Source organism: Aquarana catesbeiana, linkage group LG01, assembly GCF_042186555.1.
Source record: "Aquarana catesbeiana isolate 2022-GZ linkage group LG01, ASM4218655v1, whole genome shotgun sequence".
NCBI classification, from domain to species: domain Eukaryota; kingdom Metazoa; phylum Chordata; class Amphibia; order Anura; family Ranidae; genus Aquarana; species Aquarana catesbeiana.
This window is the reverse complement of record NC_133324.1, coordinates 989,630,921-989,703,009: the sequence shown is the minus strand read 5'-3', so window position 1 is coordinate 989,703,009 and position 72,089 is coordinate 989,630,921. Positions and strand designations below refer to the sequence as shown.

The 72,089-nt window shown below is 47.2% G+C and overlaps 3 protein-coding genes across 3 annotated transcripts in view; 1 reads left to right on the top strand and 2 right to left on the bottom strand.

The window, feature by feature from the left end:
- The window catches only part of LOC141124054 (protein NYNRIN-like), a 6,710-nt gene extending 4,235 nt beyond the window's left edge, over positions 1-2,475 (top strand). The window contains exons 1-2 of the mRNA XM_073612137.1: positions 1-591; positions 2,199-2,475. The exon at positions 1-591 is cut by the window's left edge and continues 4,235 nt beyond it. Of these exons, the coding sequence (XP_073468238.1) occupies positions 1-522 (522 nt within the window). The 3' untranslated portion in view covers positions 523-591; positions 2,199-2,475. The remainder of the gene's footprint in view (positions 592-2,198) is intronic.
- Positions 2,476-24,700: 22,225 nt separating this feature from the next.
- Positions 24,701-28,686, bottom strand: LOC141127295 (uncharacterized). The gene is made up of 2 exons (XM_073613595.1): positions 25,268-28,686; positions 24,701-25,183 (listed from the first exon to the last, which is right to left on the bottom strand). Exon 1 carries the CDS (start codon positions 28,550-28,552, stop codon positions 25,613-25,615), a length of 2,940 nt encoding a protein of 979 aa, XP_073469696.1. The 5' UTR covers positions 28,553-28,686; the 3' UTR covers positions 24,701-25,183; positions 25,268-25,612.
- Positions 28,687-49,852: 21,166 nt separating this feature from the next.
- Positions 49,853-50,895, bottom strand: LOC141127286 (proteinase-activated receptor 1-like). Its single transcript, XM_073613583.1, has one exon. It carries the CDS (start codon positions 50,893-50,895, stop codon positions 49,861-49,863), a length of 1,035 nt encoding a protein of 344 aa, XP_073469684.1. The 3' UTR covers positions 49,853-49,860.
- Between the last annotated feature and the right edge of the window lie 21,194 nt (positions 50,896-72,089).

The window sequence follows — 72,089 nt, the reverse complement described above, 5'->3', positions numbered from 1 at the left end:
AGTAGTGGGAAGGTAGAAAGGATGAATGGGACACTAAAAAACAGGATGTTAAAGATGGCCCAAGAGACTAACATGAGTTGGCCAGACAGTCTGCCCATTGCCCTATTCAGTGTCAGACACACCCCCCGGGGGAAACATGCCCTATCCCCTTATGAAATCTTGTTTGGTTCAGCCCCCAGACTTGGTTGTTATTTTCCACAACAGTTACAGTTGCAGTCTGATGTGTTAACTAGCTATGTTACACGTTTGTCTAGGGAATTAACCAATATCCATTCTCGAGTGTTTTCCTCCATTCCAGATCCAGATACAGACTTGGGAACCCACAGTCTTCAGCCAGGAGACTGGGTGTTAGTGAAGAAATTCACGAGGAAAAATTCCCTTGATCCAAGATATGATGGACCATTCCAGGTGCTGCTGACCACAGCTACATCAGTCAAGCTAGAAGGGAAAAGCACCTGGATACACGCCTCCCACTGCAAGAAAGCCCCATCTCCTGAAGACAAGACTCTACTTGTGCCATAATGATTGTGGCGTATATACTTTGCCTAATAAGTTTGGTAGAAGCTCAGCAGATAGTTATCACCAAAACAGGTACTCAACAGGCAGCCATCACTAAGATAGATGGTATCACTACATTTTGGTACAACTCATCCAACACACAAGTGGTTGCGTTTACCTTTGATTTTTGTAGTATAATACCCAGATATTGCAAAAGGTATGAACCAGGTTGGGCAAAGCGGGCCTGCATGGCGATTTGCCCAGATCAGATATACATATGTGTAACGGATGATTTTTGGGGACAAAATTGTGACTATTGGGGATCAGTGGGATGGAGTACTGGAGCAGGCTGGGGATATCAACCACAGAGTGCCTTAAAAAGGAAAGATCACATGGGCAAGCCCCTCATTAAGCGCATGTCCATCTGGAAGTCAGGGTGTAGTGATGACGGAGAAAGACTGGTCTTAAACATTGAGAATCCCACTTCTGGTGATGCAGGACTTTACTGGTTAGGCAGGTACCCATCGTATGGTGTTCCGATAGCAAAATTTTACCTAAAAGACATGTATAACGTATCAAAGGCAATAACGAATCCACTTAAACCTTCTATCACTGCTATAAAGGACATGGTAGCAATGGTAAACCCAACCTTTGAAGAGACGATGGCAGCTGAAACCGGGTTCTCTGACACTAATTTGTGGCTTGAGTGGATGAGATTCAGTGCAAACCAACATAACAGAAGTAACTGCTATGTTTGTGGTAGTGCCAGGCCACACTTAGGGACAGTCCCTCTCCAGATACCACAAGACAGTGAGGAATGTTTCCTCAGTCTGTTCACTAATACATCCACCAATCACACTGTGTGTGAAATGTGGAAAAAGGAGTATCCTATAGTTATCAAAAATCCAAAGCCTGGAGAGGGCATCACCATATATCCCGGGAACTATACCTGTTACTCTAATTACCAGGGTAAGGGAAGGTTCCTGGGTAATTTCACCAAAGGCTACTGCTCCACCTACAGTGAGGTCCCGGGGAAGTTAACACAGAACCAAATCCAGTCACTTGGTGATGTGTATTGGATTTGCGGGGACCTAAAAATCAGGACCAGATTAGAAGGAATCTGGACTGGTGAATGTGCCCTTGCAAAGGTCATTATGCCTCTCCATATCTTAACTGAAGATACCCCCGATACATACACTGAACCAGCACACAGTCAGAGGAGGAAGCGAGCAGCTCTCTCCGGAAGCTTTGACCCTCATGTATACATAGATGCCATAGGGGTCCCAAGGGGGGTACCTGATGAATTTAAAGCCAGGGACCAGGTAAAAGCTGGTTTTGAGTCACTGATCCCTATAATAACTGTCAATAAGAATGTAGATTGGATTAATTACATATACTATAACCAACAGAGATTCGTAAATTACACTAAAGACGCCCTCCAGGGAATTGCTGACCAGCTAGCCCCCACTTCCTACATGACATTCCAGAACCGGATGGCCTTAGACATGCTAAAAAGTAGGACCTTTAGTATTAGGGACAGAAAAGAGAAAATAGTCATTTTAGGGGGGATTGTGAAGGAATGTGATGTAGATAATAATAATAGTAATCTGAAAATGTCTATTTTCTTATGTGCATACATATTTTTCTCCTTACTCATTATATAAGTATACAGATTTGCTCTGTTCCTATATTTTCTCAAGATGGCGGGTACCCCCTACATCCCACATATCAGAAGAACGCGGAACTGGAGATAAGACCAAAGAGAGCCAAACCTCGTTATGAAAATTATGCATCTTCTTTTCTATCTTAACCAATGAGATGTACCTATTAGACTAACATAGCAATGACGTATTTGTGTGTATAAAACATTAACACCACCTTGAATAAATCAGAAGTGGAATGAGTTAGCAATTCTGAGCGTGTCTCAGAGTGTTTACTTTTATATGCATGCATATCTACACTTTTCAAATTAGAGACAGCAGCAGATAACCTTGAGCTCGATTGTAGCTCTTAATCATTTCCATAACACATTTACACAGAATTTTATTATTTATCACTTGGATTTTTTTCATCAATCTTTACCAATTCTCTTTGGTGATTTGGACGTTTTACAACACTTTATTGAGTTTTTATTCTTATGGACTTTTTCACAGCACTTGAGTGATAGTTTGATTTATGGACTTTTATATACAATCTGTATCACTGAGTTTTGCACATTTACGTGTTTTCAATCCTCATATGAATTCTTTCTTCACTGTTAAGTATTTATTGTGTTTTTTAAATATTAGCGCAACCTCTTACTTTCTTTATGCTTTTCACAATTGATGTTTTTGTGAGGATTGCTGCTTTTTCACAGTATCTATTTTGCATCTGGTTTTTAGCGCAGTTTCCCCCACTATTTCTTCCAATCAATTCTTTATTTATTTATCTTTTTAGTTATTTTGTCTGTGGATATGTACCCATGTGGATACAGTTGTATGCAAAAGTTTAGGAACCCTTGACAATTTCCATGATTGTCATTTATAAATATTTGGGTGTTTGGATCAGCAATTTCATTTTGATCTATCAAATAACTGAAGGACACAGTAATATTTCAGTAGTGAAATGAGGTTTATTGGATTAACAGAAAATGCGCAATATGCATCAAAATGAAATTAGACAGGTGCATAAATTTGGGCACCCTTGTCATTTTGTTGATTTGAATACCTGTAACTACTTAGCACTGATTAGTTGTAAACACACAATTGGTTTGGTGAGCTCATTAAACCTTGAACTTCATAGACAGATGCATCCAATCATGAGAAAAGGTATTTAAGGTGGCCAATTGCAAGTTGTTGTTCTCTTTGACTCTCCTCTGAAGAGTGACAACATGGGGGGCCTCAAAACAACTCTCAAATGACCTGAAAAAAAAGATTGTTCTACATTATGGTTTAGGGGAAGGCTACAAAAAGTTATAGCAGAGATATAAGCTGTCAGTGTCCACTGTGAGGACCATAGTGAGGAGATGGAAGACCACAGGCACAGTTAAGGCCAGAAGTGGAAGGCCACATAACATATTGGAGAGACGAAGGATGGTGAGAGGTCAAAACCAGCCCACAGACCACCTCCAAAGACCTTCAACATCAACTTGCTGCAGATGGTGTCACTGTGCGTCCTTCAACAATTCAGCGCACTTTGCACAGGGAGAAGCTGTAGGGGAGAGTGATGGGAAAGAAGCCTTTTCTGCACATACGCCACAAACCGAGTCACTTGAGGTCTGCAAACACGCATTTGGACAAGCCAGGTTCATTTTGGAATAAGGTGCTGTGGACTGATGAAACAAAGATTGAGTTATTTGGTCATAACAAGGGGTGTTATGCATGGCGGCAAAACAACACAGCATTCCAAGAAGAACACTTGCTACCCACAGTAAAATTTGGTGGAGGTTCCATCATGCTGTGGGGCTGTGTGGTCAGTGCCGGTACTGGTGGAGGTTCCATCATGCTGTGGGGCCAGTGCCGGTACTGGGAGAGGTTCCATCATGCTGTGGGGCTGTGTGGTCAGTGCCGGTACTGGGAGAGGTTCCATCATGCTGTGGGGCTGTGTGGCCAGTGCCGGTACTGGTGGAGGTTCCATCATGCTGTGGGGCTGTGTGGTCAGTGCCGGTACTGGGAGAGGTTCCATCATGCTGTGGGGCTGTGTGGCCAGTGCCGGTACTGGGAGAGGTTCCATCATGCTGTGGGGCTGTGTGGCCAGTGCCGGTACTGGGAGAGGTTCCATCATAGTAGTAGGTGAGGTTGAAAAAAGACACAAGTCCATCAAGTCCAACCTATGTGTGTGATTATGTGTCAGTATTGCATTGTATATCCCTGTATGTTGTGGTCATTCAGGTGCTTATCTAATAGTTTCTTGAAGCTATCAATGCTCCCCGCTGAGACCACCGCCTGTGGAAGGGAATTCCACATCCTTGCCGCTCTTACAGTAAAGAACCCTCTACGTAGTTTAAGATTAAACCTCTTTTCTTCTAATTTTAATGAGTGGCCACGAGTCTTGGTAAACTCTCTTCTGCGAAAAAGTTTTATCCCTATTGAGGGGTCACCAGTCCGGTATTTGTAAATTGAAATCATATCCCCTCTCAAGCGTCTCTTCTCCAGAGAGAATAAGTTCAGTGCTCGCAACCTTTCCTCATAACTAAGATCCTCCAGACCCTTTATTAGCTTTGTTGCCCTTCTTTGAACTCGCTCCATTTCCAGTACATCCTTCCTGAGGACTGGTGCCCAGAACTGGACCGCATACTCTAGGTGCGGCCGGACCAGAGTCTTGTAGAGCGGGAGAATTATCGTTTTATCTCTGGAGTTGATCCCCCTTTTAATGCATGCCAATATTCTGTTTGCTTTGTTAGCAGCAGCTTGGCATTGCCTGCCATTGCTGAGCCTATCATCCACTAGGACCCCCAGGTCCTTTTCCATCCTAGATTCCCCCAGAGGTTCTCCCCCCAGTCTATAGATTGCATTCATATTTTTGCCACCCAAATGCATTATTTTACATTTTTCTACATTGAAACTCATTTGCCATGTAGTCGCCCACCCCATTAATTTGTTCAGGTCTTTTTGCAAGGTTTCCACGTCCTGCGGAGAAGTTATTGCCCTGCTTAGCTTAGTATCGTCTGCAAATACAGAGATTGAACTGTTTATCCCATCCTCCAGATCATTTATGAACAAATTAAATAGGATTGGTCCCAGCACAGAACCCTGGGGCACCCCACTACCCACCCCTGACCATTCTGAGTACTCCCCATTTATCACCACCCTCTGAACTCGCCCTTGTAGCCAGTTTTCAATCCATGTACTCACCCTATGGTCCATGCCAACGCACCTTATTTTGTACAGTAAACGTTTATGGGGAACTGTGTCAAATGCTTTTGCAAAATCCAGATACACCACGTCTACAGGCCTTCCTTTATCTAGATGGCAACTCACCTCCTCATAGAAGGTTAATAGATTGGTTTGGCAAGAACGATTCTTCATGAATCCATGCTGATTACTGCTAATGATATCGTACGTATTACTAAAATCCTGTATATAGTCCCTTATCATCCCCTCCAAGAGTTTACATACTATCGATGTTAGGCTAACTGGTCTGTAATTCCCAGGGATGTATTTTGGGCCCTTTTTAAATATAGGTGCTACATTGGCTTTTCTCCAATCAGCTGGTACCATTCCAGTCAGTAGACTATCTGTAAAAATTAGGAACAACGGTCTGGCAATCACTTGACTGAGTTCCCTAAGTACCCTCGGATGCAAGCCATCTGGTCCCGGTGATTTATTAATGTTAAGTTTCTCAAGTCTAATTTTAATTCCGTCCTCTGTTAACCATGTAGGTGCTTCCTGTGTTGTGTCATGAGGATAAACACTGCAGTTTTGGTTACTGAAGCCCCCCGATTTACTCGTGAAGACTGAGGAGAAGAATAAATTCAATACCTCTGCCATCTCCCCATCCTTTGTAACCAGATGTCCTTCCTCATTCTTTATGGGGCCAATATGGTCTGTCCTCCCTTTTTTACTGTTTACATACTTAAAGAATTTCTTGGGATTTTTTTTGCTCTCCTCCGCTATGTGTCTTTCATGTTCTATCTTAGCTGTCCTAATTGCACGCTTACATTTCTTATTGCATTCTTTATAAAGTCTGAATGCTGAGGATGATCCCTCAACCTTGTATTTTTTGAAGGCCTTCTCCTTTGCTTTTATATGCATTTTTACATTGGAGTTAAGCCATCCAGGACTTTTGTTCGCTCTTTTAAATTTATTACCCAATGGGATACATTGGCTAATGCCCTTATTTAATATGCTCTTAAAGCAAACCCATCTCTCCTCCGTATTCTTTGTTTCTAATATTTTATCCCAGTTTATGCCTTTTAGCCAGGTTTGTAGTTTAGGGAAGTTGGCTCTTTTGAAATTCAGTGTCTTTGTATTCCCTTTATGTTTCCTATTTGTGTGATTTATACTGAAACTAATTGACCTGTGATCACTGTTACCTAAATTGCCCCGCATTTCCACATCCGTGATCAGGTCTGTATTGTTGGTAATCAGTAGATCCAGTAATGTTTTATTTCTAGTTGGTGCGTCTACCATCTGACCCATAAAATTGTCCTGCAAGACATTAAGGAACTGGCGAGCCTTAAATGAATGCGCGGTTCCCTCCGCCCAGTCTATGTCTGGATAATTAAAATCCCCCATTATGATAACACTTCCCATTCTTGCTGCTAATCCAATTTGTGATAGGAGATCCGTCTCCACTTCCTCCCTCAGGTTTGGGGGCCTATAGCATACTCCCAGTATTATTTTCCCCTGAGCTTCATCCCTTTGGAGCTCTACCCATAAGGATTCCACCTCCTCTCTAGCTCCCTCAGTGATGTCATCTCTCACATTCACTTGTACATTATTCTTGATATATAGGCATACCCCTCCCCCTTTTTTACCCTCTCTATCCTTGCGGTATAGGGTATACCCTTGAATGTTTGCCAGCCAATCATGAGAGCTGTTGAACCAGGTCTCTGAAATTCCCACAAAATCCAAATCCTCCTCGTACAACAGTATCTCTAGTTCACCCATTTTGTCCGCCATGCTCCTGGCATTGGTGAACATGCCACATAGTTTAGACCGGTCGCATATTGTCCTCGTATTGGGTGTTTCGATATTGCAACTAGGACTTGCTACTATACTCACCTTGTGTTTTTGTGCTTTGGTTAACCTACCACTAATGCCCCCAATACTAGCCTCTGGAATATCTTCCGCGCTGGCTATCTCTGCCTCTGGACCCTCCCCCCCATCGCCTAGTTTAAAAACCCCTCTAACTTTTTGGCCATCTTCCTTCCCAGCAGATCTGCACCCTCCTCATTTAGGTGCAGTCCGTCCCTTCTATAGTACCGGTTACTGACTGAGAAGTCGGCCCAGTCCTCCAGGAACCCAAACCCCTCCTTACTACACCAGCTCTTCAGCCACTTGTTTACTTCCCTAATCTCCCTCTTCCTTTCTGGTGTGGCTCGATGTACCGGTAGTATTCCTGAGAATACTACCTTGGAGGTCCTTTTCCTCAATTTAGCTCCTAAGTCCCTAAAATCGTTCTTTAGGACACTCCATCTGCCTCTGACTTTGTCATTGGTGCCAACGTGCACCATGACAGCCGGGTCTTCCCCAGCCCCTCCCAGTAATCTGTCCACAAGATCCGTGATGTGCCGAACCCGAGCGCCCGGTAGACAACATACTGTTCGGCGCTTCAGGTCTTGGTTACAGATTGCCCTCTCTGTCCTTCTAAGAATTGAGTCCCCTACCACCAGAATCTGTCTTTCCTTTCCCTTTGCTGCCCCCCCACTCTCACTGGAGGAGTTCTTCCCCCGGCAGCTAGGAGAGTCCCTCATCTCCAGCAGTGCTGGTCCCTGACTGGTTTCACCAATGACACTCAAAGTAGCGTACTTATTGGGATGCTCCAGTCCTGGATCGGCCTCCCTGGCTTTTCCCCCTCTACCCCTCCTGACTGTCACCCATCTACTCTTTGCTAGTGCCTGCACCTCTTTGTCTCCACCCGCCTCTGTGCTGGCCCCTGCCGGCACCTGCCGTGTACGTTCCTGGCTCTCCTTTAGTATGGAGGGACTTCTCAGTGCTGACAGTTGCTTCCCCAGATTCAGAACCTGGACTTCCAGGGAAACAATGTGCTTACATTTTGCACAGCAGTATTCGCCCTCGATCTGATGATCAAGGAACGCATACATGCGGCAAGATGTACAAAGAGTCGCCTCTCCACACCCGCCGGGCATCGCACCTATTAAATTTAGTGAGGATTTGGGGATTTTACCCTGTCCAAATTACCTAACAGCTAGCTTCCTGGCACTAATACTCAAGACAATACACAGGTACACAACAAGACAATACACAGGTACACAACAAGACAATACACAGGTACTCACAGACCTACGTGCAATCGCAGAACAGTCGCAGACCTATGTACACTCGCAATACTCAAGTATACAATACACAATACACAAGTACTAACGATCCACACACACTACTCAGACAACAATCATGTACTCACACTACACAGGTACTGTGACCCCTGTTATAATCTCCTGTTTTAAACTCTGGTTTTAACTCACCACTTAGAAAAGTTCCACTTGGTATAAGTTCCAGCAATCTCCCAATGAGCAGGCTCAGGATGAGTCCTACACACAGTTATATAGACTGCAGGCACCTGTGAGCAATCACCCCTCCCCCTACTTAATAGCCTGAAGGAACCAAAGAAGAAAAAAAAAAAAAAAAAAAAAAAAAGCTATTTAAAAAGTGACAGCTGTGGGGCTGTGGGGCCAGTGCCAGTACTGGGAGAGGTTCCATCATTCTGTGGGGCTGTGTGGTCAGTGCCGGTACTGGGAGAGGTTCCATCATGCTGTGGGGCTGTGGGGCCAGTGCCGGTACTGGTGGAGGTTCCATCATGCTGTGGGGCTGTGGGGCCAGTGCCGGTACTGGGAGAGGTTCCATCATGCTGTGGGGCTGTGTGGCCAGTGCCGGTACTGGGAGAGGTTCCATCATGCTGTGGGGCTGTGTGGCCAGTGCCGGTACTGGGAGAGGTTCCATCATGCTGTGGGGCTGTGTGGTCAGTGCCGGTACTGGGAGAGGTTCCATCATGCTGTGGGGCTGTGTGGTCAGTGCCGGTACCGGGAATCTGGTTAAAGTTGAGGGTCGCATGAATTCCACTCAATATCAGCAGATTCTTGAGAATAATCTTGAGGAATCACAAAGTTGAAGTTACGCCGGGGCTGGATATTTCCCCAAACACGGCTCAAAATCTACTCGGCATTTATGCAGAGGAACAAGTCCAATGTTCTGGAACGGCCACCCCAGTCCTCAGACCTGAATACCATTGAACATCTGTGGGGGGATGTGAAGTGGGCTGTCCATGATCGGCAACCATCAAACCCAACTGAACTGGAGATGTTTTATAAGGAGGAATGGTCCAAAATACATTCATCCAGAATCCCGACACTCATTACAGGCTATAGGAAGCATCTAGAGGCTGTTATTTCTACTAAAGGAGGCTCTACTAAATATTGATGGGATTTTTCTGTTGGGGTGCCCAAATTTATGCACCTGTTTAATTTCGTTTTGATGCATATTGCGCATTTTCTGTTAATCCAATAAACCTCATTTCACTACTGAAATATTACTGAGTCCTTCAGTTATTTGATAGATCAAAATTAAATTGCTGATCCAAATATCCAAATATTTATAAATGACAATCATGGAGGGGGCGTGGCCTGACTCTACATGGAGTAGGACGCATTCCGAGCGGCTCCACACGGTGATCCTGTAATCCAAGGCATCCTACAACCCACGGACGACATCCTGACCTGGAAAGCACCCTCCAGGACTCACTGGACATCAGGCATCATGTCCCCGTCGAAATCGCAAAAATCGGCCTCGGCAAAACTAGACCAATATCGCCGTCAGGAAAAGGAAGATCAGGAGGAAAATGGCGGCGCTGAGCAGCATGGTACAGAGCGCACGGCGGGAGACACAGACAAGCTGCTGGAAGCTATCACCCTCTGCCGTACGTCGCTTGCCTCTCAAATAGAGGAAGTGAAGGTGGACATATCTCTGATCAGACAAGATCTTCACAAATTGAGAGACAGAGTCAAGGAGACAGAGACCCGCATCAGCGTTGCAGAAGACGCCATCCCTCCGCTCCAGACAGGGATGGAGCAGATGAAACAGCATATACAGCAACTGTTCTCCAAACAAGACGACATTGAGAACAGGAGCAGAAGGTGTAACATCCGTCTAATCGGCCTCCCGGAGGGAGCAGAAGGTAAAGATCCAACTACTTTCTTAGAGCAATTGCTCACAACTACCTATGGCAGAGAGGCCTTCTCCCCCATGCTGGCAGTAGAAAGGGCACACCGTATGCCGGCCAGACCACCGCCTCAGGGGGCCCCGCCACGCACATTTATTGCAAAACTCTTGAATTACAAGGACAGAGATGCAGCCCTGCGGCTGGCAAGGGAGAGAGGTAACATCCCGGTTGGCAACGTTAAAGTCGCACTGTTCCCAGATTTTTCGGCCAAGGTGCAGCGACGCTGACAAACCTTTATGGAGGCCAAACGCAAACTCAGAGATATGCATTACAAATATGCAATGCTATTCCCCGCAAAACTCAGGGTGGAACATGATGGCCGCGCAGCGTTCTTTGAAGATCCAGCAGAGCTGATGTCATGGATTGAGCGACGGAACGCTCCAGCAAGAGCAGACTGACGGTCGAGTGAGTATGAAAGATATAACAGAGACTGTACGTATCAAAACCCTAACTTACCTTAGATGAAAAACTGTGGTAACCTTAATCTCTGAAACTCTGCTTCATGATGTGTCACTGTACACCAGTTGTTAACCTTGTGGACGGACTGTGTCAAGCTGCAGAGACTGCCTTTTCAATTACAATTACCCATTATCCCTCTTTTTTTTAAAAAAAAAAAAAACAAGGGTTAAAACATAACTTGGATCCGTGGGACAGTATCAAGGCATAAAGATTTGCAACAACTACCAACGTGCCCCCCCTAGTAGGTCATGGCATGATGTTTTCTCCTAGACTTTGCCTGTTTTTTTTTCATTTTCCCCTTTTATACATGAAAATTTTCTTTTTCCTTTATTTTGCCAGCTACAGTAGTAGCAGGAGCCTCGGACTGACAAAGTCTTGCTGGCAACCTGTGGAGTGCAGCGTGACTTACCCCCAGATGCCCCAAGAGAGGATGGCTTAAGAGACAGGCACAAATACCGAACCAAACGATTCATCCGTCAGGCAAACTTGTTTTCCACATTTAAACTCATTTTTTCCTATGTTTTTTTTCTCTTTTACACCCTATCGGGTGCTGTTTTCTCTTGGCGGGCATTACAAGTTCAGTTATGGGAGTATGCTCGCATCAGTTGGGGAAGATGCAGGGCTGGGAGGGGGGAGGGGGGAGGGGGAACAGAAAAGGTTAAAAAGCAAATGTATGATGTGTGTTCAATGCATAATGTGCTCATGTGTACGAGATCTCAAAGGTATTACTTGAAAGATTGCTGGTATATACCGAACCCAATGTTAAGATACGACAGATTTATTATAACCTATGCCCAGATTAATAAGTGCATCCATAGCTATAAAATATGTAAACAGAGAAACCAATGTCGAGTGCAACACTGAAGTTTCTTACTTGGAATGTGAGAGGGCTACGTGACAAGGTCAAACGCACGGCGGTGCTCGCATTCCTTAAGAAACAAAGAGTAGACATAATGACATTAGTGGAGACACACGTGGAGGGCAGACTACAAATGGCACTCCGCCGTCCATGGGTGGGTTGGACATTCCACTCAACACACACACCTCATTCCAGAGGAGTATCGATACTTATTGCAAAATCTGTCCACTTTGAATTAAGTGAACTCCAAACAGACCCAAAAGGCCGCTATGTATTCCTGTCCTCCAGAATCCACGGAGAACCCTTCTTATTAATGGCCTTCTATGTCCCCCCCCCATTCTCCATCTCAATTCTGCTAGAAGGAATCGCTTTTATGACTAAACATCCCCAAGCCTCAGTAATTTGGATGGGTGATTTCAATACTACACTGAATGAAAAATTAGACAGACTCAGACCCTTAACAACAGACACAGCCCACACCGGAGACACCAGAATGCTAAACCTCATTTCCCCCGTTCATTTGATAGACACATGGAGACATAGATTCCCAACTAAACTAGCCTACTCATGCTTCTCTTCTTCACATAATACCATGTCCCGCATTGACCTTATATTAATATCACAAAAACTCATCCCACGGCTTCTTGACTCAGAATTCGGCCCCAGAATACTTTCTGATCATGCCCCATACTGGATCAAGCTAAAATTCCCATTTGATATGCTGCCACGGCCGTGGCGTCTGAATCCCTTTTGGTTGTCCCTGCTCCCCGAGGACGATGACCTTGCCACTGAATGGGACAGATTTTATGCAGAAAATGCGGACTCTGCTTCCCCCCTAGTGGTGTGGGAAACCTTTAAGCTACATGCACGCTCCTCCCTGACTACATACATCAATACCTTGAAAAAGGGGTCGATAGAAATATATAATAAAGCAGCACTAGATCTTGCATCTACAGAACAAACATATAAGGCGGATCCCTCCCCTGCTAACGCTTCCCTTCTTAAGCTGCAGACTAGAGTGGTGAACCAAATACAGTACACGAAAGCTAGACAGAAATTATTTTTCACCAAACAGAAACACTTTGAACAGGGGGAAAGGGCTGGCAGACTCTTGGCTTATCTGGTCCACAACGAGGACAAACCTCCAGTAGTCATTACACTACAGAGCCCAGAGGGACAAAAAATCTCAGACCCCCCAATAGTATCATCCAGGTTTGAGGAATTCTATAGAGACTTGTACACCTCCACAGTGCGGGGCGAGTCCACCGATATGGACTGCTTCCTAGATGGAGTGGTGTTTCCCCAGCTTACTGGGGAGCAGGTCAGCCTTCTCGAGGCCCCTCTAACGGTAGAGGAGATCGCGACGGCGATAGCCAGTTTTGCCAGATCCAAATCCCCAGGCTCAGATGGCCTACCTATCGAGTTTTACTCACAAAACAGTGAAGTGATTACCCCCAAACTACTAACTCTATATAATGAAATGTTTAAGACTTTTACCCTCCCATTATCTATGAGAGAAGCCACTATAATTTTAATACCTAAACCGGGTATAAACCCAGGCCTACCGGAATCATACCGTCCCATATCACTGCTACAAGTAGATATTAAGATTTTGGCCAAAACACTCTCCATTAGACTAAATCAGGTCATACTAACCCTCATACACCCGGATCAGGCGGGATTCATGCCTGGCCGTAACACCTCCTTCAACCTTAGGAAGTTATTTATAAATTTACAAGCTTCACATGAAAATGTTGGCACAAGAGTGGTGGCGACTATAGATACGGCCAAAGCATTCGATTCGGTGGAGTGGACGTATCTGTGGAGCTGCCTGGGGAGATATGGATTTGGCCCCAATTTCATCAAATGGGTCCAATTACTGTATCAACAGCCCGCAGCCAGGGTGGTGGCGAACGGGTGGCCGTCTCAGAAGTTTGACCTCGGCAGAGGCACGAGACAGGGCTGCCCCCTCTCCCCACTACTTTATGCGCTGGCGGCGGAGCCACTTGCCATGTCTGTCCGGGCGGACCCAGAGTTTGAAGGACTTAGGTTTGGGACACTCACGGAAAAAATCAGCATGTACGCTGACGACACACTATTATACCTAGCTGACCCTGGACAATCCCTCTACAAAGCTCTTCAGGTGATCGAACAGTTCGGGAAATTTTCCGGACTCAAGATCAACTGGGAGAAGTCTCAGGTCTTGCCAGTTGATAGCTTTCCGCTTTCAGAATCCCAAGCTGTACTACCACTGCAAAGAACTGACAGGATTAAATATCTGGGGATACACATTTCCAGAACCCCATCAGATTATATGACTCTGAATATTAAACCAACATTCTCACTCATCAGAGCCAAAATTAAAGCCTGGACCCGCCTACCTCTGGGGGTCTGGGGCCGTGTAAACCTGATAAAGATGGTCCTACTCCCCAAAATATTATATATACTTTGGCACGCCCCGACATATATCCCATTAAAATACTTTAAGACGATTGAAACCCTACTCAAACCCTTTATCTGGGGGAACAACAGACATAAGATATCTTGGCAGACTCTCAAAAACCCAACGGACATGGGAGGTACAGCACTCCCTGACTTTAACCACTACTACATAGCTTCCCAACTGTCACAGTTATTTCATATAGACAAGACAGACAGTGAAAGATTTCTGACTTTGCTTTGCCCAAAATGGGCACAACAAACTACAGACCCAATATATGCTATAACTATGGGCACAAAGGTTGTGGAGGGCAGAGAAGACAAGAAGTCTTTACTTTACCACTATAGACGCATTTGGGAGCTGGCAAATAAAAAACTGAATATTCCCTTACACAATGACCACACTCCCCTATGGTACAACAGGAATCTCCAAGAGTTTGAACACGTACAAGATCCAGGGATCTGGATCAGAAAGGGAATATATTATCTATATCACATAATATCAAATGGTACCCTCAAAGACTTCAACACTCTGAAAGAGGAATTTACACTACAGCAAAACATGTTCTTTAGATACTTTCAAGTGAGACACGCAGCCCGAACACAATTTTTACGAACCTCACTACAACCCACGCCCAACCCCTTAATTGCAATCATAAAAGACACGGACCCCAAAAAATTAATTTCTTGCTTCTATAATATGTTAAATGCTCCCATATCGGCTAGAGTTGCATATGCACTTAAACCACGCTGGGAGGGAGATGTGGGCCAGATGGAGAATGAGGAATGGGAGGAAGCGTTAGAACCTTGTAAAGAAGTATCGCCCAAACTCTCAGACAGATTAACACAAATATATATACTACATAGAGCATATTTAACCCCGCTCAGAGTAGCCAAATTCAACAAGAACCAACCAGCTAAATGCCCAATGTGCGAATCCACAACCGGTACATTCTTTCACCTTATCTGGTCCTGTCCGCGAATCCAGGGACTATGGCAACAAATTGTAACTTTTTTGCATGACAATATGGGATCCCCGTAGCGATGGACCCAAAACAATGTTTGCTAGGGATTTTCCCTGACCCCCCTGACAAGTTCACCAAAATTTTCCTCCAGGAAACCTTATTTTCTGGAAGGAAAATAATAGCCAGGAAATGGATGAGACAGACACCTCCAGATTTTGGAGAGTGGAGAGCTGACATAAATGCAACTCTCCCTTACAAAAAATGTATATACATCAACAGAGGCTGTCCAGACAAATTTAACAAGATCTGGGATCGATGGACGCAAGATTCAGAAACATGCTCTTAAATAACGCATATCATTATTATAGTCGTATTAGCCCCTAGGAACACACATATTGCTTCAATGTACTGACCTCATAGAGACGTTTAAAATAACTTCATTGTGTGTTGGATACAGATGATTGCATAACATGATTATATGCTGTCTTATTTAAATGTAGGCACAAGTATGCATTGTAATACCTGTATGCACTTTCTTGCTCAATAAAACTTTGTTATAAAAAAAAAATGACAATCATGGAAATTGTCAGGGGTTCCTAAACTTTTGCACTGTGTGTGTGTGTGTGCTCCATGTGTGTATGTATGTAGTATGTTCCCCGGATGGTTTTCATGATAGTGACTATTTTGTGTCTTATGACTTTATGCCGGGTGATATCAGCATTCATTTATTGATCTCTCATCTTTTTATCCCTTTATGGGCTATGTGTGGTCTATCCTCAGTGATTTTATGGGGGGACATTGATGATTTATAGTAGAGAATAGAAAAGTGGAAGATTCTAGTGACCTAAATGTTGTCTCTGTACAATGATATGGATATGAATTAATATTGAGGAAGGATGGTATTATCTTTATCGGATCAGATATCTCTGATCTACATGCACCAGCATTGAGACATGGGGGGGAGACGTCTCGGCTTCTTCTCTCCTTGTGTATTTCTTGGTACATGGGAGTTTTTATTACATATGACATTATTTTATGTGTTGTGTCTTTTTTCTCTTTAGGTTACACCGGTGTCTCTTTTTTCCGAACATAAGATTGTTCATGTTTTTTCTTACTACATGCATTTTCAATATGTGAATGTTCAGCAGGTGGGGAGGATTTTTCCATCTTCTTAATGGTTAAACTTTGGACTCTGGATGGTCTCAGGTGCTTTCCATATCATTATCTATGACATAGAGGTTTTATCTATTTGTCTAATTACTTAGGTGTGTATATATCTCTGTATGTATATTCATAGTTGCCAACATTGCAAAAAAAATTTTAGGGACACTTTTTTGGCCATAGGCGGTGTGACGAAAATATAAGCGTAGGATAGTTTTGCCTTAACTAGATGTGATGTGATCTGTAGAAGTAGTGTAAATGTAGATGTAGTTTAATTTTGGGTTATTAAAAATATAGCATTCTATGTCAGTCATGAACATATGTTCTTTCATTAGCATTTGAAAGGACAGAGCCACTTTTTTTAGGATCGAAGTGACACCTAGATGCCAATAAAAGCTCCCATTAGAGTAAACATAGATTGCCAGCTTCCTGAGGCTCAAAGAAAACTGCTAGTCATCTTGGCCACACGGATCTGCAGGGGGCATTCACAAGGCTCCGGACAGTCTGTAAGCTTTGATTAATATCAAGAGATCTAAGGAACCATTTTTATCTCTCATAAAAGCTAAAATATTAACGACAGAGAGATGAAAATAATTCCTTTTGATCGTACACCTGATGGGTTACGTGTACATGTAACTCTGTATGTTTAGCAGAGGTGGAATCCTAAAGAACCACACAAAACCGTTATATGGCGCCTGATTGCGGCAGGCAGGCAGTGATTGGTACTGTTGCGATCGGACTGATGCGCTGGTATCGGAAATCCTATCCATGACCCAGCAATCAGCGCCATTCTGGGCCAATTTGACTCTGGTCATTTCAGAACACAAAACATTTGTGGGCTGAGACAGGAACACCCCCCCAGGGTTGATTCGCCAAGGGCTAAAGTCCAGCCCACATCCATATTTCAATAAATTGGGTAGCCTGAGATATGGACGTTGTTCTTCCATGAAGCCAGTTCGAAACTGGGGAGTTCCCACATGTTCCAGTATGCTTCTACTAACGGAAAGATTTACTTGGTAAAGTTTATTTCTGTTTTTATCCCTTTTTATTTTCATAGCAAATTGCCATTTGTGTGTCTTTCTGCATTTTTTGTATCTTTTTTGGTAAATCCTTTTTCTTTGTATATCTTATATGCACTGCCCACTTTCGGGATATTAAATGATAAAATTAATAAGTGACTTCTGTGTACTAAGCCCGGACTCATATCTCTGGAGAGGTTGTTGTATTTTAGTGCCTAAGTACTCGGTTTAAGTTACGTACCAATCGGTATGCAATTGCACTGTGTGTTGGCAGATTGCATGCAGATTGTAAGCTAACAGATCTTCCAGACAGAGATCTGTGTGTGTGGTGGCTCAGCAGACCAGTCTGCGGACAAACTGTTGGGTGGTGGCAGGCTATCGTTTATTGTGTGTCTGGTGTGAGGGTGTGGGGACAGTGGGAAGAGTGATTAACGCCGGGGTTCAAGCTTGCAGGATAGCTGGAGGAATCCTAGAAGTGTGTAGTAATTGCTAGACTGTTCCTCAACCCTTAGAGTGCACCAGATTGTATGTAAGATTTGTATCTGCCTGTGTGTGGTCAGCTAGCTGGATTGGAGTGGAGTCTCCCTCTAGTGGTGGCCAAAGGTAGTGCAGGCTGTGAAAGTACCACAGCCGGTCTTACATGCGCAGTATAAGTTCCCCCTTATTCCCTTAGTTCCTCATATACCCCGGTCACGGAACGCACGTCGCGGATAGTTGGTCGCCGTTGGGGTGCGAATTCGTAACAGATTGGCGGCAGCGAGCGGGATTTGCTTAGTACATTAGTACATGGTTTATTCATTTAACCTATGTACTAAAGGTTGGAAGCTTGTTAGAAGCAACTGACCTACAGAAGCTCACTCAGTGCATAATTTTTGTTTTGTAGAAGACATACTTGGCTATTTGCTCCCCACCCCCTCTTGTTTTTCTTTTCTATCTTTTATTTGGGCAAAAAACTTGGAGATGGTAACCCACGAGATGATATGCTGGTACAAGAGGCAATCCGAAGAGACCGCGATTGACCTCTGTGAGCTAAGAGGCATCAGTACAGTCGGCAAGACGAGGACCCAACTTTTATGTGCGTTGATAGAGGATGACCATGAACAGTTCACTATGGCATCTAAACCCAGAGACTGTGCCATTCCAGAGTACTGTGTGAGACAGCATGATTCTGTTCTCAAACCCTCTCAGCGGAAGAAATCACTACAGCAGATGAAGCAAAGAGAGAGAGAGCACAAACTGAACAGTACCCAAATCCAGCATGGAAATGCAACATCACCTCCATCTGCATCAAGAACTACAAGAGCCAGACCTACATCTGTGGAAACCTTGAAGTGTTTTGTCTGTAACCAAGGTGGACATTACTCAAGCCTTTGTCCAAAGAGGAGGAGGCCTAGCCCACCAGCAAGTGTAAAAAGTGCTCCCCCTACTTTGTTGTTTGTTGGGGAAAATGTAGGAGACCGAGCGGATAACCTGCAGCCAGTTACCGCAAGTAACAGCGTTACAGTCGGACTCCGAGCTATGGGATCAGAGGATGTCCTAGCTCTTCCAGGATTGAGGAGCTGTGAGGATGTGATCCCAGGGGAAGCCATGTTTGTCACCGGAGGTGGAGGAGCCATCTCTGCCGTGCCTATGGCTTGTGTTTCGTTGAACCTGGACTCTGAAAGCCAAATGAAAGAAGTGGGCAGAGCAGATCCCACGTATGTAGGAGGCCATGCGGATAGCCTGCAGCTGGTTACCACAGGTAACAGTGTTACAGTTGGACTCCAAGCTATGGGATCAGAGGATGTCCTAGCTCTTCCAGGATTGAGGAGCTGTGAGGATGTGATCCCAGGGGAAGCCATGGTTGTCACAGGAGGTGGAGGAGCCATCCCTGTCATGCTTATGGCTTGTGTTTCGTTGAACCAGGAATCTGAAAGCCAAGTGGAAGAAGTGGGCAGAGCAGATCCCACAAATGTAGGAGGCCGTGCGGATACCCTGCAGCTGGTTACCGCAGATAATAATGTTTCAGTCGGACTCCGAGATACGGGATCCACGGATGTCCTAGCTCTTTCAGGATCGAGGAGCCATGAGGATGTGGTCCCAAAGAAAGCCACAGTTATCACAGGGGTTGGAGGAGTCATCCCTGTGTTACCAACAGCTTGTGTTGCTTTGCTCAGAGGATCAAAAAGCAAAGTGAGAGAAGTAGGCATAGCAGATGCCAGTAATGTACTATCGGTTACTGACCAGGTGCAGTTGGCAGCCCGCTATGAGCTAAATTCATCCCCCCTGGAACCTGCATCTCCACCTGAAGCCCCGGATTCACGTAAAGTACTGTTGGGTGACTCAGTGCAAGTTGGGAACTCTGGGGAGGGTCAGGGGACTAGTGACTGTGTGCCAGGTCCAGGCCCTAATGGGTTTTTGGAGCCAAGGCCCAGAGAGGAAACTAAAGTCACAATGAACTCTGAAATTGATAATGTTTTGTGTGATGTAAAAAGTCATGATCTGTGCTGCGCAGACGCTCCCTCTGCTGCAGTGGTGACTCCTGGGGCCCACCGGTCTGCCCCGAACTGGTCGTTGCCCACTGCTACAGAGGGACTGTCTGTGAAAGGGCCCAATCCAACTGGGTCGGACCCTTGTGAACTTGGTCAAGCAGGCCTGAGGTCCCCTCAACCTGTTGTCTCCCTGGCGTCTGTGGCAGATCGCTCTGAGTCCCCTGAGGCTGTTAAAATTGACATCAGCCTGGAGGAGTACAGAGGTCTGGCTGATGGACTGCCAGTTGGGGATGGCGGGATGAGGGTGTATGGGGAACAGGACTGTGACTCCGTAACCACTTGTAAAGAAAAGGAATGTTTTGAAGTACCTGCTGAAAAGGAAAACTGTGTTTCAGTAGATCCTGGTAAGGACAAGCAAGGTGTGCTTGTAACCTTATGTGAGGCAAAGTCTTCTGTGGTTTGCTCCTCTGCCATCACAGCTACCAGTACTTCCATTGTGGATTCTGGGCTGTGCATCACAGAGGAAAGACCACAGGGTGAGGGGACAAATCTGATCCAATCTGACTCTACTCCCTTGGCAGTTGCAGCTGACAGCACTGAGTTCTTAGGGGATGATACATTTGTTGCCAGCCCAGAAGAACTCAGGTGTTGTGCCAACAGATGCTCTGCTGAGGACGGAGTAGGAGTATGTGATGTGGGTCAGAGGACAACCCCTGGTGGAATTCAGTCTTCTGTGACCTTCTCCTCTGCCACCACAGTTGCAAGTTCTGCCACTGCGGATTCATTGCTGTGTGTCACAGAGGGAATATTACAGGGTGACAGGGAAAATCTGGCCCCATCAGGGCCTACCATCTCAGCAGCTGCAGCTGACAACACCGGGTACTTTCTGGCTGATAAGTCTGATGTTGGCCCGGAGGAACTGAGGTGTTGTGCTGGCAGGCCTTCTGCTGAGGAGGACAGAGTAGGAGAGTGTGACACGGGTCAGAGGATGACCCCTGGCAGAATAAAGTGTTTTGTGGATTTATCCTCTGTCCCCACAGCTATGAGTACAATGATTGAGGATTTGTTGCTGTGCATAACAGGGGAAGAACCACAGGATTATGGGGGAAAACTGACCCCATCTGAATCTGCTCTCTCAGAGGCTGCAGCTGATGGCACTGCGTTCCTACAGGCTGATATGTTTGGTGTCAGCGTAGAGGAATTCAGGGGTTGTGCTGGCAGGCCTTCTGTTGAGGCAGAACGAGAAAAAGTGTGGGAGACAGGCCAAAGAGTGGAGGCCCTGGTACCCAGGTCATGGAACCAGGCCCGGACCACCCAGGGACGGCCTTATGCCAGGCTCAAACATCTGGGTGTGGTAGCTAATAGAGTACCACCAGATGGCCAGGGCCAATGGCTGAGAATGCTGACAGCACACAATGACAAATTTGTCTGTACCCTTTCAGTAGGTAGTCAGTGGCCAGTGGATGAAGTGGATCCGCAGGGCAATCTACTGGCCAATCCCGATCCAGACCCGTTAGGATCAGTCACAGAGGGGTGCGGTCGCCCTCTCCTATCTGCAAAGGGACAGGCTGAAATGTCGGTGGTGCCAAGCTTCAGTTGGGGGAACCTTCACCCCCATCTTAGGGAATCTTCCATGCAGACGCGTTAGCTGACCCGTTTAGGCTCAGCTGTGCGTCATCTGGAAGGGGGAGATGTGACGAAAATATAAGCGTAGGATAGTTTTGCCTTAACTAGATGTGATGTGATCTGTAGAAGTAGTGTAAATGTAGATGTAGTTTAATTTTGGGTTATTAAAAATATAGCATTCTATGTCAGTCATGAACATATGTTCTTTCATTAGCATTTGAAAGGACAGAGCCACTTTTTTTAGGATCGAAGTGACACCTAGATGCCAATAAAAGTTTCCATTACAGTAAACATAGATTGCCAGCTTCCTGAGGCTCAAAGAAATCTGCTAGTCATCTTGGCCACACGGATCTGCAGGGGGCATTCACAAGGCTCCGGACAGTCTGTAAGCTTTGATTAATATCGAGAGATCTAAGGAACCTATTTTATCTCTCATAAAAGCTAAAATATTAACGACAGAGAGATGAAAATAATTCCTTGTGATCGTACACCTGATGGGTTACGTGTACATGTAACTCTGTATGTTTAGCAGAGGTGGAATCCTAGAGAACCACACAAAACCGTTATATGGCGCCTGATTGCGGCAGGCAGGCAGTGATTGGTACTGTTGCAATCGGACTGATGCGCTGGTATCGGAAATCCTATCCATGACCCAGCAATCAGCGCCGTTCTGGGCCAATTTGACTCTGGTCATTTCAGAACACAAAACATTTGTGGGCTGAGACAGGAACACCCCCCAGGGTTGATTCGCCAAGGGCTAAAGTCCCGCCCACATCCATATTTCAATAAATTGGGTAGCCTGAGATATGGACGTTGTTCTTCCATGAAGCCAGTTCGAAACTGGGGAGTTCCCACATGTTCCAGTATGCTTCTACTAACGGAAAGATTTACTTGGTAAAGTTTATTTCTGTTTTTATCCCTTTTTATTTTCATAGCAAATTGCCATTTGTGTGTCTTTCTGCATTTTTTGTATCTTTTTTGGTAAATCCTTTTTCTTTGTATATCTTTTATGCACTGCCCACTTTCGGGATATTAAATGATAAAATTAATAAGTGACTTCTGTGTACTAAGCTAGGACTCATATCTCTGGAGAGGTTGTTGTATTTTAGTGCCTAAGTACTCGGTTTAAGTTACGTACCAATCGGTATGCAATTGCACTGTGTGTTGGCAGATTGCATGCAGATTGTAAGCTAACAGATCTTCCAGACAGAGATCTGTGTGTGTGGTGGCTCAGCAGACCAGTCTGCGGACAAACTGTTGGGTGGTGGCAGGCTATCATTTATTGTGTGTCTGGTGTGTGGGTGGGGGGACAGTGGGAAGAGTGATTAACGCCGGGGTTCAAGCTTGAAGGATAGCTGGAGGAACCCTAGAAGACTGCTCCCCAACCCTTAGAGTGCACCAGATTGTATGTAAGATTTGTATCTGCCTGTGTGTGGTCAGCTAGCTGGATTGGAGTGGAGTCTCCCTCTAGTGGTGGCCAAAGGTAGTGCAGGCTGTGAAAGTACCACAGCCGGTCTTACATGCTCAGTATAAGTTCCCCCTTATTCCCTTAGTTCCTCATATACCCCGGTCACGGAACGCACGTCGCGGATAGTTGGTCGCCGTTGGGGTGCGAATTCGTGACAGGCGGGGTCACGTTATAATTAGGGGGTGGGGCATGCATTTGTGGGTGTGACATAGAAAAGTAGAGATGCGGCGCGCGCAACACGCCGCGCCAAAAATAGGCATGGTTTACGTGAATAGTGGGCGTGGCTTAAATGGGCATGGCTCAAAGGGGGTGTTGTTAGCGTGAGATAAATGAGGGATGGAGTGGGAAAGGGATGGAGGGACGGCAGCCCCAGATCCTACACCACAATAGATGTGCATTCCAGATTTTAATACTTAGCAGCTAAAGATACTCCAAACACCTGGTGTTGGCGCTCCAATCATCCCAGCACCATGGTTGTTATGGCGTCAGTATAATTGAAGCACATTATTTCTATTATTACATTGTAATATAGAATGAAATCATTCAACTCACCATAATGCAGAATCAGTGGGACCCCTGAGTGTGTCACCTGCCACGTCGCCTGCCATCAGGTGCCCCCAACAGAGTCCATCTATACATCAGGTGCCCCCAACAGAGTCCATCTTTACATCAGGTACCCCTAGAAGCAGAGGCCCTCCATATAAATCTGTGTCCCTGGCAGCAGAGCCCCTCCTTACATCTGGTGTCCCTGGCAGCAGAGCCCTCCTTACAGATCTGTGTCCCCCAGCAACAATGCCCTCCTTACATCAGTGTCACCAGCAGCTGGCAGCCCTCCTTAGAGTGATCTGTGCCCCAAGCAACAGCCCACCTTACTTCAGTGTTCCTGGCAGCAGCAGCTGAGCCCTCCTTACAGAGAGATCTGTGTACCCCAGCAGTGCGACAACTACAGTTCCCGGTTTTCTCGTGTGTTCAGTGGAGAGGGGCAGCCAATCCCTTCCCTCTCCACTGAACACAAGGGGAGGGGAATGTTTTTCCCCAAAACATTCCCGATTTTCCCGGGACAGACAAAATCCTAGGAAATTAATCAGGACGAGCTCTGATCAGGACGAGGGTAGGTATATATATATATATATAAAAAATTGGGACTGTTGGCAAGTATGCAGTCATCCAGACACAATACCAACCATGGTGCCGTGATCATTGAAGTGCATATTTTCTATTACATTGCAATATAAAATAAAATAGTTCAACTCACCATAATGCAGAATCAGTGGGATCCCTGAGTCTCACTTGCCACCAGATGCCATCAGGTGCCCCCAACTGAGTCCCTTCTTATATCAGGTGCCCCCAGCAGAGTCCCTTGGCTCTGCTGCTGGTCGGATTGATATAGCTTGCATAGTGGAGAATGTGGTAATGTTATATAGGAAATGTTGATAGGGCATTGTACAGAGGACTGTAGTATGTACAGCAGGTATAAGATATAGGGCATTGTACAGAGGCCCGTAGAATGTAGGGTAGTGCATCTCCCATTGTAAAAATAGGACAGTGGAATAAATCCTCCAAAATATTCATCACAAAAGATGTAGAGAAAATGGACCTCCTTTCTTTTCGTAGCCCATGGTGCTGTTTATCACACCATCCATGAGATGCTTTACCTCCTAAAGGGGGTTTAGTAACAAACTGGATGGTACAAAATCTGATGCAGCTCTGCTTAGAAACCAACCAGCTTCCGGGTGTTGTTGCCAAAGCTTAATCTATCCAAAAACTGGATATTCTAGTAAGAAGACCTTCCAAGAACTACACCAAGACGGAAGAACCAAACCTTGTATATTTGAAAAATATTTTATTTTGTCCATTTTAATTTTTTAACAAACATTGTCAAAATGGTCATAAATGAAAAAAAAAACATTTCAGATGACGGTAGCCACACCACACAGGGCAATAAAGTGCAAAATGTATAAATAGTAACAAACTTTCACAAGGCAGATTCAGTGCCAAAAAAATCTACTTAATGAGAATAAACTATTTACCAGCTACAGAAGAAATAGCAGCCATCACAGACAGTAATAGTGAAAATTGCTCTAACATTTTCCCCAAGTGCTTTTATCTTCACACTGTTTGATACAAGCAGCCGGAATTAACATGTCCGAGTACAAAAAATAAAATCAATCAAATATAAATAAATCACTTCAGGCCCCAAAAAGTGTAAGATTTGTGTTCTGCTTCGCGTTATTGAACTGTGTATAACACTAGTCAGACAGCTTACCAATAATTCAGGAGTCAAGAAACGTGAGACATCAGATCTGTATGTATTCTTTATCCCGAATAACTTTGTAAAACTACAACATAAGCATAAACAAAACATATGTGTCAGCACATTAAACATTATACAGCAGCCTCACTCTATCAGTGAGAGTACTCACAGACAATTCCATCATTAGTCCAGGAATAGTATAAGAGATCTTCTTCATGCAGTCTGATCCAGGAGCAGTAATGGAATGAACGAAATACAGTTCCAGGTTAAAGGTTACTGCCTTTACTATGAGGAGAATCCTACTTCCTTCAAGCTCTGGCAAAGTAATAACCATCTCTGACCACTAGATGCAACAACATAAACTAACATTACAGTATAAACTGTAACAACACATAGCACATATTACTATGAACAATATGGGCAGAACACTCCCTGTCTGGCATAATTTATTATGTCATTACCTAAATAACTACTGCTATGCAGAAAAAACATATACAGGAAAATGTAATCCTAGCTAATCCGAGATCAAAACTATAATCTCAGCTATAGGTCTGAGATAAATTCTGGCGGTCTCATTTTTTACAGATTTGACCTCCACCTTTCTAACCTTGCCATCCCTGCTTGGTAGAACATTGACAATAAGTCCTACGGGCCACTTGTTCCTGCCCTCTTGGCTGTCCTTCAACAGAACAACATCACCCACTTTTATGTTTGGGCGATCCTCAGTCCATTTCCTACGGCGTTGCAGATTTGACAGATACTCTCTCTTCCATCTTTTCCAAAAGGTGTCTGCCAAGCATTGTACTTGCTTCCATTGTTTCGCATGAACTTGTGTTGTACTTATGGTCCCAGATGGAGCAGACAAAGAGTTCATCTTTTGAGTCAACAACATTGCTGGGGTAAGGACCATAGGTGTATCTGGGTCTGAGGACACAGGAATTATAGGCCTGGCATTCATAATAGCCATAAAGGTGCTTAAAGTCTCATGGGTCAAGTGAGCAGGTTTGGTTTGTAGCCACATAGCGTCCAAGATTCGCCTGGCAATACCTATAAGTCTCTCCCAGACACCACCCATATGTGAGGAGTGTGGAGGATTAAAGACCCATGTACATCCTCTGTCTTGGAGAAAGTCTTGCAATTGTGATTCGCTGTCACAAATGTTAAGTTCTTTGCAGGCTCCCACAAAGTTTGTCCCTCTGTCAGAACGGAGCAGTTTTTCTGGGCCACGAATTGAGAAGAATCTCCTCAAGGCATTAATAAAGCTTGATGTTGACATGACTTCAAGTAGCTCTATGTGCACAGCTCGGGTGGACAAACAAGTGAAAAGGACTGCCCATCGTTTACTGTCCGCGCTGCCTCCTCTAGTGCGACGGGTTAAAACAGACCATGGACCAAATACATCTAAGCCCACATTGGTGAAAGGTGGTTGAGCAATTACTCTGTCCTCTGGTAGCTCTGCCATCTTTTGACTTTGTAATTTTTCTCTCAGTTTGCGACAGATGACACATTTGTGTATAACAGCTGATACCAAGCATTTGCCACCAAGAATCCAGAGAACTGCAGATCTAATTGCACCTTCTGTGACGTGTCGCCCTTGGTGAACTACTTGTTTATGATAGTACCTAACAAGCAGTGTCGCAACGTGGTGATCATAAGGTATAATGACAGGCTGTTTCTCTTCTTCTGAAAGTTCAGCAAGAGATAAACGTCCTCCTACTCTCAACAACCCATTCTTGTCTAAAAAGGGGCTAAGCCTCCTAAGACGGCTTTGTTTTGGGAATGTCTTTTGTTTTTTGATGCAGTCAATTTCCTTCTGGAAATGTTTGTTTTGAACAGAAGAAATTATAACAGACTTTGCTTGAGCAAGTTCTACTAGATTGACCTGTTCATGGAAACTTTCCCACCTCCTGACCTGATCGCTATTGGTTTCTCTCCGGAAGGTTTTAGCGACATGGATGAGTCTGGCTAGGGTCTTAACTAATATCCTCCAACAAGAAAATCTATCAAAGCAATGTGAGTGAAGTGTGGCTTCAGAGGCTTTGGTACTGAAACTTGTAATTTCTGGTCTGATTTCAGGGTCAGCTTCGGGCTCTATGAGTGGATAAACATTAGCAGTGTCTGTCTGCTCACAGTGTGGTTGGTACAGAAAGGATGGGCCTGAGAACCATATAGAGTTCTGAAGGCATGCTGCTTGAGTAGGTCTAGTGGCATAATCTGCAGGGTTTTGCTCTGTAGATACATAGAACCACTGATCTGGGTGTGAAGATAGCCTGATTCTATTCACTCTGTTGGAGACATACAGATGGAACCTCCTGGTGGTGCTGCAAATGTACCCTAGGACAGTCTTGCTGTCAGTGAAGAATTTCACAGCATCAAAGTCAATGTCTAGTTCATCTGTAATTAGCTCAGACATTTCGACTGCAAGTACAGCAGCACACAACTCTAAACGAGGAATCGTGTGGGCTGGTTTAGGGCTTATTTTGGACTTTCTCTGCAGAGTTTTGCTGAGTGAATGCAAACGCTTCATGGCTTGTTCCCTGTTACTAGACAAAACACATCTGGGTGTGCGAAAGGGGTGAGGGGCCATCCAACTGTGATTGTCATCTTGGTAAGCCTCTCTATCCATAATCTGCAAAAAGGTCTGATCCTCTATAGAGAGGGCCTGTTTATCATCATCTTTAGTTTTCTGGAACACTGTAATCCCTAGATTGTCTGTCTCAATGTTGGAATTGACTTCTTCTTTACCATATAGAGTAGAGGAGTCACAGTGTTGTGTCGACCTGCCAAAGCTTTCCTTGACAATGAAGCTGTTGTGACAGGGACTGAGAAGGGATGTTCGTCCATTTGTTAACACAGATGTCTTCAAAGTGGTAATATTGTCAGGCTGGTGCACTGTCCCCAGGCAAACTTCTCCTACAATGACCCACCCCAGGTCCAGTCTCTGTGCATAGGGGGCATTATAAGGTCCATTGATTTGCTGGCGCACCTTGTGTACCTGAAGGATGTCTCTCCCAAGAAGTAGAAGGATAGAAACATCTGGCTCAACAGCTGGGATAAGGTGAGTAATTGAGCGGAGGTGAGGGTTGTGATGGGCTACTTCTGGAGAGGGAATCTCAGTTTTGTCATCAGGTATCATGCCACACTCTATTAGGGTAGGAAGTGGAAACTGCACTTTCTTATTGAAGGATTCAATGGTAAAGTCAGAAGCTCTTCTACCTGTGGTTTCAATTGTCCCCGCACATGTCCTTAGAGTGTATGGAACTGCACTTGCCTTAAGATTAAAGATATCAAAGAAGTCTGACTTTGCAATGGATCTGTTGCTCTGTTCATCTAGCACTGCATACATTTTCACTGCCCTTTCTCTCTTGCCAGTAGGATACACAGTCACTAAACAGATTTTAGAGCATGAACGTGCACTCTTGCCTTGTCCACATACTTCAGTGCAATTAGACATTACTGAGGAGAGTGGGGTCTCTTGTTGCTCCCTGCCCTGATCTTTCCTGGGTTCTACAGTCTCTAGAGGGGCAGGAGCAGGGCCTGGGTGCAAAGCTGCAATATGTCTCTCACTGCCACATTCTGTACATTCTACTGGTATTTTGCAGTCTTTAGCAACGTGATAAGTAGATCCGTAACACTTAAAACAGATGCCGTTCTGTTTAAGGAAGGACATCCGCTCTTCTCATCCTCTTAGCATGCTCTGCTGACTCTGTACCAAGCCATTTTATCATTAAATTAAGCATTTCTGCTGGTGAAAAGTTCAGACCTTCAGTGGCATTCAGAAAGGAAGATTTCCATGCCCAATAGTTTTCAGGACAGTCATCAAATTGGAGAAAGCCTGAGCTTACCATTTCTTTGCGGATGAGATATTTGGTGACTAGGGATGAGCTTCGTGTTCGAGTCGAACCCATGTTCGACTCGAACATCGGCTGTTCGCCCGTTCGCCGAATTCCGAACTTTATGGGCCGTTCGCGCTAAATTCGTGTGGCGCGTCACGGCCCATAATTCACTGCGGCATCGCAGTGCATTGCTGGCTGATGATTGGCCAAGCATGCACTATGACCCGCATGCTTGGCCAATCACAGCGCCGTCAGTAGAGAGAGCTGTAATTGGCCAAAGCCAGGGTGGCTTTGGCCAATTATGGCTCAGGGGATTTAGTACACACCCCACACTATATAAGGCCGCCTGCACGGCGGCCCTGTGTAGTGTGTGTTCCGGTGTGCTGAGAGATAGAGAGAGAGAGAGACAGTGTCATTTGATTTGAGTTAGATAGATTAGGCAGAACAGTCAGTCAGTTAGCTGCACTTACAGTGTATTGTGTATATATATGCATCCCAGGTGTTGCATATATATATATACACTGTATTCAGTTTAGCTAGATCCGTTCCTGTTATCTTCTATCTAGACTATTTACATTTAATGCAGTGCGTCCTGCTCACAGTGTTCAGCTAGATCCGTTCCTGCTATTTACATTTAGTGCAGTGCGTCCTGCTCACAGTGTTCAGCTAGATCCGTTCCTGCAATTTACATTTAGTGCAGTGCGTCCTGCTCACAGTGTTCAGCTAGATCCGTTCCTGTTATTTACATTTAGTGCAGTGCGTCCTGCTCACAGTGTTCAGCTAGATCCGTTCCTGCTATTTACATTTAGTGCAGTGCGTCCTGCTCACAGTGTTCAGCTAGATCCGTTCCTGCTATTTACATTTAGTGCAGTGCGTCCTGCTCACAGTGTTCAGCTAGATCCGTTCCTGCTATTTACATTTAGTGCAGTGCGTCCTGCTCACAGTGTTCAGCTAGATCCGTTCCTGCTATTTACATTTAGTGCAGTGCGTCCTGCTCACAGTGTTCAGCTAGATCCGTTCCTGTTATTTACATTTAGTGCAGTGCGTCCTGCTCACAGTGTTCAGCTAGATCCGTTCCTGTTATCTTCTAGACTATTTACATTTAGTGCAGTGCGTCCTGCTCACAGTGTTCAGCTAGATCCGTTCCTGTTATCTTCCTACTGACAGGCAGGCTTGTCTGGTTACAGTATATAAAGCTACCTGAAGAAAATTACAGGTGTTCTATTTGATCCTATTAGTACCACGGTCAGGCAGCTAGACTATTTACATTTAGTACAGTGCGTCCTGCTCACAGTGTTCAGCTAGATCCGTTCCTGCTATTTACATTTAGTGCAGTGCGTCCTGCTCACAGTGTTCAGCTAGAGCCGTTCCTGCTATTTACATTTAGTGCAGTGCGTCCTGCTCACAGTGTTCAGCTAGATCCGTTCCTGCTATTTACATTTAGTGCAGTGCGTCCTGCTCACAGTGTTCAGCTAGAGCCGTTCCTGCTATTTACATTTAGTGCAGTGCGTCCTGCTCACAGTGTTCAGCTAGATCCGTTCCTGCTATTTACATTTAGTGCAGTGCGTCCTGCTCACAGTGTTCAGCTAGATCCGTTCCTGCTATTTACATTTAGTGCAGTGCGTCCTGCTCACAGTGTTCAGCTAGATCCGTTCCTGTTATCTTCCTACTGACAGGCAGGCTTGTCTGGTTACAGTATATAAAGCTACCTGAAGAAAATTACAGGTGTTCTATTTGATCCTATTAGTACCACGGTCAGGCAGCTAGACTATTTACATTTAGTACAGTGCGTCCTGCTCACAGTGTTCAGCTAGATCCGTTCCTGCTATTTACATTTAGTGCAGTGCGTCCTGCTCACAGTGTTCAGCTAGATCCGTTCCTGTTATCTTCCTACTGACAGGCAGGCTTGTCTGGTTACAGTATATAAAGCTACCTGAAGAAAATTACAGGTGTTCTATTTGATCCTATTAGTACCACGGTCAGGCAGCTAGACTATTTACATTTAGTACAGTGCGTCCTGCTCACAGTGTTCAGCTAGATCCGTTCCTGCTATTTACATTTAGTGCAGTGCGTCCTGCTCACAGTGTTCAGCTAGATCCGTTCCTGCTATTTACATTTAGTGCAGTGCGTCCTGCTCACAGTGTTCAGCTAGATCCGTTCCTGCTATTTACATTTAGTGCAGTGCGTCCTGCTCACAGTGTTCAGCTAGAGCCGTTCCTGCTATTTACATTTAGTGCAGTGCGTCCTGCTCACAGTGTTCAGCTAGATCCGTTCCTGTTATCTTCTAGACTATTTACATTTAGTGCAGTGCGTCCTGCTCACAGTGTTCAGCTAGATCCGTTCCTGTTATTTACATTTAGTGCAGTGCGTCCTGCTCACAGTGTTCAGCTAGATCCGTTCCTGTTATCTTCCTACTGACAGGCAGGCTTGTCTGGTTACAGTATATAAAGCTACCTGAAGAAAATTACAGGTGTTCTATTTGATCCTATTAGTACCACGGTCAGGCAGCTAGACTATTTACATTTAGTACAGTGCGTCCTGCTCACAGTGTTCAGCTAGATCCGTTCCTGCTATTTACATTTAGTGCAGTGCGTCCTGCTCACAGTGTTCAGCTAGATCCGTTCCTGCTATTTACATTTAGTGCAGTGCGTCCTGCTCACAGTGTTCAGCTAGATCCGTTCCTGCTATTTACATTTAGTGCAGTGCGTCCTGCTCACAGTGTTCAGCTAGAGCCGTTCCTGCTATTTACATTTAGTGCAGTGCGTCCTGCTCACAGTGTTCAGCTAGATCCGTTCCTGTTATCTTCTAGACTATTTACATTTAGTGCAGTGCGTCCTGCTCACAGTGTTCAGCTAGATCCGTTCCTGTTATCTTCCTACTGACAGGCAGGCTTGTCTGGTTACAGTATATAAAGCTACCTGAAGAAAATTACAGGTGTTCTATTTGATCCTATTAGTACCACGGTCAGGCAGCTAGACTATTTACATTTATTGCAGTGCGTCCTGCTCACAGTGTTCAGCTAGATCCGTTCCTGTTATCTTCCTACTGACAGGCAGGCTTGTCTGGTTACAGTATATAAAGCTACCTGAAGAAAATTACAGGTGTTCTATTTGATCCTATTAGTACCACGGTCAGGCAGCTAGACTATTTACATTTAGTACAGTGCGTCCTGCTCACAGTGTTCAGCTAGATCCGTTCCTGTTATCTTCCTACTGACAGGCAGGCTTGTCTGGTTACAGTATATAAAGCTACCTGAAGAAAATTACAGGTGTTCTATCCCAGCTTAGTGCAGCTACAGGCCATTAGTATGTCTGGAAGGCCAAGAAGGAGAGGCAGACAGTCACAAGCCAATAAGAGAGGGCAAGCAGGCTCTGTGTCTAGTGCTGGTCGTGGAGACGGTGCATCCTCATCAGCACGTGGCCATGGGACACGCTTGGCCTTTTTTTCGGCAGCTGGCCGTGTTGAGCCGCAACATGCGGAAGACTTGGTCGAGTGGATGACCAAGCCGTCCTCATCCTCCTCATCCTCTCTCACCCATGCCCAGGGTGCTTTGTCTGGCAAAGCAGCGGCCTCTTCCCTCAGCTCAATGTCATCAGTGACTCCTTCCCTAGCTCCACCATGTCCTCATGAGGATTCCCTCGAACTGTTTGACCACAGTGTTGGGTACATGCTCCAGGAGGATGCCCAGCGTTTGGAAGGCTCTGATGACGATACTGAGCTCGATGAAGGCAGTAACATGAGCACGGACAGAGGGGGTGCCCAAGAAGGACAGCAATCTGGCAGTCATGCTCCCCCTGCTTCAGCATACTGCCAGGTTTGCTCCAGTGATGAGGAGGGAGGGGATGATGAGGTTACTGACTCAACGTGGGTGCCTGATAGGAGAGAGGAGGAGGAGGAGGAGGAGGAGGAGGAGGAGGCGGCGGCACATCACCAACGAGGCAGGATGCCCTCCAGGGGCCAGCCTAAGGGCAGCACATTGACTGCATCACACTCCACAGCTCCACATGTGCAGGGCGCTGCAGTCTCTGCGCGTTATTCAAAAAGTTCTTTGGTGTGGGCCTTTTTTGAGACGAGTGCATCAGATCGCACCGCTGCTATTTGCAACATATGTCTCAAGCGTATCTCGCGTGGCCAAAACATCTCCCGCTTGGGTACCACATGCTTGACCAGACATATGTTGACCTGCCATGCAGTTCGTTGGCAAGCGTATCTAAAAGACCCACACCAAAGAACAAAGAGGATCTCTCCTTGCTCCTCATCAGCTGAGATTTCCAACCCCACTAGACCTTCAGTCCTCTCTGAGACCTGCAGTGAGAGGAATGAAGGTGTAGAATTAGGTGTGTCACAGCCAAGTACTTGTGGGCAATCTGCTTTTGGTACACCGACGTCAGATTGTACCAGGCAAATTTCCCTGCCCCAGCTGCTGCACCGCCGAAAGAAGTTTGCTCCCAGCCATCCACATGCCCAGCGGTTGAATGCTAGCTTGGCAAAATTGCTAGCACTTCAACTGCTGCCTTTTCAGTTGGTAGACTCTGCCCCCTTCCGTGAGTTTGTGGAATGTGCGGTTCCTCAGTGGCAGGTACCCAAACGCCACTTTTTCTCACGGAAGGCGATTCCGGCTCTCTACCGGCATGTGGAAGGCAATGTCCATGCCTCGCTGGACAGGGCAGTCAGCGGTAAGGTGCATATTACCGCTGACTCATGGTCCAGCAGGCATGGACAGGGACGTTACCTAAGTTTCACGGCGCATTGGGTGACTCTGCTGGCAGCTGGGAAGGATGCAGGACAAGGTGCAGTAGTGTTGGAGGTTGTTCCGCCACCACGCCTCCAAAATGCTGATTGTGACACACCTCTCTCCTCCACCCCCTCCTCTTCTTCTTCCTCCATGGCCTCTTCCTCGGAACTAGCGGTGCTCCATAGGCGTTCAAGGGGCTACGCAAGTACGCAGGCCAAAAGATGCCATGCGGTGCTTGAGCTGGTGTGCTTGGGGGACAGGAGCCACACTGGGGCAGAGGTTCTGTCAGCTCTGCAGGGGCAGGTTCAGAGGTGGTTGACGCCACGCCAACTTAAGGCAGGAATGGTGGTTTGCGACAATGGCACCAACCTCCTCTCTGCCCTCCGACAGGGACAAATGACCCATGTGCCCTGTTTGGCTCACGTCCTTAACTTGGTGGTGCAGCGGTTCTTGGGCAGGTACCCGGGCTTACAGGATGTCCTGAGGCAGGCCAGGAAAGTCTGTGTGCATTTCCGCCGGTCATATAATGCCAGTGCTCGGCTGACGGACCTCCAAAAGGAGTTTAACCTGCCCAAGAACCGCCTAATCTGTGACATTCCCACCAGGTGGAACTCAACGTTGGCCATGCTGCAGCGGCTGCACACGCAGCAGAGGGCCATCAATGAGTACCTGTGCGACTATGGCACCAGGACAGGGTCAGGGGAGCTTGGTTTTTTTTCCCCACACCAGTGGGCCATGATCAGGGATGCATGCACTGTCCTGTCACCATTCGAGGAGGCCACGAGGATGGTGAGCAGTGACAGTGCATGCATCAGTGACACTGTCCCCCTTGTCCACCTGTTGGAGCACACGCTGCGTGGAATAATGGACAGGGCACTTGAGGCAGAACAGAGGCAGGAAGAGGAGGACTTCCTTAGCTCTCAAGGCCCCCTTTATCCAGACAGTGTTCCTGCATGCCCGCCGATCACACAGGAAGAGGACGAGGAGGAAGAGGAGGAGGAGGAAGATTGTGTCAGTATGGAGGTGGAGCCTGGCACTCAGCATCAGCAGCAGTGTTTAAGGGATCAGTCCCAAGAAACACATGGACTTGTACGTGGCTGGGAGGAGGTGGCTGCGGACCATGTCGTTCTTAGTGACCCAGAGGACTCCGGACCGAATGCCTCAGCAAACCTACGCTGCATGGCCTCCCTGATCCTGCAAAGCCTGCGTAAGGATCCTCGTATTCGTGGTATCAAGGAGAAGGACCAATACTGGCTGGCAACCCTCCTTGATCCACGTTACAAGGGTAAGGTTGTGGACCTTATCTTGCCATCGCAGAGGGAGCAGAGGATGAAACATCTTCGGGAGGCCTTGCAGAAAGGTCTGTGCAACGCGTTCCCAGAGACTGGGAGGTTACAAACTCCTGTTTCTGGACAACGTGTTGCTGAGGCTTCGGTCAGTCAAAGAAGGAGCGGTGGAGAAGGTGGCCGTCTGACCGATGCGTTCAGACAATTTTTTGGTCCGCAGCCCCAAGGTATGATCGGTTCCAGCAACCATCGCCAGCGTCTGTTTTACATGGTGCAGGAATACCTAGGGGCAAGATCAGACTTGGACACCTTTCCCACCGAAAATCCTCTGGGTTACTGGGTCTTGAGGATGGATCACTGGCCAGAGCTTGCACAGTATGCAATTGAGCTACTGGCCTGTCCTGCATCCAGCGTTCTTTCGGAACGCACATTCAGTGCTGCTGGAGGCGTGGTAACCGATCACAGGGTGCGTCTGTCCACCGACTCGGTCGATCGGCTGACCTTCATAAAAATGAATGAGTCTTGGATCACCACCAGCTACCAAGCACCTGATGCTGATGTAACCGAATAATTTTTTTTGAAATCTCAGATCCCTTCAAAGACTGCCTATGCTGATGCTGAGTGACTATCCCTGAGTAATTATCCTCTTCCTCCTCAATCATCACGCTGATAGCTTGTAAGAACATTTTTGGTTCTGGGCGCCACCACCAGTGCCTAAGGCCCAATTTTTCAGCCCCTGTTTAACAGGGGCGTGTAATTACAATTTTTGATGTAATACTTTGCAGCAGGGCTCGTTCCTGCATTCCAACTAGAGTGTCTGTGAGGGGTTGCAGTGTTGTGGCACCAGCACCAGTGCCTAAGGCCCAATTTTTCTGCCCCTGTCTAACAGGGGCGTGTAATTACAATTTTTGATGCAATACTTTGCAGCAGGGCGCGTTCCAACTAGAGTGTCTGTGAGGGGTTGCAGTGTTGTGGCACCAGCACCAGTGCCTAAGGCCCAATTTTTCTGCCCCTGTCTAACAGGGGCGTGTAATTACAATTTTTGATGCAATACTTTGCAGCAGGGCTCGTTCCTGCGTTCCAACTAGAGTGTCTGTGAGGGGTTGCAGTGTTGTGGCACCAGTGCCTAAGGCCCAATTTTTCTGCCCCTGTCTAACAGGGGCGTGTAATTACAATTTTTGAAGCAATACTTTGCAGCAGGGCTCGTTCCTGCGTTCCAACTAGAGTGTCTGTGAGTGGTGGCAGTGTTGTTGCACCAGCACCAGTGCCTAAGGCCTAATTTTTCAGCTCCTGTTCAACAGGGGCATGTAATTACAATTCTTGATCTAATATTTCACAGCAGGGCCCTGTGAGGGCTTACAGTGTTGTGGCCACAGCAACACCTAAGGCCCAAATTTCTGCTGAGTATATAGGGCAGGACCCTACTTTCAAACATCTAACTTACAAACGACTCCTACTTGCAAACGGAAGGAGACAACAGGAAGTGAGATGAAATCTACCCCTAGGAAGGGAAATTCTCTCCTGTAAGAGTTAATATGGGAAAACAATTTCTCCTTTCCACTGATGCTTTCCAATCCTTGTTCCACAAAAAAACCCAAATTTTCAAAAAACATTTTTCATTGGGACAAAAAAGTGAGGTGAAATCTTCTGAAGAGGAGGAAAGACAGCAAAACAAATGTCACAGGGGTGATAACCCTTCCCTATGTTTTCCAAAAAGCTTAGAAAAGATTTTTTGGCTGGAGCTAAACACGTTAAAAATGTTCAAAATTACAAACAGATTCTACTTAACAACAAACCTACAGTCCCTGTCTTGTTTGCACCACCTGTATACTGCTGTTCAGAGTATATAGGGCCTGGGGGCCCCACACCTTTCCTTATTTTAATTTGGGTGCGGGGTTCCCCTTAATATCCATACAAGACCCAAAGGGCCTGGTAATGGACTGGGGGGTACCCATGCCGTTTGTCTCACTGATTTTCATCCATATTGCCATGACCCGACATTACATTAAACCCGCAAGCAGTTTTAAATGAGATTTTTTCCTTTAAAAATGACATTTGGTGCAGGGACTGTTCTAAGCACGGGAAACACGCGTCACTTTACAGGCATACTATAGACACCCCCCAGGTACGATATTTAAAGGAATATTTCACTTTTTTTTTTTTACTTTAAGCATCATTAAAATCACTGCTCCCGAAAAAACGTCCGTTTTTAAAAGTTTTTTTTGCATTGATACATGTCCCCTGGGGCAGGACCCGGGTCCCCAAACCCTTTTTAGGACAATACCATGCAAATTAGCCTTTAAAATGAGCACTTTTGATTTCGAACGTTCGAGTCCCATAGACGTCAATGGGGTTCTAACGTTCGTGCGAACTTTCGGTCCGTTCGCGGGTTCTGGTGCGAACCGAACCGGGGGGTGTTCGGCTCATCCCTATTGGTGACATCCACTGCACATTGTTGTTCACACATGTAATCTATAAGTTGAGGTGATGGGAACACTTGTTTTTTGTTCTTGGGGGTTTCTGGTGCTTCATTCTTGATTTGCTGGCAGCCGCTGACCTCATGTGGTTGATTGGGCCTGCTCAGGGGGCTTGTTGATTTCGGCCTGAATTCCTTTGCTTCAGGTTTAAGAGACTGTTCCTTTGCATGCGCAGTAGTAAGGTTCTGGATGTACTCACTTGTACGATCTGCAGAGAATAGAGGTTTTCCTGGAACCTCTGAGTTTTTTTATGATTTTTCACTTCCAGAACGACTTGTTCCCATGTAGGCAGCGGCCTCTGCTTCAGTAGCTGCAGCAGCAGTCTGTCGCTGCAGGATGAGCAATTTTGATTCTAATTCGGCTTCTTCTTGTGCTATGGCAGCTTTCTTTGCTGCTAACTCCTGCATCATCATTGCTTCTTTTTCTGCGTACTGTAGCTGGATGCGGGCAGCTTCTGCCTTGGCGCGAGCTTTAACTGCTGAGGACATCTTGCTAGCCCGTGAAGATCTGGACACATGCGAATGTGCATCATCTTGCTGGGCACTGGGAATGTTCTCCCTGCCTTGCCGTGTCGGCGGTAGCATGTCATCAGCCTGGTACTTTGTTCCTGATCTGAGACTCATGCTGCAGTAATGGCGTCTGTTTATTCCAGACTGCCACGTGGATGTCTTTTTACTGTTCTGCTTCGCGTTATTGAACTGTTGTATAACACTAGTCAGACAGCTTAACAATAATTCAGAAGTCAAGAAACGTGAGACATCAGATCTGTATTCTTTATCCCGGATAACTTTGTAAAACTACAACATAAGCATAAACAAAACATTTGTGTCAGTACATTAAACATTATACAGCAGCCTCACTCTATCAGTGAGAGTACTCACAGACAATCCCATCATTAGTCCAGGAATAGTTTAAGAGCTCTTCTTCATGCAGTGTATTAGATTCAGGAGCAGTAATGAAATGAAGGAAATACAGTTCCAGGTTAAAGGTTACTGCCTTTACTATGAGGAGAATCCTACTTCCTTCAAGCTCTGGCAAAGTAATAACCATCTCTGACCACTAGATGGCAACAACATAAACTAACATTACAGTATAAACTGTAACAGCACATTGCACATATTACTATGAACAATATGGGCAGAACAATAGAGGCCTGATAAAGTGTCCGCTAGGTTGAGGTCCTTTCAGTCAAACATGTAGGCAAGATTCAAGTCCACATGTATAGCCTGGAATGTGTGTTACAGGGAGGCTAACAGACCCTCAGTCCTCCGACATTCCACCGTAACCCAGCAGTTTGCCTGTCTCTAGGGCTGGGTGAGGGGTCTCCCGAAGATCTCCGGGGGGGGGTGCTGGGTCTTCATCAAAGGTTCACCGCAGCCTCTCACTCAGCGGCTCTGCAACAGCTTTTCCTGGATCTCCTCGTGCGCTCCATCGGCAGCACAGTCAGGCCCCTCCCTCTGTGAAGCACATCACGTCCTCATCCTGCTGGATGCTGTCAGATTGTTCTAAATACGGAAAACATGCGCCCCTTTACAGGCATACTATAGACACCCCCCAGGTACGAAATTTAAAGGAATATTACACTTTTATTGTTTCACTTTAAGCATTATTAAAATCACTGCTCCCGAAAAAGGGCCGTTTTTAAAACTTTTTTTTGCATTGATCCATGTCCCCTGGGGCAGGACCCGGGTCTCCAAACACTTTTTATGACAATACCATGCATATAAGCCTTTAAAATGAGCACTTTTGATTATTCATGTTTATGTTCCATAGACTTTAACGGTGTTCAAACTAATTTTTTGCCTGTTCGCATGTTCTGGATGCGAACCGAACCGGGGGGTGTTTGGCTCATCCCTACTCAGGAGACAATGGCAGGTTGCTGTGGTGGCGCTTAGCCCTGCATCCTTACAATTTCACCATCAGCTACCGACCCGTTAAGCAAAATGGCAATGCTGATGGGTTGTCCCGGCGAACAGATGTCACTCTGGCCTCCTAGTTCTGTACATCCCCAAGTTGACCCGAGAAAGATCAAGCCGGGTCCCAAGGAGGGAGCAATGTGACGGGAGTTACTGTTGGGCGCAAGGTGACAAAAAAAGAATGAACCATAAGAATATGATTGGATTGCTTAAAATGGGACAGTAATATTTATCCACAATATCTCCCGGGATATATGTAAAGACTATTCCTGGTTTGTTTGATTCTGAACTCAACATGTTAGTAGAGAGATCTGATCACATTGGCCTCTAGAACTGGCTAGGAGCAGGACAGTCTACTCGTACTATAGTTTGCTGCCTACTAGGCTGAGGAGGGGGGGAGATCACTGTTTGTATTGTTAGTTGTAATTAGCTCCTGCTATTGTGAGAAGGTGTCCTGTGTTTATACTACTGTGTGAAGCTTGGTGACCACAAGTCTGTCCTAAAGGTCATGTGTCTGAGTCATCTAATCTGGGTAAATGATTTAGTAAACTAGCTCATGTTAATTAGGTTTCTGGTTACAGTTGTATTGTTAGAGTAATATGAGCAGGAGGGGGGACCTCCTCTTTAACTGTATATAAAGACTTGTAAATTTGGTTCTAATAAAGAGTCTGATTCCTGTTTGACCCTCTGTACAGAGCCTCGTCTCGTACTTGGGGGGAAGAATTATTCGTATGGGTTTCTTGTTCGGCTGATTGGAGTGTTCGGTAGCTGCCTTTGTGTTCGGAAATGAAATGTCCTAAACGGCTTTAACCCCTTTCATACTCGGGGTGTCGTTCCAGGAGAGATGGGAGAGGAGTAAACACTGAGGAGGAGAGCAGACGGGGGATGGGAGTATACTCACTGAGGGTGTAAAGGAGAGATGGGAGAGGAGTGAACACTGAGGAGGAGAACAGACAGGGAGATGAGAGTATACTCACTGAGGGTGTAAAGGAGAGTTGGGAGAGGAGTGAACACTGAGGAGGAGAGCAGACAGGGAGATGAGAGTATACTCACTGAGGGTGTAAAGGAGATCTGGGAGAGGAGTGAACACTGAGGAGGAGAGCAGACAGGGAGATGAGAGTATACTCACTGAGGGTGTAAAGGAGATCTGGGAGAGGAGTGAACACTGAGGAGGAGAGCAGACAGGGAGATGAGAGTATACTCACTGAGGGTGTAAAGGAGATCTGGGAGAGGAGTGAACACTGAGGAGGAGAGCAGACAGGGAGATGAGAGTATACTCACTGAGGGTGTAAAGGAGATCTGGGAGAGGAGTGAACACTGAGGAGGAGAGCAGACAGGGAGATGAGAGTATACTCACTGAGGGTGTAAAGGAGAGCTGGGAGAGGAGTGAACACTGAGGAGGAGAGCAGACAGGGAGATGAGAGTATACTCACTGAGGGTGTAAAGGAGAGATGGGAGAGGAGTGAACACTGAGGAGGAGAACAGACAGGGAGATGAGAGTATACTCACTGAGGGTGTAAAGGAGATCTGGGAGAGGAGTGAACACTGAGGAGGAGAGGAGACGGGGATATGAGAGTACACTCACTGAGGGTGTAAAGGAGAGCTGGGAGAGGAGTGAACACTGAGGAGGAGAGCAGACAGGGAGATGAGAGTATACTCACTGAGGGTGTAAAGGAGATCTGGGAGAGGAGTGAACACTGAGGAGGAGAGCAGACAGGGAGATGAGAGTATACTCACTGAGGGTGTAAAGGAGATCTGGGAGAGGAGTGAACACTGAGGAGGAGAGCAGACAGGGAGATGAGAGTATACTCACTGAGGGTGTAAAGGAGAGATGGGAGAGGAGTGAACACTGAGGAGGAGAGCAGATAGGGAGATGAGAGTATACTCACTGAGGGTGTAAAGGAGAGATGGGAGAGGAGTGAACACTGAGGAGGAGAGCAGATAGGGAGATGAGAGTATACTCACTGAGGGTGTAAAGGAGATCTGGGAGAGGAGTGAACACTGAGGAGGAGAGCAGACAGGGAGATGAGAGTATACTCACTGAGGGTGTAAAGGAGATCTGGGAGAGGAGTGAACACTGAGGAGGAGAGCAGACAGGGAGATGAGAGTATACTCACTGAGGGTGTAAAGGAGATCTGGGAGAGGAGTGAACACTGAGGAGGAGAGCAGATAGGGAGATGAGAGTATACTCACTGAGGGTGTAAAGGAGATCTGGGAGAGGAGTGAACACTGAGGAGGAGAGCAGATAGGGAGATGAGAGTATACTCACTGAGGGTGTAAAGGAGATCTGGGAGAGGAGTGAACACTGAGGAGGAGAGCAGATAGGGAGATGAGAGTATACTCACTGAGGGTGTAAAGGAGAGCTGGGAGAGGAGTGAACACCTGCAAGTGCACCGCCCCACCATAGTGTGAAAGCACTGGGACTTTCACACTGGGGTGACTTGAGAGGCTCTTTTCAGGCGCATTACAGAAACTATTTCAAGCGCTAAAATGCCTGAAAAGCACCTCAGTGTGAAAGGGGTCTTAAGCTGGATGGTTCCATCACAATAATAACCCAAATAATGTCCCATGATGCACATTTATTGCCAATCTCATCCAGCAATACAGATTCATCAATCAACCTGCTGAAAAAAACAAACATAGTCCCTCCCACATCAATATGATCTTCTTCTATAGCTCACCCACATGGAATGACATGTCCCAGATCCTGCCTCTAAATGTAAACAAAGGGGTGGGGTCTCCTAGGTGATTTCATTGACCAAATATGGCTATGTGGGTATATTGGTTCTGTGACATCCGTGCTATCCATGCTCTTTGTTTACATAGCCAGGGATACCTGGCTTACCTATTTTATTATCCCCAGATGCAGAATTGTAGCCCCCCAGAAGCTTCTTACCATAATGTGAAAGTATTCAAATGTGTCCATTATGGCCGACCTACCATCAGAGCGATCCCTTCCAGCTCTGTGATGGTAATGCTCCCCTCCATGGTCGGTGGGTCCATCTTCTCTGGGTCTTCTTCCTGATTCGGAGTCTTCAGCCATCTTGATTTGCTTGTTGGGATGACTCTCATGCATCTGTATGAAGCTACTTCTGCCCGGCACAAAACTGTGCCGATATAGTACATTAAGCATCTATGACGGAAGAGACATCCACAGTCTACTGTTATAAACAAGCCACTGCTCGTCAGGACTTTACAACAGACGTCACCTCCTCTATATATCTCTGTATATAAATAAGGGGGTTCCAGGAACATTAACAGAAGGTATCTAAGGTGTCCCCAGAGCTTAAAAAAGACTTTCACCCATCCAATGCACTAGGTATTCTTTCACTCCTACACACATTTTTATTTTTTTACTTTTAAGTTAGCCCTACACCCAGCCACCGTTTTTTCCTTGGCAAGAATGACATCTTCTGTTCTCTGGGAACTCCTGAAACTCACATGTTGCATATCTCAGGAGGTTTCAGGTTCCATTCATGTGGCTGCAGGTGGGTGGACCCAGTGCCATCTCATCAGTGGGGTCGGGCTGCCCAAACCTGGAAGACGCATCAGAAACTTGATGATGTCAGGACCAAAGATGGAGGCACAGGACCCAGGATCTGACAGCGGTGCAGAGGATCACAGCAGGACAACCCAAGATCCAAATTGAAGAGAGGAAAGGGGGGGGGCATGGAGGAGAGTGAATGAAGTTCATCTTTCTGTTATCTAAAAAAGGTAAAGAACAACCTCTGATCCCGGTGATTGGATTTTGAAGTTTATTTAGATGAGAAGAGTTACAAAATAAAAGTGAAGATCAGAAGCTAGAGAGATCAACACAGACATTAACACAATGTATGAATTTCCAAAATACATTTTAAATTTTAAGACATTTACCAAGGAGTTTACACAAGTAACACATAAAACAATGACAAGAGACATTCATTTCTGGTTTTGTGGAGGTCTGACCATGACCCAATCTGTACAATATTAGGATACACACCTTCTCTCTACAGACTGATCAACAACACATTCTAAGGACATTCTGATGGCACATTCTAAGGACTGGTATGTATGGTTGGGATCCTCGACCCTCCATGCAGCCTGCAAGCTGGATAGCAGTATGGTCAGAGAGGTCACCCATGCAGTCTACCACTGGCCTAGCACAGGGAACCATAGAGATGAGGATCTGGGAAAGCACAGAATACGAGGCTCACAGGAATGGCAGGAGTATAGTGCAGCACTGGAGCGCTGGTCTTACAGGGAGACAGGAGTACATGAGTATCTAAGCAGCATTGGGATTCTGAGCATACAGAAACACAGAGGTAAAATGTATGAAGATTACTAAAGTGACAGGGGTCTCAGAGAATGTGGGTACACAAGGCATCAAGGACAGAAAGGAGATCTTTTGGAACTCCTAACATAGAATCCATAAAAACAAAGCATCACCGCGCTAACACATACTCCCCCCCAGAAAGCAGCAGTTCAACTGTGAGATACACACAACAAATGCAAAAAAAGAGATCCATCCGATGGTGATCTGTATGGGACACTCTGGAAGCTGATAACCGAGCCAGTGAGCCTTCTGCATGCTGGGTCCTTCCTTCCAATTTGGGTTGGCGTACCATCCATTGTACATCTGCAGTGACGCTGCACACAGAGAGGCCTCACTGTGAGTGGTGTCTATATTTTGCTTTTTCATATTTACTTTCACTGTTAAGTATCGAGGGGACTTTTCCTTATTTTCATCAGAAGAATATCTGCATTTTTCATTTCATCCACTTTGACATACATTAATTGATCTTTATACACAAATTTTTATGGTTTAGTGCAGTTTTTTTGTTTTTTTTTTAACATAGAATCCAGCCTACCCTCACTGAAAACACTTGGGATACAGAAATCACACTGGGAGACACTGGGAACTCTTAGGTACAGAGATCATACTGGGAGACACTGGGGTACAAAAATCACACTGGGAGACCCTGGGAACACTGGGAGTACAGAGATCACACTTGGAGACACTGGAAACACCGGGGTACAGAGATCACACTGGGAGACACTAGGGACACTGGGGGTACATATATCACACTGGGAGACACTGGGAATACTTGGGGTACAGAGATCACACTGGGAGACACTGGGAGTACAGAGATCACACTGGAAGACACTGGGGGTACAGAGATCACACTGGGAGACATTGGGGACTGGGGTACAGAGATCACACTGGAAGACACTGGGAACACTGGGGGTACAGAGATCACACTTGGAGACACTGGAAACACCGGGGTATGGAGATCACACTGGGAGACACTAGGGACACTGGGGGTACATATATCACACTGGGAGACACTGGGAATACTTGGGGTACAGAGATCACACTGGGAGACACTGGGAACACTGGGAGTACAGAGATCACACCGGAAGACACTGGGAACACTGGGGGTACAGAGATCACACTGGAAGATGCTGAGAACACTGGGGGTACAGAGATCACACTGGAAGACACTGGGAGTACAGAGATCACACTGGGAGAAATTGGGAACACTGGAGGTACAGAGATCACACTGGAAGACACTGGAAGACACTGGGAGTACAGAGATCACACTGGGAGAAATTGGGAACACTGGAGGTACAGAGATCACACTGGAAGACACTGGAAACACTGAGAGTACAGAGATCACACTGGGAGAAATTGGGGACACTGTGGGTACAGAGATCACACTGGAAGACACTGGGAGTACAGAGATCACACTGGGAGACACTAGGAACACTTGGGGTGCAGAGATCGCACTGGGAGATACTGGAAACACTGGGAGTACAGAGATCACACTGTAAGATACTGGGGGTACAGATATCACACTGGGAGAAATTGGGAACACTGGGGGTACAGAGATCACACTGGGAGACACTGGGAGTACAGAGATCACACTGGGAGACACTGGGAGTACAGAGATCACACTGGGAGAAATTGGGAACACTGGGGGTACAGAGATCACACTGGGAGAAATTGGGAACACTGGGGGTACAGAGATCACACTAGAAGACACTGGGGTACAGAGATCACACTGGAAGAGGCTGGGAACACTGGGAGTACAGAGATCACACTGGGAGAAATTGGGAACACTGGGGGTACAGAGATCACACTGGAAGACACTGGGAGTACAGAGATCACACTGGGAGACACTGGGAGTACAGAGATCACACTGGGAGAAATTAGGAACACTGGGGGTACAGAGATCACACTGCAAGACAGTGGGAACACTGGGGGTACAGAGATCACACTGGGAGAAATTGGGAACACTGGGGGTACAGAGATCACACTGGGAGAAATTGGGAACACTGGGGGTACAGAGATCACACTAGAAGACACTGGGGGTACAGAGATCACACTGGAAGAGGCTGGGAACACTGGAGGTACAGAGATCACACTGGGAACACTAGGAGTACAGAGATCACACTGGAAGAGGCTGGGAACACTGGGGGTACAGAGATCACACTGGGAGACATTGGGAACACTGGAGGCACAGAGATCACACTGGAAGACACTGGAAACACTGGGAGTACAGAGATCACACTGGAAGACACTGGAAACACTGGGAGTACAGAGATCACACTGGGAGAAATTGGGGACACTGTGGGTACAGAGATCACACTGGAAGACACTGGGAGTACAGAGATCACACTGGGAGACACTGGGAACACTTGGGGTGCAGAGATCGCACTGGGAGACACTGGAAACACTGGGAGTACAGAGATAACATTGGAAGACACTGGGGGTACAGAGATCACACTGGGAGACACTGGGAGTACAGAGATAACATTGGAAGACACTGGGGGTACAGAGATCACACTGGGAGACACTGGGAGTACAGAGATCACACTGGGAGACACTGGGAGTACAGAGATCACACTGGGAGAAATTGGGAACACTGGGGGTACAGAGATCACACTGGGAGAAATTGGGAACACTGGGGGTACAGAGATCACACTGGGAGACACTGGGAGTACAAAGATCACACTGGGAGACACTGGGAGTACAGAGACCACACTGGGAGACACTGGGAGTACAGAGATCACACTGGGAGACACTGGGAACACTGGGGGTACAGAGATCACACTGCAAGACACTGGGGGTACAGAGATCACACTGGGAGAAATTGGGAACACTGGGGGTACAGAGATCACACTAGAAGACACTGGGGGTACAAAGATCACACTGGAAGAGGCTGGGAACACTGTGAGTACAGAGATCACACTGGGAGAAATTGGGAACACTGGGGGTACAGAGATCACATTGGAAGACACTGGGAGTACAGAGATCACACTGGGAGACACTGGGAGTACAGAGATCACACTGGGAGACACTGGGAGTACAGAGATCACACTGGGAGAAATTGGGAACACTGGGGTTACAGAGATCACACTGCAAGACACTGGTAACCCTGGGGGTACAGAGATCACACTGGGAGAAATTGGGAACACTGGGGGTACAGAGGTCACACTGGGAGAAATTGGGAACACTGGGGGTACAGAGATCACACTAGAAGACACTGGGGATACAGAGATCACACTGGAAGTGGCTGGGAACACTGGGTGTACAGAGATCACACTGGGAGACACTGGGAACACTGGGGGTACAGAGATCACACTGGGAACACTAGGAGTACAGAGATCACACTGGAAGAGGCTGGGAACACTGGGGGTACAGAGATCACACTGGGAGACACTGGGAACACTGGAGGTACAGAGATCACACTGGGAACCCTGGGGGTACAGAGATCTCACTGGGAGACATTGGGAACACTGGGGGTACAGAGATCACACTGGGAACACTAGGAGTACAGAGATCACACTAGAAAAGGCTGGGAACACTGGGGGTACAGAGATCACACTGGGAACACTAGGAGTACAGAGATCACACTGGAAGAGGCTGGGAACACTGGGGGTACAGAGATCACACTGGGAGACATTGGGAACACTGGGGGTACAGAGATCACACTGGGAACACTAGGAGTACAGAGATCACACTGGAAAAGGCTGGGAACACTGGGGGTACAGAGATCACACTGGGAACACTAGGAGTACAGAGATCACACTGGAAGAGGCTGGGAACACTGGGGGTACAGAGATCACACTGGGAGACATTGGGAACACTGGGGGTACAGAGATCACACTGGGAGACATTGGGAACACTGGGGGTACAGAGATCACACTGGGAACACTAGGAGTACAGAGATCACACTGGAAAAGGCTGGGAACACTGGGGGTACAGAGATGACACTGGGAACACTGGAGGTACAGAGATCACACTGGGAACCCTGGGGGTACAGAGATCACACTGGGAACCCTGGGGGTACAGAGATCACACTGGGAACACTGGGGGTACAGAGATCACACTGGGAGACATTGGGAACACTGGAGGTACAGAGATCACACTTTGAGGCATTGCAAACAGACACTAGGAACAAGGGGGGTCTGGCTAGAGGAAGTCTAAGAATATTGGAGTTACAAGGAGTCTCTCGGAATGTAGAACACTGGGTGAATAGGGATCAATAGAAATCTTTTCAGGAAGCTGAGGACAGGAAGGAGCACTGGAACTTCATGTGCAAGCATGAATTCCGATCTTTGGGAATACAGGTGACAGATAAGCAGGAAAGCAGCAGATCTGTGACAAGGATTTTCTGACAACACGTTCCAATAACCTTCTAAGACATTCCAAGGACATTCTAACAATATCTTTTTAGCAAGTGAGCCGGTTATATAAGGAACCCAACATCAGCATTTACTGTAAACACTTAACCGCTTGCCGACCGCCTCACGCACATATACTGCGGCAGAAGGGCTCGTATAGGCAGAATCACGTACCTGTACGTTGCCCTTTAAGAGGTGGCCAGCGGGCGCGCGGCAAGCTCCATGAGTCAGGTCGCGGGTCCCGCGGACTCGATCGCGACGGGGATACCCGCAATCGCCTCACAGGGAGGAAGAACGGGGAGATGCTGATGTAATCAGCATCTCCCCGTTCTGCCTAGTGACAGTGTCACTCGATCTCTGCTCCCAGTCATAGGAGCAGAGATCAGTGACGTCACACACACAGCCCATCCCCCCTACAGTTAGTAATCACTCCCCTAGGACTGATTAACCCCTCCCCGCCCCCTAGTGGTTAACCCCATTCACTGCCAGTATCATTTACACAGGAATCAATGCATTTGTATAGCACTGATTGCTGTATAAATGACAATGGTCCCAAAAATGTGTCAAAAATGTCCGCCATAATGTCGTAGTCACGATAAAAATCGCTGATCGACGCTATTTAAAAAAAATATATATATTAATAAAAATGCAATAAAACTATCCCCTATTTTGTTCCCTGACACCCCTCATACATGTTTCAGAGGTTGCAATTCAGCAGGATCCTTTTCTCATATCTTCTGGGATTGTTAGAGTTACTCAGATATGGAAACAACTGGAAAAATTTGCCTCCAAAATCTCAAATAGCAACATAAACCTCACTAAATATAACTGTCTCCTATTTTCCCCTATCATCGGTCTTTCCATACAGAATATGAGATTGATCCACACAATATGTGTTGCTGTACACTGGTTGATAGCATACCATTGGAAACCCCCCACAGTTCCTCTTTCACATTTGAAAACCAGAATTAACAATATTAATTTAATGGAACAAATATTCCACACAATACAAAACACTAACCAATTCTACACAAAGAAATGGGATCCATGGTTTAACCATGCTAATCTCTTCTTTAACCCGGAATAATTCTACCAAATACTGAAGTTCACTGAAGAGTATTATATGAATATAGAGTTTAATGTATAATAGGAATTGCTATATTTATATATAAATTTATACTCCATTCAAGAACCGCTTAATATATATTGTTATTCCTTTTTGTAGAAATTACTTTGATTGTACATTTTATGGCATATGTCAATAAGCTTTTTGTACTATTTCTTTGTACCAAATAAAAAAGTTTGTAAACAAAAAAAACTATCCCCTATTTTGTAGACAATATAACTTTTGCGCAAACTGATCAATAATTGCTTATTGCAATTGTTTTTACCAAAAATATGTAGAAGAATACGTATCGGCCTAAACTGAGGAAAAAAAATGTTTCTTTAAATATTTTTGGGGGGTATTTATTATAGCAAAAAGTAAAATATAATGCGTTTTTTTCAAAATTGTCGCTATATTTTTGTTTATAGCGCAAAAAATAAAAACCACAGAGGTGATCAAATACCACCAAAAGAAATCTCTATTTGTGGGAAAAAAAGGCTGTCAATTTTGTTTGGGAGCCGCGTCGCATGACCGCGCAATTGTCAGTTAAAGTGACGCAGTGCCGAATCACAAAAAGTGCTCTGGTCAGGAAGGGGGTAAATTCTTCTGGGGCTGAAGTGGTTAATACTCTCATATATCCATGAATTCTTTTTCTTTATAAAGGGGATCATTTTCTGGAAATGTTTGGCCTCCTCCAGTTATATAAACTGGGAAGTTTCAGAAGGTTTGTTGGGTGTTCTCTACATCTGGTCTTTGTGGAGGAGGACCCGCTGATGGCCTACTGGTGGTGTCTGTTCTCTCTTACATCTCAACAGGCTGTAGACGTGTCTCTGCCACTCCGAGGACGCATAGTAATAGATCAGAGGATCCAGACAACAACTGACACTGCTCACACTGACACTGATGATGTAGACGATGTACAGGAAGTTACTGGCTTGGTTATAGACCTGCAGGAAATGCATGAACCAAATAACATTGGCTGGGCCAAAGCAGAGGACAAACACACACAACACAACCACAGACAGGAGGACGGCTCGGGATCTCTTCTGGGCGCCCTTCATGCTCGGTGCTCTGAGACTGCGGATGATTCCAATGTAACAGAAGGTTGTAATAATTAAAGGTAGGAAATATAAAAGTACGATATAAATGGGGAAATAATAGTAAACCTGAAACCTTTCAACTGATTCGGCATCATGAACATCAGAACAGGTTGTGATATTTAGGACAGGAAATGGTCGGGTTTGTTGTCTTATGAGAATCGGCACAGTGCTGGCCATCGATATCACCCAGATGCAGCAACACACCAGCCAGGCTCGTCTCACTGTGCGCCAGGAAAGGGACTGGACCGGGTAGACCAGAGCCAGGAACCGGTCCACACTGATACTCATCATCAGCAGGATGGATCCACGCATGTTATAGGAATATGTGGCAGTGATAAATCGGCACATCCCTTCCCCAATCAGCCAGTTATTTCCTGAGAATCGGTACACGATGTGGAAAGGAAGAATACTAACAAAGAGAACATCAGCAGCGGCTAGGTTCAGCAGATACACCACTGCCGGCTTCTTCACCTTCACCTTCACCAAGAACACGATGATTGCCATTATATTAAGAGGAAGAGACACGAGGAAAACCACGGTATAGATAGAGGGCACAAACTTTGTCACCCACCAGCTGTTCATATACTCTTTAAAGTCATGTAAAAATGTTTTGTGCAGTATATGGACCTCAATTTGTTGAGTTGAGTTCATTGTAGTTTCATTACCTGAAAACATCAAAAAATATGAGGTGAAGTCATTGTACGAGAAACATTTTGCAACATTTTTCACATTGCGTTAAACAGGAGGACAGCTGGTGATCTATTGTGTGACCCCTTAATGTTGACTGTCCTGAGATCTGCTGATGATTTCAATGAAAGAGGAAGGAGCAGTTCTCTGGGTATATGCTTTGGCTCTAGGAGGTTGGACACTAGGCAAACCAAAAGGCCCAGCAGATCTGTAAGAGGTTGGACACTAGGCAAACCAAAAGGCTCAGCAGATCTCTGGGTATGTGCTTCTGCTGTAGGAGGTGCGACACTAGGCAAACCAAAAGACACAGTGGATCTCTCGGAGGTTGGACACTAGGCAAACCGAAAGGCTCAGCAGATCTCTGGGTATTTGCTTCAACTCTAGGAGGTGGAATACTAGGCAAACCAAAAGGCACAGCAGATCTCTAGGTATATGCTTCTGCTCTAGTAGGTTGGACACTAGGCAAATCAAAAGGTACAGCAGAGCTCTGGGAGATTGGATACTAGGCAAACCAAAATGCTAGCAGATCTCTGGGTATATGCTTCTGCTCCAGAAGGTTGGACACTAGGCAAACTAAAAGGCTCGGCGGAGCTATTGATACATACTGTATATGCTTAGGATCAAGGAGTATGAATCCTGGACAACCCAAAAGGCTTAGCTGTCTCTATTGCATAAAAATTATTGTGGTGCTGAAAAGTTCAAAATGAAATTGAAGAGTGGGAGGAAATACCAAATATATTGTGCAGATGTAGAAAGAGTCACTCGTCACCACATGGTAATGTAGTCTGCTTACCAGAAGGTGTTAAGGATGAGGCATAGATGATAAATTCTCAATAGCATCCAGCAAATCCAGCCCACTGGAACCCCTCATCAGACAACAACATCCGTGGGATTTCCTTCACATTTAAACATCTCCCAATGGTCAAGTTGAAGCTTAAAACAGCATGCATCAATGATACGAACAAACGGCTGCAGCAATCAGCGTACGGGTGTCAGCCCGTATGAGGACACGGTGCATCCTCATCAGCACATGGCCGTGGGACACGCTTGGCCTTTTTTTCGGCAGCTGGCCATGTTGAGCTGCAACATGTGGAAGACTTGGTACAGTGGATGACCAAGCCGTCCTCATCCTCCTCATCCTCTCTCACCCATGCTGGACTACAAGAAAATGGCAGCCTATTGGAAATAATGCCCATACTATTTAAGGACACTCTCTATGCCTTCCCTCTATCCCCTGATGAAGTCACGTGTGTTGGTGACATTACGCGTAGGGGCGGGATAGGCGCTCTGCTCTGATGTGGACTTACGAGCTTGCCGCTCGTCGGATTCAATGCCGTTTTTATTGTCATTTATGTGAGTACCCTGATGCTGCTTTTTCGAATAAAGAAAATGAGTGTTTAAGCAATATCACACTATTTGGCATCCTCTTTTGTCTTACCTCCTCCACACCCACTGAGGGATCAAGCCCTGTAGGGATTACACCGTGGCTCAGGACTACAAGGAGAGGTAGAGGTATTTTGCACAGATTTAGCACATAGTGATTGGAGTGTTTTATACTGTATGTCAAATAGTCTTGGTGACAATTTTTTTAGATGCTTGCATGCTGCACTTTAGTTATGATGTCACATTGATTATTATTTATTGTGTCAGTGGTCAAAATTTTCCTTACTTATTGTATAGGAATTTCTCTTTTTTTCCCCGATGACATTACTCAGGTGTTTTTAGGCTGTTCATCCTCACTATTTATCATATAGTGATCTTATGAGCAGCTGCCCATTGTTCCACCTTACATTTTATTTATTTATCCAGCTACAGCATTAATTGTCTACCACAGTAGTTCTTAACCTTATTTATATTTATTCTCACTGATTATTGTCTCAGGTGATGGATTAGTGCAGCACCTCCCTTCACTTTTACATTACTCTTCCTGTGCTGATTTGTCCTCAGAACCAGCGGTGCTCCGTAGGCGTTCAAGAGGCTACGCAAGTACGCAGGCCAAAAGATGCCATGTGCTTGATCTGGTGTGCTTGGGGTACAGGAGCTACACTGGGGCAGATATTCTGTCAGCTCTGCAGGGGCAGGTTCAGAGGTGCTTAAGCCAGGTATGGTGGTTTTTGACAATGGCACCAACCTCCTCTCCGCCCTCCGACAGAGACAACTGACCCATGTGCCCTGTTTGGCTCACGTCCTTAACTTGGTGGTGCAGCAGTTCTCGGGCAGGTACCCGGGCTTACAGAATGTCCTGAGGCAGGCCAGGAAAGTCTGTGTGCATTTCCGCCGGTCATATAATGCCAGTGCTCGGCTGGCAGACCTCCAAAAGGAATTTAACCTGCCCAAGAACCGCCTAATCTGACATGCCCACCAGGTGGAACTCAACGTTGGCCATGCTGCAGCGGCTGCACACGCAGCAGAGGGCCATCAATGAGTACCTGTGCGACTATGGCACCAGGACAGGGTCAGGGGAGCTTGGTATTTTTTCCCCACGCCAGTGGGCCATGATCAGGGATGCATATACTGTCCTGTCACCATTTGAGGAGGCCACGAGGATAGTGAGTAATAGGGATGAGCTTCAAGTTCGAGTCAAACTCGTGTTCGACTCGAACATCGGCTGTTCGCAAGTTTGCCGAACAGCGAACAATTTGGGGTGTTCGCGGCAAATTCAAATGCCGCGGACCACCCTTTAAAAGTCTATGGGAGAAAAAAGTGCTAATTTTAAAGGCTTATATTCATGGTATTGTCTAGGGATGAGCTTCGTGTTCGAGTCGAACCCATGTTCGACTCGAACATCATCTGTTCGCCCGTTCGCCGAATTGCGAACGATATGGGCCGTTCGCGCCGAATTCGTGTGGCGCGCCACGGCCCATAACTCACTGCGGCATTGCAGTGCATTGCTGGGTGATGATTGGCCAAGCATGCACTATGACCCGCATGCTTGGCCAATCACAGCGCCGTCTGAACAGAGAGCCGTAATTGGCCAAAGCCAAGGAGGCTTTGGCCAATTATGGCTCATGGGATTTAGTACACGCCGCACACTATATAAGGCCGCCTGCACGGCGGCCCTGTGTAGTGTGTGTTCCGGCGTTGAAAGAGAGAGAGAGAGAGAGACAGAGAGACAGACAGTGTCATTTGATTTGAGTTAGATAGATTAGGCAGAACAGTCAGTCAGTTTAGCTGCACTTACAGTGTATTGTGTATATATATGCATCCCAGGTGTTGCATATATATATATATATATATATATATATATATATATATATATATACACTGTATTCAGTTTAGCTAGATCCGTTCCTGCTATCTTCTTACTGACAGGCAGGCTTGTCTTGTTACAGTATTTACAGCTACCTGAAGAAAATTGCTGGTGTTCTTCTGATCCTATTAGTACCACAGTCAGGCAGCTAGACCATTTACAGTTAGTGCTGTGCGTCCTGCTCACAGTGTTCAGCTAAACCTACAAGTTAGTGCAGTGCGTCCTGCTCACAGTGTTCAGCTAAACCTACAAGTTAGTGGGGTGCGTCCACCTCACAGTGTTCAGCTAAACCTACAAGTTATTTTTTTGCAAGCTCTGCACAGTGTTCAGCTAAAGCTACCTGTAGAAGGTTGGTGGTGTTCTCATACTACAGGAAGGCAATTGATTTTGCTAGCTGCAGTATCAGTACATATATATATATATATATATATATATATATATATATCCCAGCTTAGTGCAGCTACAGGCCATTAGTATGTCTGGAAGGCCAAGAAGGAGAGGCAGACAGTCACAAGCCAATAAGAGAGGGCAAGCAGGCTCTGTGTCTAGTGCTGGTCGTGGAGACGGTGCATCCTCATCAGCACGTGGCCGTGGGACACGCTTGGCCTTTTTTTCGGCAGTTGGCCGTGTTGAGCCGCAACATGCGGAAGACTTGGTTGAGTGGATGACCAAGCCGTCCTCATCCTCCTCATCCTCTCTCACCCATGCCCAGGGTACTTTGTCTGGCAAAGCAGCGGCCTCTTTCCTCGGCTCAATGTCATCAGTGACTCCTTCCCTAGCCCCACCATGTCCTCCTGAGGAGTCCCTCGAACCGTTTGACCACAGTGTTTGGTACATGCTCCAGGAGCATGCCCAGCGTTTGGAAGGCTCTGATGATGATACTGAGCTTGATGAAGGCAGTAACATGAGCACGGACAGAGGGGGTGCCCAAGAAGGACAGCAATCTAGCAGTCATACTCCCCCTGCTGCAGCATACTGCCAGGTTTGCTCCAGTGATGAGGAGGGAGGGGATGATGAGGTCACTGACTCAACGTGGGTGCCTGATAGGAGAGAGGAAGAGGAGGAGGAGGAGGAGGAGGCGGCACATCACCAACGAGGCAGGATGCCCTCCAGGGGCCAGCCTAAGGGCATCACATTGACTGCATCACACCCCAAAGCTCCACATGTGCAGGGCGCTGCAGTCTCTGCGCGTTATTCAAAAAGTTCTTTGGTGTGGGCCTTTTTTGAGACGAGTGCATCAGATCGCACTGCTGCTATTTGCAACATATGTCTCAAGCGTATCTCGCGTGGCCAAAACATCTCCCGCTTGGGTACCACATGCTTGACCAGACATATGTTGACCTGCCATGCAGTTCGTTGGCAAGCGTATCTAAAAGACCCACACCAAAGAACAAAGAGGACCTCTCCTTGCTCCTCATCAGCTGAGATCTCCAACCCCACTATACCTTCAGTCCTCTCTGAGACCTGCACTGAGAGGAATGAAGGTGTAGAATTAGGTGTGTCACAGCCAAGTACTTGTGGACAATCTGCTTTTGGTACACCGACGTCAGATTGTACCAGGCAAATTTCCCTGCCCCAGCTGCTGCACCGCCGAAAGAAGTTTGCTCCCAGTCATCCACATGCCCAGTGGTTGAATGCTAGCTTGGCAAAATTGCTAGCACTTCAACTGCTGCCTTTTCAGTTAGTAGACTCTGCCCCCTTCCGTGAGTTTGTGGAATGTGCTGTTCCTCAGTGGCAGGTGCCCAAACGCCACTTTTTCTCACGGAAGACGATTCCTGCTCTCTACCGCCATGTGGAAGGCAATGTCCATGCCTTGCTGGACAGGGCGGTCAGTGGTAAGGTGCATATTACCGCTGACTCATGGTCCAGCAGACATGGACAGGGACGTTACCTAAGTTTCACGGCACATTGGGTGACTCTGCTGGCAGCTGGGAAGGATGCAGGACAAGGTGCAGTAGTGTTGGAGGTTGTTCTGCCACAATGCCTCCAAAATGCTAATGATTGTGACACACCTCTCTCCTCCACCCCCTCCTCTTCTTCTTCCTCCATGGCCTCTTCCTGTGCTTTGTCCTCGGAACCAGCGGTGCTCTGTAGCCCTTCAAGGGGCTACGCAAGTACGCAGGCCAAAAGATGCCATGCGGTGCTTGAGCTGGTGTGCTTGGGGGACAGGAGTCACACTGGGGTAGAGGTTCTGTCAGCTCTGCAGGGGCAGGTTCAGAGGTGGTTGACGCCACGCCAACTTAAGGCAGGAATGGTGGTTCGCGACAATGGCATCAACCTCCTCTCTGCCCTCCGACAGGGACAAATGACCCATGTGCCCTGTTTGGCTCACGTCCTTAACTTGGTGGTGCAGCGGTTCTTTTGCAGGTACCCAGGCTTACAGGATGTCCTGAGGTAGGCCAGGAAAGTCTGTGTGCATTTCCGCCGGTCATATAATGCCAGTGCTCGGCTGACGGACCTCCAAAAGGAGTTTAACCTGCCCAAGAACCGCCTAATCTGTGACATGCCCACCAGGTGAAACTCAACGTTGGCCATGCTGCAGCGGCTGCACACGCAGCAGAGGGCCATCAATGAGTACCTGTGTGACTATGGCACCAGGACAGGGTCAAAGGAGCTTGTTTTTTTTCCCCACGCCAGTGGGCCATGATCAGGGATGCATGCACTGTCCTGTCACCATTTGAGGAGGCCACGAGGATGGTGAGCAGTGACAGTGCATGCATCAGTGACACTGTCCCCCTTGTCCACCTGTTGGAGCACACACTGTGTGGAATAATGGACAGGGCACTTGAGGCAGAACAGAGGCAGGAAGAGGAGGACTTCCTTAGCTCTCAAGGCCCCCTTTATCCAGACAGTGTTCCTGCGTGCCCGCTGATCACACAGGCAGAGGACGAGGAGGAGGAGGAGGAAGATTGTGTCAGTATGGAGGTGGAGCCTGGCACTCAGCATCAGCAGCAGTCTTTAAGGGATCAGTCCCAAGAAACACATGGACTTGTACGTGGCTGGGAGGAGGTGGCTGCGGACCATGTCGTCCTTAGTGACCCAGAGGACTCCGGACCGAATGCCTCAGCAAACCTACGCTGCATGGCCTCCCTGATCCTGCAAAGCCTGCGTAAGGATCCACGTATTCGTGGTATCAAGGAGAAGGACCAATACTGGCTGGCAACCCTCCTTGATCCACGTTACAAGGGTAAGGTTGCGGACCTTATCTTGCCATCGCAGAGGGAGCAGAGGATGAAACATCTTTGGGAGGCCTCGCAGAAAGGTCTGTGCAACGCGTTCCCAGAGACTGGGAGGTTACAAACTCCTGTTTCTGGACAACGTGTTGCTGAGGCTTCGGTCAGTCAAAGAAGGAGCGGTGGAGAAGGTGGCCGTCTGACCGATGCGTTCAGACAATTTTTTAGTCCGCAGCCCCAAGGTATGATTGGTTCCAGCAACCATCGCCAGCGTCTGTTTTACATGGTGCAGGAATACCTAGGGGCAAGATCAGACCTGGACACCTTTCCCACCGAAAATCCTCTGGGTTACTGGGTCTTGAGGATGGATCACTGGCCAGAGCTTGCACAGTATGCAATTGAGCTACTGGCCTGTCCTGCATCCAGCGTTCTTTCGGAACGCACATTCAGTGCTGCTGGAGGCTTTGTAACCGATCACAGGGTGCGTCTGTCCACCGACTCGATCGATCGACTGACCTTCATAAAAAATGAATCAGTCTTGGATCACCACCAGCTACCAAGCACCTGATGCTGATCTAACCGAATAATTTTTTTTGAAATCTCAGATCCCTTCAAAGACTGCCTATGCTGATGCTGAGTGATGATCCCTGAGTAATTATCCTCTTCCTCCTCAATCATCACGCTGATAGCTTGTAAGAACATTTTTGGTTCTGGGCGCCACCACCAGTGCCTAAGGCCCAATTTTTCTGCCCCTGTTTAACAGGGGCGTGTAAGTACAATTTTTGATGCAATACTTTGCAGCAGGGCTCGTTCCTGCATTCCAACTAGAGTGTCTGTGAGGGGTTGCAGTGTTGTGGCACCAGCACCACCACCAAAGGCCCAATTTTTCAGCCCCTGTTTAACAGGGGTATGTAATTACAATTCTTGATCTAATATTTCACAGCAGGGCCCTGTGAGGGCTTATAGTGTTGTGGCCACAACAACACCTAAGGCCCAAATTTCTGCTGAGTATATAGGGCAGGCCCCTACTTTCAAACATCTACCTTACAAACGACTCCTACTTGCAAACGGAAGGAGACAACAGGAAGTGAGATGAAATCTACCCCTAGGAAGGGAAATTCTCTCCTGTAAGAGTTAATATGGGAAAAACATTTCTCCTTTCCACTGATGCTTTCCAATCCTTGTTCCACAAAAAACCCCAAATTCTCAAAAAGCATTTGTCATTGGGACAAAAAGTGAGGTGAAATCTTCTAAAGAGGAGGAAAGACAGCAAAACAAATGTCAAAGGGGTGATAACCCTTCCCTATGTTTTCCAAAAAGCTTAAAAAAGATTTTTTGGCTGGAGCTAAACACGTTAAAAATGTACCCGTTCAAAATTACAAACAGATTCTACTTAACAACAAACTATACTGCTGTTCAGAGTATATAGGGCCTGGGGGCCCCACACCTTTCCTTATTTTAATTTGGGTGCGGGGTTCCCCTTAATATCCATACAAGACCCAAAGGGCCTGGTAATGGACTGGGGGGTACCCATGCCGTTTGTCTCACTGATTTTCATCCATATTGCCAGGACCCGACATTACATTAAACCCGCAAGCAGTTTTAAATGAGATTTTTTCCTTTAAAAATGACATTTGGTGCAGGGACTGTTCTAAACATGGGAAACACGCGTCACTTTACAGGCATACTATAGACACCCCCCAGGTACGATATTTAAAGGAATATTTCACTTTTTTTTTTTTTACTTTAAGCGTCATTAAAATCACTGCTCCCGAAAAAAAAGGCCCTTTTTAAAAGTTTTTTTTGCATTGATACATGTCCCCTGGGGTAGGACAATACCATGCAAATTAGCCTTTAAAATGAGTGTGACGGATCCTATTCCACACTCCAATGAGTGCCTCCGTCAATAACACCGCTTACTCCAGTATGACCATCTGACAGATATAATATTATAGCTGCAGTAAGTACAAGTCTAGTCGATAATAGCTTGTAGAATCTTGACTGCTTTATTGGACAGAATACAGCCTTTTTATACACATTTAACACAAGGGGTTAGATAACGAGGTAGGGCTGACTCATGGACACTCCCCCCTCCCCTCTAGCAAAAACTTAAAAGACAATAATATAATTAACATGTTAATTAACACAACACTTAAGGCAGACCTGGTGACCAGACAGTTCGTCTCTGCAGGTTAATGTGATCAGCTCTTTCAAGAATCATGTATTGGGCAAGTTCAAAAAAATAAAAGATTAATATAGAAATACCAAATAACAGGGTGAATGTGGACAGAAAAAGGTCCTTGCAGCCAGTGTCCGCGACAGTGCCCCCCCCCTGTCCCATAGTCCGGCAGACCCAACTAGATCCACTACGGGTCAGCTTGGGGCTGTCCGGGAGAGTTTTATAGTTCCGTTTGCCGGGAAAGTCCATCAGCATTCCCATTCTGCTTTCCTGGCCGATACTGTATGGTAAAATTGTAGGGCTGCAGAGCCAAGCTCCATCGTAACAAACGTCCATTATCCCCGGAGACCCGATTAAGCCAGATTAATGGATTGTGGTCGGTGAGCACCGTAAAAGATCATCCGTAGAGATAAGGTTGGAATTTCTTGAGAGCCCACACCAGCGCCAAACACTCCTTCTCCACGGCTGCATAACCGACTTCCCTGGGTAGCAGCTTCCGACTGATGTAGGCCACTGGGTGCTCACCGCCATCAGGTCCTACTTGGCTCAGTACTGCCCCCAGCCCGAATGTAGAGGCATCTGTGTGGACACAAAAATGTTTGGTTGGGTCAGGGGCAGCTAGAACAGGAGCTGAAGTTAGTGCATTCTTTAATCGTTGGAAGGCAGCTTCACACTCGGGGGACCACAGTACCTGTCGGGGAAGGTGCTTCTTAGTCAGGTCTGTCAGGGGCTTAGCGATGGAACTATATTGCGGGACAAATTTCCTATAGTACCCAGCTGTGCCGAGGAACGCCAGGACCTGGGTTTTAGTACGGGGGGTCGGCCACTTGCCAACGGCCTCAATCTTAGCAGGCTCAGGTCGTTGTTGTCCACTGCCTACTCGATGTCCAAGGTACTGTACCTCAGACATCCCTATGCTGCATTTCTCTGGCTTAAGGGTTAGTCCTGCAGCCTTGATGCGGTCTAGCACGACACCCAGATGAACCAGATGGTCCTCCCAGGTATCACTGTAGATCGCAATGTCGTCCAGATATGCACAAGCATAGTCCTGGAGGCCATCGAGGAGTTGGTCTACCATCCTCTGGAAAGTCGCCAGTGCATTCTTCATCCCAAACGGCATTACTTTAGACTGGTATAAGCCAAATGGGGTAATGAACGCCGATTTCGGAATAGATTCCGCATCCAGAGGAATTTGCCAGTATCCTTTGCATAGGTCAAGGGTTGTCAGGAATTTTCCCCTAGCAATGCGATCTAACAGATCATCGACCCGGGGCATAGGGTAAGCATCAGTGGTGGTGCACTCATTTAATCTGCGGTAGTCTACACAGAAGCGAGTTGTGCCATCCCGCTTCGGTACAAGGACCACCGGGGAAGCCCAGGGACTGCTGGATGGCTCAATGACTCCCAATTCAAGCATCTCCTTAATCTCATGACGCATCCCCTCTCTCACTGCGTCAGGTATCCGGTAAGCCGCCTGTCTTAGTGGCAGTTGTCCCGGGGTCTCCACACGGTGCACTGCCATAGTAGTGTACCCAGGGACTGTGGAGAACATTTCCCTTCTCTGACTAAGGACCTGTCTAGCTTGTTCTCTCTGCGTCGGCCCTAGCTGGTCGTCAAGCTTTATCATCTCTATCCCTGCAGTAATTCTATTTAGCTCCGGGAGCACCAGCAGGGGAAGATTCTCAGAATCCTCCACAGCTGGAGCACATATAGCGGCTACCTCTCCTGATCTTTCCCAGTATGCTTTCAACATGTTCACATGAAAGGTCCGTCGGACTCTTTCATCTGAACATTTAGCCACTAGGTAGGTTGTGTCACAGAGCTTTGCCACAACCCGGTAAGGTCCCTGCCAAGTGGCCTGTAACTTGTCCTGCTTGGTTGGTCTGAGGGCAAGAACCTTCTGCCCAACCTCCAGAGTGCGGTTCCGAGCAGTACGATCGTACCATCGTTTCTGCCGCCTTTGGGCATCCCGAAGGTTCTCCTGGACAGTGTCCGTGAGCTCCTTCAGTCTGTCCCTAAACTCAAGAACGTATGCTACGATAGAGGACCCTTGGGGATCAATTCCCCCTTCCCAGTGGGCTCTGACTAGATCTAGGGGCCCCCTGACCCGCCTCCCATACAGTAACTCAAATGGAGAGAACCCGGTAGATTCCTGCGGCACCTCCCGATAAGCGAAGAGAAGGTGTGGCAGATATCTCTCCCAATCCCTGTGAGAGGTTGCAAATGTTCTAAGCAGCTGTTTCAGTGTTCCATTGAACCTCTCACACAGTCCGTTGGTCTGGGGGTGATAGGGAGAGCTCTGTAGGGGCTTTATCCCACACAGCCTCCATAACTGCTGAGTGAGCTCAGCAGTGAACTGGGTCCCCTGGTCAGAGATGATTTCCCGAGGGAAACCCACCCTGGCAAAGATCCGGAGCAAAGCATCAGCCACAGTTTCTGCATGGATATTTGCCAGGGGAATGGCCTCCGGGTACCGGGTGGCATAATCCACCACAGTAAGGATATATCTCTTCCCAGAAGGACTAGGTCTGGGCAATGGTCCAACCAGGTCTACGGCAACACGGCTAAAGGGTTCATCAATGATCGATAAAGGGTGTAGGGGAGCTTTCAGCGGGCCCCCATGCTTACCCACCCGCTGGCATGTGTCACAGGTCCGGCAATACTGTCGGACATCCCCTGTAATCCCTGGCCAAAAAAACGACTGAGTCAGACGGTGGAGGGTCCGGGACATCCCCAGGTGTCCGGCTGAGGGTATGTCATGCCCAATGCGCAGCAGGTCATGACGATATTTCTGCGGCACAACCAGCTGCCGCTTGGGTGGATGGGAGGCTGTCTTTCCCTCAGTAACCCGATAGAGTAATCCCTGGACCCACTCTATTCGCTCCCTCTCCAACCCCCCAGGGTCCAATCCTGCTCTTTCCCTATAGCTAGCTAAGGAAGGGTCGCTAAGAGTTGCCTGAGCAAATTCTTGGGGAGAAGCCCAAGTCGGGATAGGGTTAGTTGGGGTAGTACAGTCTAGGTCAGGGGTGACAGGTCTTACCTGGGTCCCGTCCTCGAGGGAGCGCAACTCCATCCGGGCTTGCTGGCGGGTGGTAACAGGATAGGCTTCTGGGGATACATCCAGGGAGAAGGTTGAATTTAAACGTCCCAAATCGTTGCCCAACAAAACCTCTGCAGGTAAGTTCTGCATTATTCCCACTTCCACTTCTTTGGCCCCCGAACCCCAATCAAGGTGAACCCTGGCAGTGGGGACCCGCATAACATTTCCCCCGGCCACCCGCACAGCCACAGACCGTCCCGTCTGCTCTGCCGGGTTTATCATTCGGGACTGTATCAGGGTAATAGTAGCTCCCGTGTCCCGCAGTCAATGGGCAGCCCGACCATTAATCCACACGGCTTGTCGATGGTGCAAACGATTATCTGTAGTGGCAGCTTGCACAGGGTCTGCCTCATGTAGAATTCCAATATTCTCCTCGCTTGGGTAAGTCACATCATCTCTCTCCAGACAGTGTGCAGCAGCCCGGGCAGGTCCAAGGGGCCTGTTGTTCCGTGCGTCCTGGGAAACATTCTGCGGACAATACCTCCTAACATGCCCTGATTGGTTGCATCTGTAGCAGAGGTCCCCTTTTCCTCGTGAAGATGGTAGCTGAGTGGGGCCAGGGATCGACGGCTGGTGTGGAGGGGCAACGCTCCGTGGAATGTTGGGGACAGGCCGAGCTGGGGTCTTAGGCTCCGGTTGTACAGTCCGCCTTGAATCCACGTATTGGTCAGCTAGGGTGGCAGCTTCATCTACTGTGACTGGCCGCCGATCTTTTACCCAGTCTCTAACTTCATGTGGGGTATGATCGTAGAATTGTTCCAGGAGGATTAGCTGGAGCGCATCTGCCATGGTAACAGCTTGGCGCCCGGTCATCCAACTCTCCGCTGCTCGGGTCATTTGATGAGCCCATTCTGTGTAAGGCTCTCTCTCCTTTCGGCGGAGGTTGCGAAACCTCAAACGGTGTGCCTCTGGAGTAATGCCGAAGCGAGCCAATAGTCTTTCTTTTACCCGGTCATAGTCCTGGCTGATCTCATCAGGGACATTATTGTACGCCTCTGCAGCCCTTCCTGTGAGACGGCTGACCAGGAGCGTGACCCAATCTGCTTTATTGACACCTTGGAGACCGCATTGACGCTCAAACATTTGCAGGTAAACATCCATCTCATCTTCACCATCTTGAAACATGCGGAAGGCGGCATAGGGTAGCTTTTTGCGGGCCGCTGGAGCTTCCCGGTTGAACATAACTGACCCTCCTTGGTCCCGCTGGAGTTCAGCCATTCGCAGCTGGGACACCTCTGTTAACACTTGACTGATAACCTCCTGCGGGGGGTGAGTACCATACAAGGCCAGTCGCCACTGGACGTCACGCTGGAACTCTGCCGCCTCTGAGGTATCTGCTGGTGGGTTACTGGCCTGGTCAATCTCCATTAGTTCGGTGATGAGAGTCGCTTTGGATTTGTTGCTGGAGACTTTTCCACGGGCTTCCAAGAGATCCTTCAAGGTGCTGCGCTTGGGTCTGGCGTAGTGATGTTCCATCTGCTGTTAGGAGCAGGGGGTCCCGGTGGTGATTTGGGTGAGCCTAGACAAGAGGAAGCATCCCAGAGCTTGCCACCAATTGTGACGGATCCTATTCCACACTCCACTGAGTGCCTTCGTCAATAACACCGCTTCCTCCAGTATGACCATCAGACAGATATAATATTATAGCTGCAGTAAGTACAAGTCTAGTCGATAATAGCTTGTAGAATCTTGACTGCTTTATTGGACAGAACACAGCCTTTTTATACACATTTAACACAAGGGGTTAGATAACGAGGTAGGGCTGACTCATGGACACTCCCCCCTCCCCTCTAGCAAAAACTTAAAAGACAATAATATAATTAACATGTTAATTAACACAACACTTAAGGCAGACCTGGTGACCAGACAGTTCATCTCTGCAGGTTAATGTGATCAGCTCTTTCAAGAATCATGTATTGGGCAAGTTCAAAAAAATAAAAGATTAATATAGAAATACCAAATAACAGGGTGAATGTGGACAGAAAAAGGTCCTTGCAGCCAGTGTCCGCGACAATGAGCACTTTTGATTTTGAACGTTCGAGTCCCATAGACGTCAATGGGGTTCTAACGTTCGTGCTAACTTTCGGTCCGTTCGCAGGTTGGGGTGTTCGGCTCATCCCTACACAGGGCTGACGTGCAGGCGGCCTTATATAGTGCGGGGCGTGTACTAAACCCCCTGAGCCATAATTGGCCAAAGCCTCCTTGGCTTTGGCCAATTACGGCTCTCTGTACACACAGCACTGTGATTGGCCAAGCATGTGGGTGATAGTGCATGCTTGGCAAATTATCAGCCAGCAATGCACTGCGATGCCGCAGTGAATTATGGGCCGTGACGCACCACTCGAATTTTGGCGCGAACGGCCCATATCGTTCGTAATTTGGCAAACGACTGAACATACGATGTTCGAGTCGAACATGGGTTTGACTCGAACACGAAGCTCATCCCTAGAGGACACACGCAATACATGATATCACTCTACAATACTGAAATGGGGGTACTCACCCTCCATCTCATTGTCCTCTATGGAGATTGAGGAGGACACACACAATACATGATATCACTGTACAATACTGAAATGGGGGTACTCACCCTCCATCTAATTGTCCTCTATGGAGATTGAGGAGGACACACACAATACATGATATCACTGTACAATACTGAAATGGGGGTACTCACCCTCCATCTCATTGTCCTCTATGGAGAGTGAGGAGGACACACAATACATGATATCACTCTACAATACTGAAATGGGGGTACTCATCCTCCATCTCATTGTCCTCTATGGAGAGTGAGGAGGACACACACAATACATGATATCACCCTACAATACTGAAATGGGGGTACTCATCCTCCATCTCATTGTCCTCTGTGGAGAGTGAGGAGGACACACAATACATGATATCACTCTACAATACTGAAATGGGGGTACCCACCCTCCATCTCATTGTCCTCTATGGAGAGTGAGGAGGACACACACAATACATGATATCACTCTACAATACTGAAATGGGGGTACTCACCCTCCATCTCATTGTCCTCTATGGAGAGTGAGGAGGACACACAATACATGATATCACTCTACAATACTGAAATGGGGGTACTCACCCTCCATCTCATTGTCCTCTATGGAGAGTGAGGAGGACACACACAATACATGATATCACTCTACAATACTGAAATGGGGGTACTCGCCCTCTGTCTCATTGTCCTCTATGGAGAGTGAGGAGGACACACAATACATGATATCACTCTACAATACTGAAATGGGGGTACTCACCCTCCATCTCATTGTCCTCTATGGAGAGTGAGGAGGACACACACAATACATGATATCACTCTACAATACTGAAATGGGGGTACTCGCCCTCCATCTCATTGTCCTCTATGGAGAGTGAGGAGGACACACACAATACATGATATCACTCTACAATACTGAAATGGGGGTACTCACCCTCCATCTCATTGTCCTCTATGGAGAGTGAGGAGGACACACACAATACATGATATCACTCTACAATACTGAAATGGGGGTTGTCACGGACCTGGCCGGAGCAGAGGCTGTTGGAGAGGACTGTATGCAAGCCTGTTGCCCACCGATTATGGGCCCTAGCATTTGAGGTGAATGAGAAATCCAGTCTGAACTGTATTAATCGGACTCAGTCATGTATATATTGTATGGGGACTCCTTACTGTAGATTTGTGTCCCAGAAGAGGGAGGGGGGATTCCTCCAGCAGCCCCCTGCTGATAAGACTGATTCATTCTGCTGGGACACATCCTGTGAGGATATGCTGGTGTTATCAACATGTGTTTATGTTAATTGAGAGAGCTGATCACATTAGCCACCAGCACTGGCTAATAGACGAATGGTCTAGGCTGAGGAGGGGGGAGATTGTTGTTTGTATTGTTAATTGTATTAATGTGTGAAGCTCGGTGCCCACAAGACTGTCATCTGGTCTGGGTACATTTTGTAGTAAATTAGGTCATGTTAATTAGGTTAGCTTTGAGTCATCCCTGCTGTATAAAGGTCTGTGAGATCTCAAAATAAAAGTAGTTCTGATGTACTCCAAGACTGGTGTTGTCTAGTTCTTGGGGTTCCTATAGCCAGATCCATTGGACTCGTGTTCCAGAACTTAGGAAGCGGTATATGACGGAAGCACTCAAGCGGAGTGTGGGGCGTTCCGTGACATTGGTGGCAAGCAGCGGGAAAGCTTCCTGAAGTCTGAAGTCTGGGACATCCAAACCTCCAACTGGATCCAAGATCAGCATAGCAGACTTCAGTCACCCCAGCGGAGATATGGACCTGGCATCAGAATTCCCGGGGCTGCTGCGGATCATCCTTTCAACATACACCAGGACTGTGTCTGAGGATGAATACCTGGAGCTCAGGCAGCTGATTCGGGTGGAGCTCTGGAATGCAGCCCTCCGTCTCGCTGGTATAAAACAGGGCAAGTGCTTTCCAACCCAAGAGCAACGGGCCAGTGACCAACGGGCATTGCGGATGGCATTCCTGGGAGAGCAGCCCCAGGAGCAATGGGTGACTGAGTTGGACAGGTTGGTCCAGCAGGAGATAGAGCTGGACAATCGTTATCGGGCTCTGCAATGGCACGCAGAGGAGGGATATTTAGGGGAGACAACAGAATGCTCTCCGGAGGGATATGACTTTGGCGGCCCTGGATTGCTGTGGGAGAACCTTACAGATCTTTTTATGTTTGGCGATGAGGGGGAACCTGACCTTGAGGACATGAGAGACTATAGAGAGTCTATGCTCGGTCTTGCAGGGGTCTCAGAGCTCAAACCTGATCTGGACCATTTGCTAAGGAAGGAACAGCATCTGGAAAGGGCATACAGGAAACTGCTAGAACAAGTTCAGCAGCATGCCAGAGAATCGGCAGTGGAAGATCCGGAGATTGCCGTCCCCAAACCTGAAGTACTGACAACAGGGCAGAGCTCTGCTAACCTCTGTCCAGAAATGATAACATCTTCTGGGTCCCATGGACAGGAGATGGTGAACCTCTATTCCCAGACATCAGTTGCAGAGACATGGGATTTGATAGACTTTTCTGCTGAGGAAGAACAACCTGATGAGCCTCCAGCAGAAGAGCTGCTATCAGGGCCAAAGTTCACTGTGTTCTGCCCAGCACCAACAGTGGCTTCGGCCTTCCTGAGAGAAGAGGTAGTCGGCCTTTCTCCCACAACACTGACAGGGACATGTGATTTTCTGCCAGCAGCATCTATGGAGTTAAAACAAACTTCTCCAGCTGAAGATCTGGTAACTGAACAGAGGGTCCAAGACCTCTGTCCCACACTTTTACCAATTCCAGAGACTGGGGATTTAATAGACGTTTCTGTAGAGGAGGAACCACCTGGCAAACCCCCAGCAGAAGTGCTGGCAACCGGACAGAGGGTCCAAGACCTCTGCCCCACACCTGCAGCAATTGTGGAGGCCCAAGGTGAGGAGGTGGCAGTCTATCGCGAGCTGCAGATCAGGATCCAAGGAGAGAATGCAGTCATCACCTCACAACTGCAGCTTGATCTGGTGTTGGTTGATGGGGCTTCAGTCCCCACCTGTATACCCCAGGGATGCTGGGCAGTCGGCCCAGATCCCCAACAGCAGGATGGAGTGAGCCCAGTCCCCCTGTCTTCTCTCCAGCGGCAGAAAGGATTCCAGGGAGAAGGGCCAGTCTGGGCCTCTCCCCAGCGGCAGATATGTTCTCTGAGAGAGGCAGAGGATGGCTGGGTGAGTAATGCACTGTTTGGGATGATTTGTTTGGGGTACTGTGTGGGTACAGGCAGTAGAGGACTGGAACTATGGACTAACTTCGGAGTCAACCCGTCTGGGGTCTCCTCCTGTGTTAGTCTCCTGCCGAAAGGGGAGAAATGTCACGGACCTGGCCGGAGCAGAGGCTGTTGGAGAGGACTGTATGCAAGCCTGTTGCCCACCGATTATGGGCCCTAGCATTTGAGATGAATGAGAAATCCAGTCTGAACTATATTAATCGGACTCAGTCATGTATATATTGTATGGGGACTCCTTACTGTATATTTGTGTCCCTGAAGAGGGAGGGGGGATTCCTCCAGCAGCCCCCTGCTGATAAGACTGATTCATTCTGTTGGGACACATCCTGTGAGGAGATGCTGGTGTTATCAACATGTGTTTATGTTAATTGAGAGAGCTGATCACATTAGCCACCAGCCCTGGCTAATAGAAGAATGGTCTAGGCTGAGGAGGGGGGAGATTGTTGTTTGTATTGTAATTGTATTAATGTGTGAAGCTCGGTGCCCACAAGACTGTCATCTGGTCTGGGTACATTTTGTAGTAAATTAGGTCATGTTAATTAGGTTAGCTTTGAGTCATCCCTGCTGTATAAAGGTCTGTGAGATCTCAAAATAAAAGTAGTTCTGATGTACTCCAAGACTGGTGTTGTCTAGTTCTTGGGGTTCCTATAGCCAGATCCATTGGACTCGTGTTCTAGAACTTAGGAAGCGGTATATGACGGAAGCACTCAAGCGGAGTGTGGGGCGTTCCGTGACAGGGGTACTCACCCTCCATCTCATTGTCCTCTATGGAGAGTGAGGAGGACACACAATCTATGATATCACTCTACAATACTGAAATGGGGGTACTCACCCTCCATCTCTATGTCCTCTATGGAGAGTGAGGAGGACACACACAATACATGATATCACTCTACAATACTGAAATGGGGGTACTCGCCCTCTGTCTCATTGTCCTCTATGGAAAGTGAGGAGGACACACATAATACATGATATCACTGTACAATACTGAAATGGGGATACTCACCCTCCATCTCATTGTCCTCTATGGAGAGTGAGGAGGACACACACAATACATGATATCACTCTACAATACTGAAATGGGGGTACTCACCCTCCATCTCATTGTCCTCTATGGAGAGCGAGGAGGACACACACAATACATGATATCACTCTACAATACTGAAATGGGGGTACTCACCCTCCATCTCATTGTCCTCTATGGAGAGTGAGGAGGACACACACAATACATGATATCACTGTACAATACTGAAATGGGGGTACTCACCCTCCATCTCATTGTCCTCTATGGAGAGTGAGGAGGACACACACAATACATGATATCACTCTACAATACTGAAATGGGGGTACTCACCCTCCATCTCATTGTCCTCTATGGAGAGTGAGGTGGACACACAATACATGATATCACCCTACAATACTGAAATGGGTGTACTCACCCTCCGTCTCATTGTCCTCTATGGAGAGTGAGGAGGACACACACAGAAGGATGAGAGTCAGGTGGAGCTCCATCTTTGCACAGTGAAAACTAAGAAGTGATGAAGAGACTTCTCTCTGTAGATGACTGGTCGGGTTCTTTATCTTACTTGGAGGAGATGACAGTTGGAGATGATCTCAGTACAGATTTGGGAATCTTCAAAAATATGATTTCCATATATGAAAGCCAGCAGCTTCAAGCCAACTGAAAATGAAATGTAAGAGGGTGTCACCAATAAGCACATTACAGGGAATAATATTGTTATATAGACATAAGGGCCGGAGCCCAGACACCCTGTGCATATCATAATGGACAACTTCTTAGACTCCAGTCACATATGAAAAATATATAATGTAGTTATCTTTGCATTACAAAACTTTAAATGTATTTTGTAATGTAACAAATACAAATACCTGAGTCTGTCTTCTGTGTATCCCTCGGAATAGCAGTAATTAGACCCGGAGCCAATCAGCCTGGGGTGTGTCCTGCTGCAGTGCAGGTTGAGGATCTGGCTGTGCTGTCTGGCAGTGCTACCTGGATCATAATATCAGCTGAGAAGAATCACAAATTCCACCATTTCATAATCCCCCCACCCCCCACAATTTTTTTTCTTTGAACTTTTTTATTGAACAAAAATTTAATCTAAGTACACATGGCGTGATTGAATCGGGGACCCTTCTTATTAGTGAAGAGGAGCGTTTTGTTTAAAATCAAATTAATTTAGATCAGAATAATTTAGATTATTGGGGGGAGGAGCCTGACTATCACGCCGGTCAGGAGCTCATATAAGGAGCTCCGGGGATCTCCCCTCCACACCTTGTAGAAAGCGATGAAAAGGACCCTGCCTGACTGCTATCCCCCATAAACCCCACACCTCTATCTCCTACCTGCTGAGTGCACGGCGCTAGGAGATCCCTGGTCCGGGTGTCTGGAGCTGGTTGGGCAAGGAGTCCCAGTGGAGGGTCTGGCAGGGACGGTGCAGAGGAGGTGAGAGGAGACAGCCAGTCTGACACCCCCCATCCTAAAACTTCACCAGCCACCACTGTAACATACTGCATTCACCTTGCCATCAATAGTGACCAAATTTCCTGTACCTTTGTAGCTCACACATCCCGAAAACATCAGCGATCCACTGGCACACCCCCCCCGCACAGGGCTCACAGCTCACGGCACTGGCATACCCCCCGCACAGGGCTCGCAGCTCGCGGCACTGGCACACCCCCTGCACAGGGCTCACAGCTCGCGGCACTGGCACACCCCCGCACAGGGCTCGCAGCTCACGGCACTGGCACACCCCCTGCACAGGGCTCACAGCTCGCGGCACTGGCACACCCCCGCACAGGGCTCGCAGCTCGTGGCACTGGCACACCCCCTGCACAGGGCTCACAGCTCGTGGCTCTGGCACACCCCCCGCACAGGGCTCGCAGCTCACGGCACTGGCCCACCCCCCGCACAGGGCTCGCAGCTCGCGGCACTGGCACACCCTCCTGCACAGGGCTCACAGCTCGCGGCACTGCCACACCCCCCCACAGGGCTCACAGCTCGCGGCACTGCCACACACCCCCGCACAGGGCTCGCAGCTCGGGGCACTGGCACACCCCCTCCGCACAGGGCCCTCAGCTCCTGGCACTGGCACTGGTAACGCCCCCCGCACAGGGCTCGCAGTTCGAGGCACTGGCACAACCCCCCACACAGGGCTCGCAGTTTGCAGCACTGGCACACCCCCCGCACAGGGCTCGCAGCTCGCGGCACTGGCACAATCCCCCCTCGGGGATCACAGCACTTGCACCCCCCTGTGGGATGTCCGGCACTTACCAGGCTGAAGAGCATCCTCTGTGTCTCCACTCTCCTCCTTTCCTCCACACTCGGGCAGCAGTGGTGGTGGAGGTGTCCACTCCTCTCATGCTTCCTCCACATGCCAAAGTGCTGCTAGCCATCCAATAGGTTTGCCTGGCGATTTGGCCAATCGGGAAACAGGTTTCACTGACCTGCCTCCTGATTGATGGGGGGGCACTGTAGTGTGAAAGTAGTGAAAATTAATTGGGTGGGATCAGGGCACACTCTCTGCACCCTCGAGCCCACCCTTTTTTGAAGCCAATTAGAGCCTCTGGCTCTAATCACGTGCTTAAAAAAAAACACCCCCTCCCACCCCCGCCATAGGAATCCATGTGTCCGGCGTCCTGAAAGGGGCCGGGCGCATGGATA

What these genes read in the sequence shown, in the direction of transcription:
- LOC141127295 (XM_073613595.1), bottom strand. Translation starts at nt 28,552, where the DNA reads ATGTCTAATTGCACTGAAGTATGTGGACAAGGCAAGAGTGCACGTTCA.
- LOC141127286 (XM_073613583.1), bottom strand. Translation starts at nt 50,895, where the DNA reads ATGTTTTCAGGTAATGAAACTACAATGAACTCAACTCAACAAATTGAG.